At 34.0% G+C, this 72,089-nt stretch overlaps 3 protein-coding genes and 3 long non-coding RNA genes across 14 annotated transcripts; 4 read left to right on the forward strand and 2 right to left on the reverse strand.

Moving 5' to 3' along the window:
- Positions 1-16,096: 16,096 nt before the first annotated feature.
- Positions 16,097-17,421, forward strand: LOC132066678 (uncharacterized). 2 transcript variants are annotated; one of them, XR_009416907.1, is made up of 3 exons: positions 16,097-16,968; positions 17,072-17,157; positions 17,285-17,421. It is a non-coding gene; the product is annotated as an uncharacterized LOC132066678 (long non-coding RNA). The 2 variants fall into 2 exon arrangements; XR_009416906.1 differs by having other exon boundaries at positions 17,072-17,195; positions 17,285-17,384.
- Positions 17,422-22,078: 4,657 nt separating this feature from the next.
- On the forward strand, positions 22,079-24,263 carry LOC132067435 (probable inactive receptor kinase At1g27190). Its single transcript, XM_059460666.1, has one exon. It carries the CDS (start codon positions 22,202-22,204, stop codon positions 24,047-24,049), a length of 1,848 nt encoding a protein of 615 aa, XP_059316649.1. The 5' UTR covers positions 22,079-22,201; the 3' UTR covers positions 24,050-24,263.
- Positions 24,264-27,471: 3,208 nt separating this feature from the next.
- On the reverse strand, positions 27,472-29,096 carry LOC132067437 (uncharacterized). Its single transcript, XR_009417151.1, has 2 exons — positions 28,964-29,096; positions 27,472-28,887 (listed from the first exon to the last, which is right to left on the reverse strand). It is a non-coding gene; the product is annotated as an uncharacterized LOC132067437 (long non-coding RNA).
- Positions 27,636-34,086, forward strand: LOC132067436 (uncharacterized). 8 transcript variants are annotated; one of them, XR_009417150.1, is made up of 9 exons: positions 27,636-28,312; positions 29,977-30,048; positions 30,125-30,925; positions 31,077-31,127; positions 31,603-31,685; positions 31,823-31,922; positions 32,031-32,101; positions 32,274-32,338; positions 32,526-34,086. It is a non-coding gene; the product is annotated as an uncharacterized LOC132067436 (long non-coding RNA). The 8 variants fall into 8 exon arrangements; XR_009417149.1 differs by lacking the exon at positions 27,636-28,312 and adding an exon at positions 28,831-29,350; XR_009417147.1 differs by having other exon boundaries at positions 27,637-28,312; positions 29,977-30,925.
- A 14,013-nt stretch (positions 34,087-48,099) lies between these two features.
- On the forward strand, positions 48,100-54,054 carry LOC132067439 (uncharacterized). The gene is made up of 3 exons (XM_059460669.1): positions 48,100-48,355; positions 51,096-51,404; positions 52,749-54,054. The coding sequence occupies exons 1-3, from the start codon at positions 48,125-48,127 to the stop codon at positions 52,863-52,865; spliced, it is 657 nt and encodes a 218-aa protein (XP_059316652.1). The 5' UTR covers positions 48,100-48,124; the 3' UTR covers positions 52,866-54,054.
- Positions 54,055-54,101: 47 nt separating this feature from the next.
- Positions 54,102-61,546, reverse strand: LOC132067438 (serine/threonine-protein phosphatase PP2A-2 catalytic subunit-like). The gene is made up of 6 exons (XM_059460668.1): positions 61,060-61,546; positions 58,727-58,841; positions 55,638-55,746; positions 55,477-55,554; positions 54,726-54,917; positions 54,102-54,592 (listed from the first exon to the last, which is right to left on the reverse strand). Exons 1-6 carry the CDS (start codon positions 61,310-61,312, stop codon positions 54,419-54,421), a joined length of 921 nt encoding a protein of 306 aa, XP_059316651.1. The 5' UTR covers positions 61,313-61,546; the 3' UTR covers positions 54,102-54,418.
- Positions 61,547-72,089: the final 10,543 nt, after the last annotated feature.

Here is a 72,089-nt window from a genome sequence, read left to right on the forward strand (position 1 = left end):
TTCTACCACATTAGTAGTGGAAAAGAAAGTTCTTGTGCTTATATAGAGAAGCATATCTTCTAGCTCATAAAGAGTTGAGAGGAGGACTTCCCCTCGCGCCGTCGTCGTCGCTCGGCTTCGGTCAAATGATACCAAATTTATTTAATGTTTAATTATTTAATCATTATTAAGTTTCCAAAATCTGACCTTTTAAATATTTAATTTTTGCGGAATTATTTAAATATTTAATTTTTTGCGGAATTAATTAATCCTCCATTTCTGAAAGGTTGCAACTTTTGAGTTGCACCTTTTCACTAAACCTGATCAATGGCTATATAAATCTGGTCAGTCCTCAGTTTTTTCCTTATGAAAATTCTGATCTTCTCTCTTCTTTCTTGCACTAAAATTTCTCGTGTGATACTGCCTTCGAGTGGTTCGCTGTTCACCGGCCTTTTAGTTACCGATACTCATGTGAGTAAAATCATTCTATCCTGTGAGGATATATTCCAAAACCTCGGGTACTTGAGAGGAATAATTTCCTTAAGGACACACTGTGCATTCAGTGGGTTCGATTTCATTCCTATATTGTTTTCTGATTTTTCCAGTTTTCAGTTTAGTTTCTGTTTTCTGTTTTTCCAGTTTTCCGTTTCAGGAAATTTTTCCCAACTTACTGTTTCAAAGTATTTTTGCAATACAGATTTGTAACAGATTCTACCTAACTTTTCTTAAATTCTCATAGTTTGTGTCTAAATATTGAATGTAAATACTGGTAGGCTGTTTATTTCTGTGCAGTTAGGACTGAGGAGGTACGGCATTATACCCCTAATTTCATGTATTATAGTTTGTTTTTATTTATTAATTTACAAGTTTAGATAATTAGATCAACGTCACTTCTTTCTGGACAGATATAACTAAAAAGAATATTTAGCACATTTATTTAACTTTAAAGTAAGATTAGCAGCAGTTCAATTTCAACAAGACAGAAAAAGAGTTATTAATTGTCGAGTGTCAAAAATCTATAAGTAGTAGAATTAAATTTGTAATAAAGGCGTCCAAACAATATTATAATTCGCAACAATGTGCAGCTTCCTAATTTTAGATTCTCAACTCTTATATTTAGAAAATTATATAAGAAAAACATAATTATTCATTTATATTGTTCAAAAATATATTAAAAACTAGTTAATTGATCCTGCGCTGCACACGGTTAGACATTGCATTTTGTAATTTAATTGATGTAAAAGAGATTATAAAGATTATAATACAAAATATAAAAGTAGTTAATCTTAGACAAACATAAATAAGATAATAAATCAACTGCAGGGAAAAATACATATGCAAAAAATAAAATAAATAAAATTTCCTACTGTGAAGGGAAGCTAACTCTTTTTTCATAGAGAGAAAAATTATGTAATTTTAATCTTCTCGACATTCTTTCCTATTTAAACGCTATATTGTTATCAATATTATGGAAAGAAAACTGTGCAACTATATTTACTTAATATCTTTAAAAGATAATGATTTTATTAACGCATGAACTAACAATTAGTAAACGAACATATACATTTTTCATACTAAAAATCCAAATTTAAACTCAAGTTTCAATTTTATTTTCACACGGTAACGGGATACAAAGAGTAGTATTAGAGGTAAAACCAAAGGTTTTCAATGCATTTAGTTAACTTTATGAACATAACTAATTAGTTATAAGAATATTTATTTAACAAACTTTTTGCTTGATGTCCTCCCAGTTCTGGCTCGTTGCTATGTCCATAATGTCAATCGCTTACTCTTTTCCTTCTAAGGTCTAAGAGGGTTTCATGTTCTTCATTAGACACCAATTTCTTGCTCATGTCCTCGCACAATTTGAGCGATTTCTCTTCCACTGTCATTATTCATTGAATTCTTCTCTTTTGAAGCATGGGGTTATGAAGAAGAAAAATTGAGATTGTAAAATCTCTACCCATCTTTGATTCCCTTGCATTGTATTGTTTGATGGGCTAGTAGTTGATTATAGTGATAGCATTTCTTCAAGTATCCAAAAAATAAAATTGTTTTGTAAACAACAAAAATATTAAATATTTTACAAAAGAGGGCATACACATTTGGTAGATTGAAGGGAACAATATCACAAAAAAGCCTCACAACATTTCCTCAACAACATAATGATACCAAAAAGATATCTAAAATAAAAACACATAGATTCCAATTTAATAATTTCAGCAATTTATATCAAATGATATTTTTCTAATACTCTAATCTTAAAATAACAAAATAACAGGTTTTAGTAAAATTAGAATATCTTTCACTGTTTTCCTAGAAAATAATGGAAGCATACAAGTTCATAACATAACATTACCATAAAATGTACTTTACGAAACTTAAATTTTTAATAACTAAAAAAAGGCAAATCAAACCATAACATTAACCGAAATTAAAATTTCTGAAAGTGATCACGATGAGACAATTAAAAATCAGGAGCATAACCGTCAAAAGCATTCGATGTATTTTTTCTCGCAACAATCAAAATTTTTAGCAAATATTAAACGCAGTTTGTTAATATTTCTAAACATCCAAAAGATAACAAATCAACCAAAAATGCACAAAACGTAATACCTAAATCCATGAAGGGGTTTTTAAGAAGTTGTTTGGCGTTTTGGTAAAGGATAGATGACATGACTGACAATATCGTAGTGAATATACTTCAACATGATGAAACAACTTTTTTCCAAAGTCAAAGTAAACTTTGCAATATTACTAACAAATTCTCAAACTTTGATCAAATATTCTCCGTAACAATGTTTCATACTCCAAAACTAAGTCAATCAGCATACATCATATCTTCAAATTCAGTGAGTTAATTAAAATAATCAAAAACAATATTGATATTTTAATTCATAGAAACAATTATTAATCTATAGCAGAAGAATTTTTGAACTTTGATCGAACTTCTTAGTGGTGCCTCTTTTATAATCTGGGTAACAAATAGTGAGATTATGGACTAAGATGGGTAATAAAAAGTGAGATGGAAGTGATAATTTAATATGACAAGGATGTAGAATTTTGCAACTTCCATGTAATATTGTAACTAACTTTTATAAGTCCCCTTTGCTCTTGCTTTGTCATCTTATTAGTACTGATCTCCGGCTTCCCGCCATAACTTTGTTTTGAACGACCCCAATCGCCACCGCTCTTCTTGGCTCCAGAATTGGCGTCGCCGTTGTTGCTGTGAAATTTTGGAAGAAAATTTTGGATGGCAAAGAATTTGAGAGAAGATGCTGAGGGAATAAGAAGATTAGTTGGGGAGAAGTTTTTTGTTACTGAAAATTGATCTTAATAGGAAAAGAGAATTAATGTGGAACTGTAACTACTTTTTTTAATCTAAACAGAATTTAAATGCAGGCCATTACTATTGGTAACCATTCGTATCAGTTGCTGATGAAGAGGTGCAACTGTTTAGGCTTCATTTTTGATAGGGGAAAATGAATATTTATTTAATTGGAAAATGTGAGAAAAGGGCAAAAAAATAGAGAAAAAGATAAATAGAAATTAGAACCTTGTGAGTGCGCCACGTCACCGGGCCTATTGGCTCCTTTTATATATATATATAGAGAGAGAGAGAGAGATTATTTGACAATGGAAAAAAGTTAGCAAAAATATTCACTTAATCAAGTGATGTACAATTCTGATCTACAAAAATTAATTAATTTATTTTCTTACTTTTTCTATTCGTGAACCAACCCTTCTCTGAGCCCTCCATGAACGTTGAATACTTTATTTCCCGAGCTACTTATTTTTATTTGTGAACCAACACTTACATATATAATTTGCAAAAAGAAAGATGAAATTTATGAAACCCAAAACCACAATAGATAAATGAGAGGAGTACATGATGGATAACTAGTCCAAAACTCAAAAGCTAAGTCTATGAATGAACTAAAACAATAAAAGCATGATGAGTACTTATAAATAAATATTTATTACTCCATCCGTCTCAATTTATGTGATGCTCTTTTCTTTTCACTCAGTCATAAAAATTATGCCCCGTTTCTATATTTTGTTATAATGTAACTTTAAATTTCTCATTTCATCCTTAATAATATGATTTGTAGCCACACAAATATGAGGGGGGGGGGGGGGGGGAATAAATATAGTCCTTTATTTTTGGATTAGACTCAAAGTCATCCTTGTTCTCTCACATGGAGCACTAATAGCCCTCCATGTTTGCAATGTTGGTGGACTTTTTGATCTTCCCCAAACTTCCTTCTATATTTTAACAATTGGTGTTCTCACCAGTTTAGTGTATATAATGTTCAGTTATCTTCCTCTTTGTTGAGTAGAAACAAAAACCCAATCTGAGAGAAGGTCAAAAGAAGAATGTTACTTGTTCTGTTAAGTCTAAATACTAATTGCTTAACCAAGAATATGCTTTGAGTTTTGTACTAATCTTTGTATGTCTCAAGCATTGCTTGAAAAGTACTCAGTTGAATCTCTCGCATTTGTGGTGGAGAACAAGATCCAAATGTCAATACATGAAGAGTGTATAAATGTGACATAACAAGACAAGCTTGAGCTGAACACTTTGGACAGAACTGAACGAGCTCCTAATAGCTCATAGTTTTAATGAAACTCATAACCAGTATTGGTGCTGGTTTGGTTTAACAAAGAAAAGCAATAACTCTTTTATTTGTTTTTGTCTCATCAGATTATGAATTCTTTTTAGCGGAAGGTGTCACCTTGGGGATTGGAGGGAAGGAAAAATAAAAATAAAATAGAAATTTGTCACGCTAACCTGAGTTGTTTATAACCTGAATTCTTGCTATTTTTCATATGAAGAAAAGATATTTATAATATGTTTCCTACTTCCCTCATCTTCCTAATAGTATTGGCAAGAATCTCTTTGAGAATAGTTAGATTCTACACAATTCATTGTAGACAAATGAATGCAGTGTGAATTTTGCCTTTGAACTGGGAAATGAGATTTTGTATTGTTGCCCTTATCTAAATGTTAAAGAGAGTCAAAAGATTGAGCGAGGACAAAAAGTGCTCAAATGTTGCAAACATGAAGGATTATATTAGTGAACAACGTGAAAAACTTAGGTCTAAAGTATTTGCAACCATAACAGATATTGCACGTACACAAATTTAAATTTTATGTTGTCAAAATATGAAAACACAAGGAAATCATCAAGTCGTACATCTCATATATTAGAAGGTCTGCATAATGAAGTCGTTGAAAACATTACTTTGTTATACCGAAATTAATGTTTGTTTTGTAGTGTTTTCTTCTACTATAGTCACCAGTATAATTTATATTTGTACACCGCTTGAAAGTGAAAGATATTCTTTCAAGTGAATAATTTGATAGAACTTTTTGTTTGTTTATGCTTTACACGGTGACAATAAATACCAATTGGAAACCATTCAATTTAAGTTTGCATTTTTCCCTTTAAATTTAATGTATCGAACACACATTTTAATATTATTTATTTTAAAATATTTGTACTGATTAGTATGGGATACACGTGCACCACACATGCACAGAAACTAGTATATAGATATAAATACTTTTAAGCATGCTATGAATGAACTAAACAATAAAAGCATGGTGAGTACTTATAAATAAATATTTACAACTCCATCCGTCTCAATTATGTGATGTTCTTTTCTTTTCACTCAGTCATAAAAATAATGACCCATTTCTATATTTAGTTATAATGTAACTTTAAATTTCTCAATTCATCCTTAATGATATGACTTATAGCTACACAAATATGAGGGGAAAAAAAATCAAAATAGTCTTTTATCTTTTTGGAAATAGACTCAAAGCCATCCTTGTTCTTTCACATGGAGCACTAATAGCCCTGCATGTTCGCAATGTTGGTGCACTTTTGATCTTTCTCAAACTTCCGTCTATTTTTTGATAATTGGTGTTAGTTTAGTGTATGTATTGTTCAGTGATCTTCCTCTTCGTTGAGTAGAAACAAAAAGTCAAGCTAAGAGAAGGTCAGAAGAAGAACGTTACTTGTTCTATTAAGTCTAGATACTACTTGTTTAATCAAGAATCTGCTTTGAGTTTTGTACTATTCTTTGTATGTCTCAAACATTGGTTGAAAAGTACCCACGTGAAACTTTAGCATCTGTGGTGGAGAACAAGTCCCGAATCTAAAAACATGAAGAACTCATAAAGGTGACACAACAAGTCAAGATTGAGCCGAACACTTTGGACCGAAGCATATTGAACGAGTTCCTAATTAATAGCCCATAGTTTTAATGAAATTCATAACTAGTATTGTGCTAGTTTGGTTTAACCAATAAAACCAATAACTCTTCTATTCGTTTTTGTCTCATCAAATTAAGAATTCTTTTTAGCAGAAGGTGTCACCTTGGGGATTGGAGGGAAGGAAAAATAAAAATAAAATAAAACTTTAAAATTGTCACGCTAACCCTAGTTGTTTACAACCTGAATTCTTATTATTTTCCATATGAAGAAGAAATATCTATCATATGTTTCCTACTTTCGAATTCCCCTTTCCCTCATCTTCCTAATGGTATTGGAAGGAATCTCTTTGAGAATAATTAGATTTTATACAAATTCGTTGTTTATAAATATACGTCGTGAGGATTTTGCCTTTAAATGAATTTGTTGTTGTTGTTGTTGTTGTTGTATTGTTGCCCTTATCTCAATATTAAAAGAGAGTCAAAAGATTGAGGAAGAACCAAATGCTCAAGTGTTGCAAACATGAAGGATTATTGGTGAACAACAAGAAATACTTAGACATGAAATATTCGCAACCATAACCGAAGTGGAACATACTCAAATTTAAATTGTATGTTTTGTCGAGATATGAAAACTTCAGGAAATCATCAAGTAGTATATTTGATATATGCAAAGACCAATACCCAATTGATGTACAAATAAGTTGTAATTCACTAGTTATTTCAGATGCTCGTCAGATCTGGAAAAAAACTAGAGGTTATTTGTACTCCTCAGAAAACCCTGCCTATGTCACCATTTAATATTTCTTGGCTCATTATTGGCCAAACCACGTGGGCACTATTTCAACTACATTAAATGATCTTTCAAATTGGTCAAGACTCTGTAGTTTATGGATGCTTCTCTATGGTGCCAGCTGTTGCTTCATTAAATTTGCTTCACTAGTTATAATAGGCTCACACTTCGACTTATATTGTTATGGACTAGTACCAAGATCAAGCGGATCTAATTTTAATATGTTGGAACTTACCCGACAAGAAATTTCGCTACCTTAGGACCGTTATAGTTATGATCGATGTTCACCAAGTCTTCCGGCGGCGGCTCCCCTGCCAGTCGTTGAAAACATTACTTTGTTACACTAAAATTAATGTTTCTTTTGTAGTGTTTCCTTCTACTTTAGTCACCAATACAATTTATTATTGTAAACCGCTTGAAACTGAAAGATATTCTTTCAAATGAATAATTTAAAAGAACTTTTTGTTCGTTTATTCTTTACACGGTGACAATAAATACCGATCAGAATAGGCTTAACATTCAATTTAAGTTTGCATTTTTCCATTAAATTAAATATATCGAATAGATTTTTTAATATTATTTATTTTATTTTAAAATATTTGAACTAATTAGTATGGGATACACGTGCAATGTACGTGCACAAAAACTAGTATATAGATATAAATATTTTTAAGCATGCTATGAATGAACTAAAACAATGAAAGCATGATGAGTACTTATAAATAAATATTTACTACTCCATCCGTCTCCATTATGTGATGCTCTTTTCTTTTCACTCAGTCATAAAATAATGACCCGTTTCTATATTTAGTTATAATGTAACTTTAAATTTCTCATTTCATCCTTAATGATATGATTTATAGCTACACAAATATGAGGAAAAAAATATCAAAATAGTCCTTTATTTTTTGGATTAGACTCAAAGTCATCCTTGTTCTTTCACATGGAGCACTAATAGCCCTCCATGTTCACAATGTTGGTGCACTTTTGATCTTTCCCAAACTTTCATCTATTTTTTAACAATTGGTGCTATCAACAGTTTAGTGTATATAATGTTTAGTTATCTTCCTCTTTGTTGAGTAGAAACAAAACCCAATCTAAGAGAAGGTCAGAAAAAGAATGTACTTGTTCTGTTAAGTCTAAATACTACTTGCGTAACCAAGAATCTATTTTGAGTTTTGTACTATTCTCTATATGTCTCAGGCATTGCTTGAAAAGTACTCACCTGAATCTCTCGCATCTGTGTTGGAGAACAAGTTACAAATCTCAATACATGAAGAATGCATAAAGGTGACATAACAAGACAAGCTTGAGCTGAACACTTTGGACAAAAGCATACTGAACGAGCTCCTAATAACTCATAGTTTTAATGAAACTCATAACCAGTGTTGGTGCTAGTTTGGTTTAACAAAGAAAAGGAATAACTCTTCTATTTGTTTTTGTCTCATCAGATTAAGAATTCTTTTTAGCAGAAGGTGTACCTTGGGGATTGGAGGGAAAGAAAAATAAAAAGAAAATAAAAATTTAAAATTGTCATGTTAACCCGAGTTGTTTACAACGTGAGTTCTTATTATTTTCCATGTGAAGAAAAGATATTTATAATATGTTTTCCTACTTTCGAATTCTTCTTTCTCTCATTTTCCTAATGGTATTGGCAAGAATCTCTATGAGAATAATTAGATTCTATACAAATTTATTGTAGTTAAATAAATGTCGTGAGGATTTTGCCTTTGAAATGGAAATAAAATCTTGTATTCTTGCCCTTATCTTAATGTTGAAAAAGAGTCAAGAAATTGAGGGAGGACCAAAAGTGCTCAAATGTTGCAAACATGAAGGATTATTGGTGAACAATGAGAAAAACTTAGACATGATGTATTTGCAACCATAACCGACGTTACACATACTCAAATTTAAATTGTATGTTGTCGAGATATGAAAACTAAAGGAAATCATCAAGTAGTATATTTGATATATTAGAAGTTCTGCATAATGAAGTCATTGAAAACATTACTTTGTTACGCTGAAATTAATATTTCTTTTGTAGTGTTTTCTTCTACTTTAGTCACCAATATAATTTATTATTGTAAACCACTTGAAAGTGAAAGATATTCTTTCACATGAATAATTTGAAAGAACTTTTTGTTCGTTTATGCTTTACACGGTGACAATAAATACAGATCAGAATAGGTTTACCATTCAATTTAAGTTTGCATTTTCCCCTTTAAATTCAATATATCGAATACATATTTTAATATTATTTATTTTATTGTAAAAATATTTGTACTGATTAGTATATGATACATGTGCAATGCACATGCGCAAAAACTAGTATATAGATATAAATACTTTTAAGCATGATATGCATGAACTAAAATAATAAAAGCATGATGAGTACTTATAAAGAAATAGTTACTACTCCATCGGTCTCAGTTAATGTGATGCTCTTTTTTTCAAATCAGTCAGAAAAAGAATGATCCCTTTCTATATTTAGATCTAATGTAACTTTAAATTTCTTATTTCTTGCTTAATGATATGATTTATACCTACACAAATATGAGAAAAACTTAAAATAGTCCTTTATGTTTTGGATTAGACTTAATGTCATCCTTGTTCTTTCACATGGAGCACTAATAGCCCTCCATTTTCGCAATGACGTTGGTGCACTTTTGATTTTTCCCAAACTTCCGTCTATTTTTTAATAATTGGCGTTCTCAACAGTTTAGTGTATGTGATGTTCAGTTATCTTCCTCTTTGTTGAGCCGAAACAAAAACCCAACCTGATAGAAGGTCAGAAGAAGAATGTTACTTGTTTTATTAAGTCTAAATACTAGTTGCTTAATCAAGAATCTGCTTTGAGTTTTGTAATATTCTCTGTATGTCTCAAGCATTGATTGAAAAGTTTTCACGTGAAACTCTCGCATCTGTGGTGGAGAACAAGTTCCAAATCTCAATACATGAAGAATGCATAAAGGTGACATAGAGCCCGTTTGGATGGGCTTATAAGTTGGTCAAACCAACTTATAAGTCCTTTTTAGCTTAAAGTAGTGTTTGGCTAGTGCTAAATTTAAGTCATAAAGTGCTTAAAATCACCCAAAAATGAAAAGTTGGGAATCCTAACTTTTTTTTTGGAAGGGCTTAAAGCCATTTTCGTTGACCATAGAAATTACTTTTATATCCCTTATATTTTATTTTAATTCCCAAAATACCCTCTTAGCCAGCCCTAAAATTCACGATCTGTTTTCATTTCTGCTACATCAACGCAGCCTCTTCATCATCTTCTACAACATAGCAGCCTCACGATCTGTGTTCTTCATCTTCTACAAAACCCACAACTTTCTTCACTCCCACACTCTCTTTCTCTCTCTAGAAATTTCCCCAAATCGTTGGGTTCTTAAAAAATGTAAGGTTGTAAAAATCAATGTTGAAAATAGCTTGAGTTCTTCAAGTTTCTACTGATCTAGGTATTCTTCTTCCTTATTCTTTGATTTTTCTCTACAAATTGTAATTTAGCTTTATTTCATCTTGCGTGTGGATTTTTTCTGCATACTTGTGTTTTTTCTCTGTTGAATCTCTCGGTAGAATCGGTGATGATAAGCTCATTGTTAATCAACGATTTTGTGTTTTGATTTTAGTTTCTAAGTTATTTTTCGAAGAAATTGCTTCTTCTTGAGATATTGTCGATAAAGGTATTTGTGCGATTTTCGAATTCCAATTTTTCGGTGTAATCGGTGAGACCTTTCATTTTTGATTTGCTTCGTCTGTAGCATTGCTTGAACAATTTTGTTTGGAATCGACTTCTTGTTCTTTGCCTGCGCGCTCACTTCTTATTTCTTGCATGTAGCAAGTATTCCTTTGAATTGAATCAACTTTAGAGTTTAAAAATCTTTGAAATCAACTTATTATGGTATTAACGGCTTTAAGGGTATTTCGATCATTTTGACAAAAAATAAGTGCTTACGAAGACTTATTTACCAAACACATCAACAACTTATTTTCAAGATAAGCACTTTTATCCAAACACTAACTCCTTATTTATAAAAATAACTTTCAAAGACTTAAAAGTTCTAAAAGCACTTTACACATAAAAGTCACTTTTTTTAAGCCCATCCAAACGGGCTCATAACAAGACAAGCTTGAGCTGAACACTTTAGACCGAAGCTTATTGAACGAGCTCCTAATAGCCCATAGCTTTAATGAAACTCATAACCAGTATTGGTGCTAGTTTGATTTACCAAAAATATCAATAACTTGTCTATTCGTTTTTATCCCATTAGATTAAGAATTCTTTTTATTGAAACGTGTCACCTTGGGGATTGGACGGAAGGAAAAATTAAAAGAAAGTAGAAATTTAAATTTTTCATGTTAATCAAACTTGTTTACAATCCAAATTCTTGTCATTTTCCATATGAAGAAGATATTTATGATTTGTTTCTTACTTTTAAATTCTATACAAATTCATTGTAGACAAATAACATTACAAGGATTTTGCCTTTGGAATGGAAAACAAAATTTCGTATAGTTTCCCTTATATAAAAGTTAAAAAAGAGATAAATTTGAGCGAGGACCAAAAATGCTCTAATGTTGCAAACATGAAGGACTATTAGTGCACCATGTGAAAGAATAAGGTTGATTTTATGTCTAAGCCCAAAGACAAAGGCTTGTTAATTTGGATTTTTTCTCAACTAATAACTATAACTTATTTTAGATTGCAAATTTCAAAAGTCTTCCTTCATTTTTAAATTTTGTGCCCAATCAAAAAACTTCAAATATATTGAGATAAAGGTAGTTTTTTTTTTTTTTTTGGTTTCTCACCCGGTGTCCGGTACCTGCATTGGAGCCCGACTATATCCGATTTCGCACCGCATAGGTTCTCATTCGGAGGGAAGCGCTCCCTACCAATGATTTTTTCATACTCAGGGGTCGAACTCGAGACCTCTGGTTAAGGGAGGAGCATCCCCATCCGCTGCACCACATCCTTTGGTGGTAGATGAATGTAGTATATTTTAACTATAATTTAGTTAATATATGTATTTATATAAATGTAAAAAGTCAAAATCTACTTTAGATCATCAATCTTCGTATGAAAAATACTTAAATAGAACATGCTATGATGAACTAAAACAACAAAAGCATGATGTATACCTATAAATAATACTTTTTATTTAGTATTAATATATCTTTATATTAATGTCAAAACTCAAAATCTACTTTAGGTAATCATATGAAAAAAATACTGATAGCATGCTAGGAAATGAACCAAGACAACTAAAACATGATGTTTACCTCTAGACAAATATTTATAAACTTTATTTAGTTAAAATATATCTTTACTTTAATGTCAAAACTCAAAATCTACTTTATGTAATCATATGATAACTACTTATATATAACATTCTATGAATGAGCTAAAATACTAAAAGCATGAGTGTACCTATAAATAAATATAGGTAATCTTACTTTAATTAGTTAATATATATCTTTACATTAAATTAATGTCAAAATTCAAAATCTCCTTTAGGTCATCATATGAAAAATACTCATATATAACAAGCTATGAATGACCTAAATCAATCAAACATGATGTGTATCTATAATGAATATTAAATTTAAATTAGTATTAATATATCTCTACATTAATGTCAAAATTCAAAATTCACTTTAGGTAATTAAATGAAAAAAATACATATAACATGCTATGAATGTATAACAATAAATAAATATTTATAAACATTAGTTAGTTAATATATGTCTTTACATTAATGTCAAAACTCAAAATCTACTTTAGGTGATCATATGAAAAAACTGCTTATAGCATATAACATGCTATGAATGAATTAAAACAATAAGAGAACATTTGCTATGTTGTACAAGTATTAATAGTTTTGGGATAAACATTTAGTACTATCTTATTTTTTGTTTGGTTATTAATGCTGGTATAACTTAAATACCAATTCATGGTATAACTTATATTTGCAAAATGGTGGAATGATAGTCTCAGGATTAATAATCCCAGTACAACAACAACAATAACAACATACCTGTATAATCTCACTAGGTGGGGTCTGGAGAGGGTAAAGCGTACGCAGTACTCACCTCTACCTTGTGAAGGTAGGGATCGAGGTTGTTTACGATAGACCTTCGACTCAAGAGGAGATGAAAGTTTTGCGGTAATAATAGGCAGTAACAACAACGAATAATAAAATAAACGAAGTGAAAGAAACAATCAGGTTGTACTAGAGATCTAAGAATAAGCAATCGCAAAAAGCTACTAAAAATCCTAGTCCGGAAAAGGGAATTTGTGTGGAAACCTACTAACCTCTACTTGATACTTGACCTTCACACCCTCTTATTAAGGATCATGTCATCGGTAAGCTGAAGCTGCGTTATATCTTGTCTAATCGCCTTTTCCCAAGATTTCTTTGGCCTACCTCTCCCTCTTCTCATGCCAACCACGACCAACCTATCATACCTCTTCAATGGAGCATTTGCGTATCTCCTTACATGACTGAACAATCTCAACCTTCCTTCTCGCATCTTGTCCACCACGGAGGCCACTCCCACCTTGTCCCGAATCACTTCAATATTCTTAATCTTATCCCTAAGGTCCCTCAAACCCTTTTTCTACCTGCCAGATTGGAGGTATTTTTGTAAACAAACAACTTCTTAGAAATTATGCAATGCATGTTATTTTTAGTACAAAAAACCAAATAGTCAACACAAAATACCACTAAGATAACTAGTCCAAACAGAGTCCGGAGCTAAAATGGCCCAATAAAAGACACATTGAACCAAAATACCCTAGAAAAAAAAGGCACAAAAGTACCTTTAACGCAGTATTTTATTGCGTTAAAGGATATTGCCTTCTCTCCTTTAGCGCAGTAAAATACTGCGCTAAAGACCCCGACATTAAACCCATCGGCTTCCACCACTAGTCCTCTCCACCCTAAAAAAATTCAAAAACCCCCCATTAGAGGTCGTTTTCTAATGGACCCCACTTTCAAAAACGTCGTTTTCTATTAAAATTTCATCGGGAAAGTTTAGAATCTCGGTATATTCAAGTCAAGGAGCAAAATTCTAAGCTCGAATTGTGAAAAAAAATGGTGTACAACTCGATTAAAACAACCCTACAACAAGCTTCGTTCAAGGTATTCTACTATGAACTTTTGTTATTATTTCGTTAAATACATTATATACTAAGCATGTTTAACATTTAATAGTAGTGAATTTCGAAAAAAAAATCAATTTTTTTTGGTTAATCATGCTGGGCTACTGTTTCCATTTTATTTTTTGCTAATTTATTATTTATTATTTATTAATTGATTATGAATTATTAAATTGTAATTGTTTATGAATTGTTAATTTATTAATTGTTTAATATAGTTATCCACTATTATTTGTAAAATATGCCATTATTAATTAATTAGTTGTTAATTGTTGATTATGAATTGATATTTTGTTGATTGTTTATGAATTATTATTTTGTTAATTGATTATGAATTGTTAAATTACAAAAAATATAGTAATCTCCTATTATTTGTTAATTATGGCATTGTTACTTTATTAAATTGTTTATCCCATGTTAATTATTTGTTTATCCCATGTTAATCGTTAAATAAATTCGTTATTTCTTTAATTGTAGTTAGGAGAACAATTGTAATTAGATATAATTATTCACAAAATATAATACAACATAATTCACATATTCCCTATAAATGATTAATTAGTTAATATCATTTCTTTAATTTCAAGAATAATGAATAATTTAGTTTCTATAGACCCGACTCTTTCATGGATCCGAATGTTCATCGGGGCCCGCTGTTCATCGGGGCCCGCTATTCACCAGGCCCGATGATAGATCAACACTTTCTTTGCAAGACACTCATAGGTCAGAGTTATTAGGGACTGGTGCTATAGGGATAGCGACTAGGCTCCGTCCCCATAGGCTGCAGAGAGCGTGGGCTCTTTTACAAGAGCGCCGCCCATACTCCCGCATCTTAGAGATATTGTTTCGGGACGATATCTATCAGTGCGTGTCCGTTGGTTGGGTAGAGCATGATTGAACGCTCATTACGGCCATGGTTGAGCGGTGGAGGCCGAAGATACATATCTTCCATCTTCGCAGTGGTAAGGCCACGATTACACTTCAAGATGTGGAGGTCCTGTTTAGATTGCGAGTAGATGAAGAGCCATTATACGGTCGGTACGAGCCTTCTCTTGGTAGGACATGGGTGACGGAGTTGATTAGGCTCACCCATTTCGTGCCTGGTGCCGCGGCCCATATCTCGGGACAGAGTCGGGTGCAGATTAGTGCACTTTGCACTTATTTGCTCTCAGAGCCTCCTATTGAGGGCGACACTCAGCAGGACGATCGTCATGCCCGTTTGTATCTGCTTATTATATTCGGGGGCATCTTGTTCCCGAACATATCGCGTGCCTATGTCAGCTTACAATATTTGGTCTTCTTGGAACGTCTGGACGGCTTGGGATACTACAGTACCGGGCAGTGCTGTTTTGGCGTACCTCTATCGATGCCTATGTCGAGCATCTATTGTCCGTATCAGCAATGTGTGTGGATTTTTTGCTCTTCTCCAGGTAATATTTTAAGTGTTCGTTCCTTTAATGTAAACAAACCTCTTGAAACGACGACTAAAAAATCATATTTTTTAATATCGCTTTTAGTTATGGGCGTGAGAGAGGATGCTACCTTTCAGCCCGTACCTAGGCATCACCTCGGTATTGACATGTCTTACGCTAGGAGGTGGACGACAGGTTTTGACCAGGATGTGGATATGCACCACAGTATTCTTCCATTCCGGGACCAGCTTGATCAGGTGACGGATGATGCGGTAAAACTATTTAACTTTACATTTTTAATTTAATTAAACGTCTTTTCTACTTGGTAATCACTAATTTGTACCTATATTTTATGCAGCTATTTATATGGATGTTGTACCCTGCTATTTTGGATAGGTTGCCGGCCTTTTGCAGAGCAGGTCAGGCCATGTGGAGGTCGCAGTGTCCATTGATACACCTAGACATCGTTGAGGACCACATGCCCAAGTTCTTCTTATGACAGTTTGGGCATACATAGAATATACCCCCCGACGTTCATCATAAGCTCCGACACTACCAGCGGGATGATCGAGCGGCCGTTGATGATGAATTTCTAGCTTTCATGGGTGTCCAGCTCCAGCATTGGCAGGACAGGTTGGGGACTTTAGCGGTGGTCGATCATGCGACTCCGATCATGGATTATATGCGTTGGTATCATGGGATCACACGCCGATTGATTGGCAACCTAGCTTTGCGTCCTGCAAGGGATGTAGGATACGCAACACTCGCGGGGCAGTACGAGGCGTTGGTAAGTTTATCGCATTTAGATTTATTTAATTGTATTAATTAATACGTTTTAAAAATAACTATTTTTTACTGTCGAACACAAATGCAGCTGGTGGCCGTACAACGATTATGCATATTGGGGTTAGAGAATATGTCTTACCCCGGGGTTGTGGGGCTTGCGGCGGAGATGGTACCGATATTCGAGGACAGCATCCACCAGGTAGGAAAGTTTAGGCGCAAGGATGATGTTGTTCCAGAGGGTGAGTATTAGGCAGCACGAGGAGGAGGACGTGGTGCTTCCAGAGGACGCGGTGCTGCTAGAAGACCTGGTGGTGAAGGACACCATCTGGTAGATAAGGTAGATGAGACCACTCCCATTCTAGAGGCCGTTCCCATTCTAGTCCATCCGCAGTCGTTCCAGGCTAGTGGCAGCTTAGTTGGATAGTCACCTACGTTTATGCCAACGCGCCTACTTGCGGAGATATCTGGGTCTTCATCTCGGCCCGAGCCACAATGCGTACATGGAGGAGCGTGATGATATCTATTGGGCGGCGTTTCGCGCATCATTAGATGATGAGCGGCCAGTGAGAAATTTAGACGAACCTAAGATTCTTGACTTCGATGACTTTTTAATTCCGGTTAGTATTTAAAATACTTATTTGATTATTTAAATTACTTATTTTAAATATATATATATTACTTATTATTTTATAATTTTTTATATTTAGGATTCGATGCCAGTGGGTCCACCAGAGCGACCCACTTAGGCGTCTTTTCATGGGCTTGCCGAGCCAGAGGTGTCTTCTCATGTGACTGTCGAGCCACATGTAAGCTTTTTATTAAAATTAATTTTATTCAATATAAGGTGAATATTTAAAATACATATTTGATTAATTAAAGTACTTATTTTAAATATATATATTACTTATTATTTAGTAATTTTTCATATTTTAGGATTCGGCGCCAATGGGTCCACAAGAGCGACCCACTCAGGCTTTTTCTCATAGGCCTGCCAAGCCAGAGGTGTCTTTCATGAGACTGTCGAGCCATAGGTAAGATTTTTAGTTAAAATTAATTTTATTCAATATAAGGTGAATATTTATTTAAGTGTTTTAACCTTTATTTGTGTCACGACCCAACCCCGTAGGCCGTGACTAGTGCCCGAATTGGGCACCCAAACACAATCTCAAATCCGAGTCGCAAACAGATGGCTTATACGGACATAAATATCAAACGCTCGTCTCGTATTATATCAAACTGTCTCAAACAAATCTCAAACACATCCGAATATATATCAAAAGCCTGGTAAGGCTATCAAATGGCGCATCGGCCCAAAACATATACAAATGCAAGCCGACGAGGTCGCCACGGCGAATGGGATCGCCCGAACATATATCATACAAACACAATCGTACGTAACGGGCATAACCCACGCACATGTCCACGTACCTCTAAACGTACGCACAAAATCATATGACGGGACAGGGCCCCGCCGTACCCCTGAATAAGTACATACAAATGCAACGAACGAATATATACCAAAATAAGGGCTCCAGAGAAAAGGAGCACTCCAACAGCAGATAAAGGTGTCCTAAACTGGTGGGTCGCCTGACTGTGCGTCTGTACCTGCGGGCATGAAACGCAGCCCCCGAAGAAAGGGGGGTCGGCACGAAATATGTACCGAGTATGCAAAGCGAAGGTACAAGAACAAATCGAGTAATAATCGAAATGATAAGTATGAAAAGTAAGTACATATCCAAAAATGTCAAAATGTTTACTTTCAAAATACAAATCATGCATAGGGCACGAAAATATGGTCGCCGCCGTCGATGGCGCCATAACACAAAGATAACACCGAAAGTTTCAAATCTCCGAATCCCCGTCACATATCACAACACAAAGATAACGCCAAACACAAAGATAACGCCCAATATAAGCGGAACCCGGCCCTCGAAGCGAGAGAGCGCGGTGAACCGTAAACACAAGATAACACCGGAGTATATCATAATGCACACGACAATGTAATCCGGCCGGACTCGCGAAAGATATAACGGAATGCACGAGCGGAGTCGTGAGGAATCATATGCATAAAATCATTGTCATAAATCCAAAAGATAAGTAAAATAGTCATATTTGAAATCGGAATAATAATTATAACATTTTCTTTCAAAAGTTGTCGAAATCACATAAAGGAACGTTGCGGGACCCACGGACGAGTGTAGACCCGAGCTGGGCCCGCCTATGGAAGACATACTCATCCTACATCATACAACCCTCTACGAAAATCTCAAAGCAATCCGAGCTTTTCTGTGAAAGTTATGGGCGTTTGTAGTTTTAGAATCGTTAAAGAATAAACTCTTTAAAAACCAAACTTTCATGCAACCTTTGCAAATCAATAATTCCAAGGACATAGGATCAATATTTCATAACATCAACATATGAATATCAAGAAACAAATGCGTATCATAGACATGCTCGGATTGCGAGAATAGAGTTTCCTCGAGGCTCGTGTCATAGCCTATTTTAACTAAGGCATGCCAAAGAAGGAAGGTTGAGCTTTACATACCTCAAACGCTCTCCAATATAATCCAAACTCAAAGGGCCGAATCCAACCTACGTCTCGGGCTGCCCAAGATCTACAAACAAGTCATAATATGCCAAACATTAGCTATAGACATTTTTGGGCATTTAATTCCAATTTAGCCCTTAATTCTATAGAAATTTGAAAGGCGATTTCCCCCGTAAATAGCCACCCCGAGAATTTAACTCGGCCAAATCAATCAACAACAACAACAAAAACCAACCTAGCAACATCAAAAACCAATCCGAAGGCAATACAACAATAATAACTCTCTTTCCATCATTCAACAACATTCATAAATTCAATTCAACGGCTTACCTTCAAGCCAACATCGATGCTTATACATTCAAATACTAACCCGAACCCATACCAACAATATTTAAAGACATTCAAAGCAATTCATATAACATTTCCAACAATCCAACAATTTCTCCAATTCACCCGAAATCATCCCAAAACCCGAGAACCTCACTTTAACACATTCCCCATTTTCAAATCATGATTTGCATCCACAATTCACATTCTAACAATGCTATTCTCATCAATATACAAATTACATTAAATACACAATAATCTTCAAATCAGCCCATACAATTACAACATCAATCTAGAGTCATTAAAAGCTCATTTCCAACATAGAATTCACTACGACAACCACTAAAACGCTAAGCGACATTAATGCGTTCTTTGTCATATTCCATGACCCATTTTCGGCCAACACAACATATATACATATTGATGATTCTCATTCATTCTTCACCCTACAATGATCATAACATGTTAACTAAGCTTTAATTCATAGCTTCAACACAACACAACACAACACACACCCACTTGCACGGCTAGCACACCATGCACACAACTCACTCCCAACATACTATTTTCCATGATATTCATCCATTTTGACATACTACAACATGAATACAACCTTTATAACATATAAAACATGATCAAATCTTACCTTTTTCCTTCCACTTCACAAGAGGCTAGGGTTTGCAATAATGAAAACTAGCGGGTTGATCGCTCCAACGACACTTCCACGCTACTTAGGGACCTCAAAATAGTGGGTTTGCACCAACAAAATATTTTTGGAGTGGCTTGAATTGAACTTCAAATTTTGGCTCCTTGGCCGAGAGTTGTTGTTGTTTGTTCTTCAACTTCTTGAAAATTTTCTAAGTGTTAAATGATGAAATGAGTTGGTAGTCATCTTTTAAGCCTTCACAAGACTTGCACATGTGTTCATGGCCCACTCCATGTGTTGGATCAATTAAAAATGAACACAAAATGGGTGGGCCAATCCCAATAACTACACGGCCAAATGCATGAAAAATGCATGATTTGCAAGTTCCATAAATTTCAATTTTGGTCCCAAATTTTCCTAATTGTTCCATATCATCAAATTCATAAACAACTTATGACTCAAAATAAAATCGAAGGTCAAAAGTCTCGACTTTGCATCCCGGAATGGTTTGGACCCTAACTTATCATAGTTGAACCAAATTGTCCCAATATACAAAAATGCGGGATATAAACAATTTGGACCTTGAACAACATCTCGTCCATGAGACTACTTCATATTCTGCACTAGACCCATTTCAGGAGCCTACTCAGGCACCCGTCGATACACAGGTTTGATTATTCAACAAACGTTAATGTATTTAATATAATTATGAAATGGTACTAATTTTTATATATTTTTCAGGTTCATCCTTCGGCTTCTGCGGTGGCAACTTCCGACGAGGATGAGGTAGCATTTTCAGACCCAGCTCAGCCTGAGATTCTAGGCATACCAGCGGGACTAGATCCCAAGAAGAAGCACGTTATGCAGAAGGGTGCAAGGGCGAGGGATGATCATGGCTTAAAGCGCCCTCTTATTAAGAGGAAAAAGGGGGATGGAGACGATGGCGAGGGCGGTGGGGATGGTATGAGCCTTAGGCCTAAGGATAGTCTCAGGCATACCACATGTGGGACCCACTAGTATATACAATAGTGTTGTACAGTTTAAGTAAATATTATATATTTTTTGCATATCTATTTATATTTATAAATATTATCTTAGTCTTTATTATTGTTTATAGTGTCACATCCTAAATTGATATTAAAAAAAATGGTGACTCATTCGAAATAAAGTTACACATTAATTTAAAAATAACACGAAATCCTAAAACATAAATAACGTAAAGCTAATGACTACATGTCTTCAAACAAAAATGGACTTCGAGTACTTTTCAACCACTAAAACGACAATCCGAAGTTTTGCGTATCCTTTATGTATTGAGCCTATCTTATTAATTGCATAAAAATAAGTAGGGTTCTATATAAAATATTGAAGTTCCGGAGTCTTGGAGCATGATTAATATATGGCTAAAGTACGTAAAAAGTGTGAAAATGTAAAAGAAAGAGAGTTTAACCAAAACAAAGAGGTCCTTTATTGCAGTATTTTACCGCGCTAAAGGAGACAAGGCAATATTCTTTAACGCGGTAAAATACTGCCTTAAAGGTACTTTTGTGCTTATCTTTTTTTTTTTTCTGGGAATTTTGGTTCAATGTGTCTTTTATTGGGCCATTTTGGTTCCGGACTCCGGACGACCCTAAAAGCATGAGTGCATCTCTTAAATAACTACTACTTGTAATTTAACTTTTAATTTAATACTCCTTCCGTCCCATAATAAGTGTCACCTTAGCCAAATTTTTTTGTTCCATAATAAGTGTATCTTAGAATACCAATGTATATATTGACTAGTTTTTTCCATCATTGCCCTTGGACAAAAAAGGTCAAATTTCTTTATTCATGGTCAAAAGTTGAATTTACAATATCAAATTTTGAGTTTCACGTGAGCATGAAAGTTTTGACCTATGAAGATAGGATTAGTAAGAGGCAAAAGAAATAGTAGTACTCCAAATGATGATAATTGGATTCCTAACCACCAAGAGGAGTTTTTTTTTTTTTTTTTTTTTTTACATAAGGGTAATTTGATAAACTTTACACTTCATCATTGATTTTTTAATATGCGTGTTTTTAACTAAGGTGATACTTATTATGAAATGAAGGGAGTACTTTATATAAAATATCTTTTACATCAATAAATTATTAACATTAACATAAATTATAGTCCTATCCCCACTGTCTTTTTCTCACTCCCAAAGGGGTCCCATTTCTCAGTCTTTAGTCATTTCAAACCTCAGTCAAATGACAGTCGCAGCCGCTTTCCCACACCATTTTCATCTTGCTTTTCCTCTTCCCCTTCTTCTTCCTAATCCCTTCTCACTTCACTCTCCACACACCAACAATGACAACAAACTCAACCAACCCCATTTTCTTCTTCACTCTTTTCTTCCTCATTTTCACTCCAACACCATCTTTCTCCATTGAAAATGATGTTAAATGTCTTGAAGGTATCAAATCTGCACTTTCTGATCCACTAAACAAGCTCTCATCTTGGTCATTTTCCAACACTTCTGTTGGTTCAATTTGCAAACTTGTTGGTGTTTCTTGTTGGAATGAAAAAGAAAACAGGCTCATTTCACTTCAACTTCCTTCTATGTCTTTATCTGGTTCATTACCTCCTGATCTTCAGTTTTGTAGTTCACTTCAATCACTTGATCTTTCTAGGAACTCACTTTCAGGTTCACTACCTGTTCAAATTTGTTCTTGGTTACCTTATTTAGTTAATCTTGATCTTTCTGGTAACTCTTTTACTGGTTCTATACCACCTGAGTTTATTAACTGCAAATTCTTGAATACCCTTTTGCTAAATGACAACAAACTTGCTGGATCAATACCATTTGAGATTGGCAGGTTGGACCGGTTGAAACGGTTCAGTGTGTCAAACAATGGTCTTTCAGGTTCAATTCCTGATGATTTAGACAGGTTCTTGAAAGATGATTTTGAAGGGAATAATGGACTTTGTGGGGTCCCACTTGGAAATAAATGTAGTAAGTTGAGTAACAAGAATCTTGTTATTATTATAGCTGCTGGTGTTGTTGGTGCTTTAGGATCTTTGATTCTTGGATTTGGGATTTGGAGATGGTTTTTGGTTCAGCCAAACCAGGAAGATAGAGAGCTTGGTGATGGTAAAGGTACTAGTAATAATAGTAGTGATTGGGTTGAAAAGTTGAGAGCTTTTAAGCTTGTTCAGGTTACATTGTTTCAAAAACCTATTAACAAGATAAAGTTGAATGATTTATTAGCTGCTACTAATTCTTTTGATAGTGGCAACATCGTTATTTCAACTAGGACTGGTGTTTCTTATAGAGCTATGTTGCCTGATGGATCTGCATTAGCTATTAAAAGGTTGAGTAGTTGTAAGATGAGTGAAAAACAGTTTAGGTCCGAGATGAATCGGTTGGGGCAGCTTAGACACCCTAATTTAGTGCCTTTATTAGGTTTTTGTATAGTTGATACTGAAAGGCTTTTGGTGTATAAGCATATGCAGAATGGAAGTTTGTATTCCCTTTTACATGGTAATCTTAGTACTGGTGTTAGGAATGGTGATTTCGAGCTCGTTTGGCCAGCAAGGCTTAGGATTGCTGCTGGTGCAGCTAGAGGACTTGCTTGGCTACACCATGGATGTCAACCGCCGTACTTGCATCAGTACCTTAGCTCGAACGTGATTCTTGTAGACGATGATCTTGATGCTAGGATCACGGATTTCGGGCTTGCAAGGCTTGTTGGTTCTGCTGACTCGAACGATAGTTCGTTTGTTAATGGGGATTTGGGAGAGTTTGGTTATGTGGCTCCTGAATATTCGAGCACATTGGTTGCTTCAATGAAAGGGGATGTGTACAGTTTTGGTGTCGTGCTGCTCGAGTTGGTTACAGGGAGAAAGCCTCTTGGTGCTGGTAATGCAGAGGAGGGATTCAAAGGTAGCTTAGTTGATTGGGTTAATCAGCTTTCAAGGTCAGGTCGAAGTAGGGATGCGGTTGATAAGTCTTTTATCGGAAGAGGTCAAGATGATGAAATTTTGCAAGTTCTTCAAATTGCTTGTTCTTGTGTAGTTTCAAGGCCGAAAGATAGACCTTCCATGTACACTGTGTACCAGTCCTTGAAGAGCCTGGTGAAAGAACATTGTTTTTCTGAACACTTTGATGAATTTCCAATCAACTTGACCAAGCAAAATCATGATCATAAGGATTAGGTTATAGCATGAAATGATTAGAGAAATGTTTCTAATTTTAAATATTCTAGTTATGGCACTTTTAGTTCAGACTCTGGTCATTTATTGATAGTTCTGTATAGTTTGAGAAGTAAATGCATGATCTTTGTACTTTCTGGTACATTTGTTTCCACTCTATGTTTAAATGATTCAGTTGTGAATGAGTACTTAATTTGAAGTGCTGTTGATCACATTACACAGTTATTCTATATTGTATGTTAAGTAGTTTCTTTGCTTATTGAACTCGTTAGTAATCTTAGTGATTAGAATGATCCTTGTTAGTTGTAATTTTGGTGCATGTCTATTTCTTTTTTGTACTTGTGGAAATGACCTGAGTCTCATTCAGTAATCAACTTTTCTGGTAATTGTCAACATTGATATGGTGTATTCTATTTCAAGCTATTCATTGCCATGTAAGATGGTGTTTGTAAGGCCAGCCAGTTCTTGTTTGGGTAATTTGCATTTGGTGTACCTGCTTTGCTTTGCTGATTTTCCAAAAATTTTAAGCTGAGCATTTCATCTATTTTACTGAGTTCTTACTATTATCGGCAACATAGGCACATCAATTAAAGATTTTGCTTATCGGATAACTTTTCTGGTGAAGGGGAGAAAGTTTGACTAGGTTAAGAAAGTCTCGCAGAAAGTAGGAGCTGTGATGATTAATTTGACTAGTTTTAATGGCTTGTTGATATCAAGTAACTGTGTGACTATTTTCAATAGCTTGTTTCAAAGGCCTGTTGATATCAAGTTATGACAACTGTCTTCACTAATTTCAAAGGCTTGTTGATATCAAGTAATTGTGATCACTATTTTCACTAGCTTATTTCAAAGGCTTGTTGATATCATGTTATCACAACTGTCTTCACTAATTTCAAAGGCTTGTTGATATCAAGAAATTGTGATGACTATTTTCACAAGCCTATTTCAAAGGCTTGTTGATAACAAGTTAATGACAACTATCTTCACTAATTTCAAAGGCTTGTTGATATCAAGTAATTGTGATGACTATTTTCACTAATTTAAAAGATTTTTTGATATCAAATAACTTTAGACATCAAGATTTAGGTGGAAAGAAACCATATGATATTCTCGTTCTCATTTTGTCCAAAAGTTTTGAATATTGGGCAACTGTAGTTGCATCACATGACAACACGTCCAAGCAGACATACAAAGCTGGCAGAATTGTAGGAGCAATCCAAGGGTCAAAATTGAGTGAAAAGGCAGGACTATAATAAAGAAAAATACTACTTCCGACCTAAAAACATGGGTCTCTCGTGATATTATTTATGGTTTGTCCCGGAGTTGAAGAGATTAGATTGGTCAACATTTTCTTGGACCACAAAAAAATATAAAAAAATAAAAATGGGGTCCCTCTGTATCTAATCTACCATGTGAAAGTCAGTCTCTTTCCCTTTCTTTCTCCTTTGTTTTCTTGTTTTTATCTGTTTTCTATTTTCTTCTGTTTTTATGCTTTTCGTTGTGGCCTCTAGTTGTGGCGTTTTGTAAAAATAAAATAAAAAAAGAATGAATCAAAAATATTATCTTTTGAGAGTTTGATTTTCAAAAAATACTAAGGACTGAGGTAATGAATCATATTTGATTGGAAGTCTAAGCATTTAATACGGGAAAATACAGGCTACTCTAAGGGGTCGTTTGGTTGCTAGTCGAAATAGTCCCGGGATTATAATCCCGGGACTAATTTATCCCATATAGTGGGATTATTTTATACCATCTAAAAGATGGTATAAAATAATCCCAAATAAAGTGGGTTAAGAAGGTATAAGGTGGGCTATTTCAGCCAATTTTTATACCACGTTTAGTACAGTATAAATTTATTCCGGGATTATTTTATACCTTATACCAAACGCGTATAAAAATTGGCCACTGGGGATAACCCACCTGCACTGAACCAAACGACCACTTAATGTTGTTATGTTGAGTACAAAATTAAGTGGACGATGTAGTTTTTTTCTTCCTTTTTCTAATCTAGTTGCAAGCTTTAATGATCAAGAAAAGAACGTTAAATCATTTTAGACGAGAGGTGGACTCATTGAATAAGATAGAGATGAAGAATAAAAAACAAAAAAAAAAAGAACCTTGCTGAGAATTTGAATCTTGCATGGTACGGGATAAAGTTACAATCACTGTTGTTAACAGAGGCGAATCTAGAATTTCTGGAGCATGAGTTCACTATTAAAAAAAAAAAAAAAAAAAGATATTAAGCGGAAATTGATCCCTAGTCCCCTAGGTAAATAACTCAACTTTCAACTAAGTGCACCATTTAGTCTTTTGTAGTATGTGTTCCAGTAGGTAGTATTATACTAATTTTAAAAAATATATACATAAAATACCTAGTTTTACGGCGAAACTATGTGTTCAAGTGCTCTAAAAATAGGGCATAAAATCGCCCTTATTGTTAACATTGAATTATGGCACATGATGTAATAGTATGTGTTGATTATGACATTTGTTACAGTGATTTCCATCTGATTTTCACTAAATAAATTTAAAATATTAAAAAATAGGCTAAATACATAGATAGCCTCTTAAACTTGACTGAATTTTTCATTTTGACACCTCAACTATAACTAGTTCCTATTGAACACTTCAACACTATAAATAATGTGTCTATTGAACACCTCATTTGATGTGGCAAAAGAAGTGGCTCTCACCTGGAGTTGGACGCGTGAGAAGCATCTTTTTTTCCTCTCTTATTTTGTTTCTTTTTCACATAACTCCCATTATTATCAATATCTTCTTCCATTTTGGTGATTTATCTCCAGAGATTTTCTTTTTTATCTTCTTTTGTGGAAGCACAAATATTTCACCTTTCCCATGCCATAACAAGTTTCGACATTTTGGTGGAACCACGACCAACACCACCTGCGGCATTACCGTTGCTACCGCCACTATTTTACGGTAGTTCGTTCATCAGATCGAAACTCTTTAAATTCAAACCCAAAAGAATCCTATAAAAGGGCATTGAAAAACGAAAAAGGTATTACCTGAAAACTTTTAACCTGCCGTAAGAATGAGTACTTACCGAAAAAATCTCCGGCGAAGACAGCAACATACTAGATTAATTTTTCAATTCCTTACTTTATACTTATCTAGATAGTTCTTAACTATCAAGAATTCTTGGTCCTTGATTTTAGATTATGTGAATTATTTCTGAATTAATTATGGGTATTTTTTGTTAAAGATACAATCTTTTTGTTCAATCCGTCCAAAAGACATATCTTTGTAATGATGTTTGTTCTCACCCCATTATAGCATTATTAACCTAAAGGCTGAATGCACAGGGAGACCCTTAAACTTGCCATAATTTTCCTTTCAGACACCTAAACTAACTCTTGTTCCTATTGTACACCTAAACTACTAAAAAAGTGTACCAATTTAACACATTTTTGCAGCAAGTTAAAATGCTAGATGCGTGAAATTCACTTTCCACTTACATAATAATGTGACTAATGATAAAATGACACATTAGCAGCAAAAGAAAAAGGAAAATAATATTTCTCCCCCTCCCTTCGTCTTCTTCCCCACCCCCACCCTGTCTTTGTTGTGTTTTTCTGATGGAAAACTCTGCCTTCAACATGACCCATTTCCCGGGCAGATTGTGAAATTTGATTTAAAATTGTATAGAAAAGGAGGAAAATGGACAAGAACGTTGCAAATCCACTTGGAGAATCACAAACCCAGTATATTTTCAGCATACCCATGAACAAAAACACAGAAATATAGAAAGAGAATTCCACTTCGAGTAAACCCATGAAGAAAGACTTCCAGATAAATCGACCCAGTACATTTTCCAACACACCCATGAACAGAAAATCGAAGATATGGAGACCCATTTTGATTTCAGCAAATCCACAAAGAAATGAAGAAGAAGAAGGTGAGCTAAAGAGCTTGGATGAAGTGTACTATTAGTCAAGGGAACGCCACGTGAGCAGGACCTGATCAGATACGAACTTGTCGGCCGGTGAAGTTCCGGCGAAGTTGTCGACGAAGATGAAGAAATCGGCTCGTATGAAATCGCCATTTGTGCATTTTGAGGAAGCAGCCATTGTGGAAGCTCGTCGGCCGGCGACTACAAAGGAGAGGACTGCTAAGACAAGCGATGGAGACAATGAAGTTGACGTGAAAGCCGATAATTTCATCAACAAGTTCAAACAACAGTTGAAGTTACAGAGGATGGATTCCATTCTCAGGTACAAGGAGATGATTGGCATAGGGAGCTAAAAGGTATAAATGATCTGGTCTTTTGAGGGTTAATTTTCAACGATATGATGGTGGCGGGCATGGCGGCAGTTGATAGCTGAAGAAGATAGAAGTTGAAACTAAAAAGTAAACTAAAAAATAAAAAATCAGACTTTCCAGTTTTACTCTCTTACGGGAGAGCGTATTACACACACTATGATATATAGCAAAATGTGTTAAATTGGTACACTTTTTTAATAGTTTAGGGGCTCAATAGGAACAAGAGTTAGTTCAAGTGTCTGGGAGGAAAATTATTGCAAGTTTAAGGGCCTCCTATGTATTCAGCCTAACCTAAAAGAGATGATCTAAGATACAAATCTTTATATATATATATAATTATAGGACATGGATTCGGTGACGTGATGCTCTATATGACCATAAATTATATTTATCTATTATCTCCTTTTCTTTTTGGATTTATAGTTACTTCAAAAAACTTAAAACCCTGCATTAAATTAAATTAAAAAGAAAAACGCTTCGCTCTACAATCCAACCGTGGCATAAGCCCCAAATCGAAAAGAACTGTCCCTCTATTTTCTTCATTCTACGGTGTGACGTACCTCTATTCTCCCCAAAATAGAAGAACAGCAAAATCAACAAGGAGAATTCGGAACCACTGGCTCGGATTACTGACACAAATGGCGCTTTGATTCCACCATTGGAAATTGTTGCCATGCTTTCTTAGACTCTGTTATTCTCATTTAGTTGTCTACTTCTGTATTTCAAGTTCTGCGTAAAGAATATTTTAATTGCATACTCTCTGCATTAATGTTGCTTATTTTTCTCTACTCTTATAACTGCTAATTATTGTGTGTAAAAGAAAGAGTGTCAAACAAATTGGGATTAGAGAAGTACTAATAAATCATCTCAAATGATGTTTATTGATCCAAGTTCAAGTGGAGTCTGAGGAACTGGGATTGTTCAATGCTGAAGTTGCTAAGAAAGAAAAATGACAAGGAAAGAGATATCTGGTAGTTGTCCTTGGCCATGAAATCACCAAGTAGTCATCTTCACAACTAATTGGTAAAATAATTTATTTAATAATGATAATACATTCACTTTTCAAGTGGGACTAATTCGAATTAGTGGCTAAGTTTGTTTTTCACTTAGTTGTTCAATCTACATTTAATGATTAAGTGTCCTCACTGGCCGAGAAAAGAAAAGAGAAACTAATATGAAAAGTCAGATGCCTTCTCCGCTCACCACTCTCAGTTTTCTGCAACTCAGCGTCTGTTAGATTAATACATAAGATAATGTCAACTATGGGATAATGTCGTTCTATATGCTTTTTTGTTTCTTTTATTAAGCTTTTTAATTGCCTTATACGAAAAGATGAAGATATGAATGGCTTATAGCTGTGTACTCCTGTTCCATTTTCTCTCTGTTTTAGTTCTATGGAGTGAGTTCCATCACCTTGCTTCTGTTCTACTTCTTTCTGGTTCAGATTCGTAGTATTTATTGGAACTGGAATAATGAATGTGTTTAATCCTCGTGCCTCTTCAGGTTCATTAGTGTGTTTTTATACATATATACGATATAGAGAGCTTAATTAGCTACTTGAGCATGCTGTAACTTGCTTCTAGGTGGCTTATAAGAATAATTTATTTATTTTTTGTTCTGGATCTGATTGTAACGATTGGAATGTGTAGGATGTGGAATTATCTTAATGCACGAAAAATAGCGACGTGATTAGTTTATAGATGATTTCTATCTACGAGAAGGTAGTTTATACATGTTATACTTTTTAAATGATTTTATATGTTTTGGAATATACTCACAACTTTCTTTTCTTTCCAGGAGAATTTGGTGCATGCTATGATAAGTGGATTGTTTCAATCTTTGGGTGGATGCTTTCAATCTTTTACAGATTTTAACCTTTTCTTTTGACCTACTTAATTATACGTGAAGTTTAAAGATCTTGAGATACTGTTATTAGCTTCTGTTGTGCCAACAAATCTATCAAGGCCTCAGATCTGCATTGCATGCTTTAGAATTCAATGATATATCCTTAAACCATAGAAATTCATATGTTGATAAGAAAAACAAAGGAATTACGAAATATGTATTTGGATATTGAAGGGAGATTCTTCAGACCCTAAACAGATCCTACTTGAGGAAATTGGCACAAAGTTTCAATATGATTCTAAGTACCAGAAGAGAAATCAGTTCCAGAGAGGAAAGCTAAGGAAACTACTGCCGAGGATACTAATGTTATTAATCCTATTTTTCGTTAAGTACTTGGATTTTCAATTCCTACTATTAATTACCATAATCTAGAAATGAAATGAAATAGATGTTATTTAATTCATTGCATGTTTCAATAGCAATTAATGAAACAAATGCCAAAAGCAACAAGTGCCATGAAAAAATGAAAGTGATAAAGATGCCGCAGGAGCAAAAGAGCAAGACAATAATAGATTGATGCATTGCAGGGAATGGAAAGAAGATAAAAAATAAAGATGATCAGAAGCTTCCGGAGCCACCCAAGGATTATATTCATGTTGGAGCAAGACGGGTCAGGCCACTGATGCCCATAGTCTTCCTGAAAGAGTATGAACATTTTTTGTGCCACAATTACTTGCAGTAGTTCTACGTGAGGTAAGTTTATTAAAATGTGTAGTTTTAAAACTTTAGCATGATCTGATGGAATGAAGTTGTAATTACTCTTTCTTTGTAATTAGTAGAGAATAGGTAACTTTGAAAAGTTGTTATGACTTCAGTATGTACAGTTTTTCTTTACTTTGTGCAGTAAGCTACTTTTCTAGCAAACCAACGCATCCCCTTTGGTACATCAGCATAGGTAACTCCTCTTTCTTTAGATTGGTTTGGGTTTTATCATTTGCTACAGTTGTTTATAGTTTACTTTTCTTCCATCGGATTATTTTTCCTGAAAGTTGTGATTTGTAGATACTCTAATTGTGTTAATATGATACTGTCTTCGGTCTGGATTCCATCCAATTATCATATCCCTATTATATTACTGAAACTGACGTTTAGGAATGGGTTGCAATGCAGAAGTTGGATTTGCCTAAAGTTAAAAGGGGAACAAGAGGCTTAAAACCTATTTTAACTCATACATTGAGCTAGGCGTTAAACTTAGTTCTTTTAGTAGTTTCACTTTTGGTTTTAGGATGCTTGGATCTGTTTATGTTTATATGTTGTGTGGCGGTTTAGCGTAGGTTTGTTCATGGATGCATTTCTTCCTATTCCTTTATTAAAGATGTTTTGACGGCCAAATCAACCACGTAACCTTGTCTTATCTTGTCTTAATGCAGGATATTTGGACCGAAACTATGCAGAATCCACCAGATGGTGATTCATTATGCTTCAGATCGGCGGCCGAGGACAACTCTTTCTGGTAATTACTTTTACATCTAATTCACTCGTGGCTTAGATATGCGATTTGATGGGCAGGTATGTCATCCTCTGAGAATTTCCATGAGCACATGTTATGAAGTCGATGTTTGATCTCATATTACTGTGGTTAATTTGCAGACACATAAGATCAAGAAGTTTGTCTTGCACATTAACTATCCTGAGCATGCCGATTCAAGTTCATACATGAATTGCAATTTTGTTATCCACTGTTCTGATTGTGAGTTGATTCTTCCAAGATCGAAAGCCCTCTTTCGTTATATCGATGTCAAAGAATTGGATAGTATTTGTTTTAATACTTTTTGCATCATTTTGTCTGCAATTGTAGGGTCGTATCATCAGGATGTAAACTCCTCTAAAGCCACTATTACAGCCGTCACAAAATGGGAACAAGCTAAGGTGAATTCTTCTTCATCTGATTGATTTGTAGATATTTATTTGTTGGTATCTTATCAAGTTGGGAGTTCTTACTAATTGTGCTCCGGATAATTATCTCACTCATCAAAATGGACCCAAGGATGTATATGTAAGGTTATGCAATTCGTTCAAGTTATGTGATCTATTAATGCAGGCAAACCTCGACTCTTGGACATCAGGATCTACATGCCTTTGGAGTAGGAAGTGAAAATTTAGCAGGTATTTTATTTTGTGACAATTGAAGTATTTTGTGCCGTTTGTGGTTTGAGCTTTTACTTTTTCCATGGCGGCATCTTGCATAGAAAATCCCTATTTGTTTGAAGGCACTGCTATTTATATTTATTTTTCATGTGCTTGCTGATTTAACGGGCTTTCTTTTATTAATAATATATGCAATAATTTTCAGATTTGGTACATCAATGGCAGTGCAAAGACAATAGTGTCAAAAGAAGACATTACAAACATTATGGAAAATTTGACACTTATATACTGCAGAAGCTTTCCACTCTCACGAGAGGAAAGAAGACTATGCTAATCCACTGAATTTATTATTATAGAGCATCAAAACAAAGGAGTTAACATTAAAAACCCAAAAGGGTATTGTGCCATTCAGTGAGTTGTTAGTCAAATCTAGTTTATCTAGCTTTGAAAGCATGCTCGCATTGCTAGGCAGTGAACCAGATAAGGAATTACTCGACAAGTCTAAGAGCTCAAGACGTGTCAGGTTTAAGATGGAAGAGGGAATGGACCAATGAAGTTGTTAATATAACAATCCAATTCAACTAGCTCTTGGAGGTTAGAGAAAACATCGGGATTTTTGCCTCTAAGGGAGTTAGATGAAAGATATAAATGTGTGAGCTGCTTCAAATTAGAGATTGTTGAAGGAATATGGCCAGTGAAATTATTAAGACTAAAATATAAGTCCCTAAGCTGGGTTAGGTTGCCAATACAATCAGGAATCGAACCAGAGAAGCCACAGCCGTTGAGGTTCAAGTGACTCAAGGAACTCAAGGTGCCAATTGAATCAGGCAGCTCACCAGAGATGCCTATGTATGAAATGTCCAACTCCAATAGAGTAGTGCTCGTGTGGAGCTTTGGTAAAACTCCTTTGAGAAGATCATTCCAACCCAATTTGAGCCTTTCCAAGTTAGGAAGAATAAAAAAGCTCTCTGTGAGATTACCTTGCAAGATGGCATCTTCCAGATCCACGTACCTTTAAAGAAGAAGACACATTCATAGGTATCGGAGATGAGATGTTGACACTAAAGAAAGAAACTACCTCCAGATATGTGAAGTTTTGAGGCAGTGTTTCAAATGTTCCCTGATCATGTTGTGATTCATGAAAACCATTAAAAAAAAAAAAAAAAAAAAAAAAAGATCAAGTGAAACCAAATTGGAAAGGTATGAGATTTCTGTTGGTATTTTACCAACAAAGTTAGAGTAAGAAAGGTTGAGATGCCTCAAATTCCTCAAGCAGCCAATGCCAGTTGGAATTGAAGAAAAATTGAAGTCATTGTCAGCAAGAGTTAGTCTCTGGAGATGATGGAGTTGGAAGAGGTTGTTGTTGGGATGAATACTTCCACCAAGATGACTGCAACTAAGGTCCAGACCGGTAACATAACCGGTTAACAAGTCACAAGTGACTCCATCCCAAGTGCAACAATCCCTACTCACATCCAAAATGTTGTTTTCGGGAAAGAAGAAGTACCACACGAATAAGAGTTGGAGATTTCAAAGGGTTTCTTAAATTGAAGCAAAGCAGAAGCTTCGCTCGGAGAGCAAAGATGATGAAGAAAAGCTTTGGCTTAGAAAGACAAAATAGAGACGTGAATAAAAGAAAAAGAGACTTGCCATTTTCTTTTTGTTTGTTTTCAGCAAATAACAGAATGTTTCTTACAAAATCAATTATTACAATCCATACATATTTATAGCTATATCAACACCTCATTTCACTTGACTTGGGGCAATATTTTTAAAGACTTGTGTAACCCATACTTCAAAAGTTTTCTATAGATCTTCTAATAAATTTGGTAGTTGGGGCTTTTAATGTTGAAAACAAAAAATAGAAAGCCAAAATTGAATGAATACCTTGAGAGATAATAGTCAAAATACCCCCCAACGTTTGACCAAAATGCCAACTACACACCTAACCTTTGCGTTGGACCTATTACCCCCCTGAAATTTTTTTTTCAGTATTAAAATGCCCCTTTTTGTGATGTGGACAAGAGCGTGAATACACCGCTCGGTGGCGCGTTATAGCCTTTAAAAAAGAGCATGTGACGTGTTTTGGAGCGCCAACTGGACTGCCACGTAGATGCCATGTAGATTAATTTGAACTCCCTCCATTTTTACACCCAAACTACTACTTCATCTTCTTCTTCACCCATTTAATACCCATCTCCATTTTTTGTCAAAAAAAACAAACGACTCCATAACTTCAACCACTCCAATCGTTATACCTCTAAAAATCAACACCTTAATCGCTCCAATCGTTGGAAAGAGGTTCGTTAGCTAGGTTTATTTCTCATTTATTTCTCTTTAAATTTTCGTTCATGTGAAATTTATTGTTTTAAATTTCTTGAGTGATTCTTGCTCATATTTAGTCATTTTTCATTTCTTAGGGTTTGTTATGGAAAAAATTGACCTTGGTCGATTGTGTATGGATGAGAGTGATCTCATGCTTAGAACCGTGGTCCAATGTCAACACGGGAATTTGTTGCAAATGCAAACTTCTTGGTCTAAAAACAACCCCCCGGAAGAAGATACTGGTCTTGTCCTATTATGGTGTATGGTCTTGCTCCCATTTTTTGATTTATTGAAAAATTAAATTTGTAAAATTATGCTCGTTTTGCTATTTTTCGTGCTCAAAATGCAAGTTTTTTCGGGAGGGACAGAGATGAAGTTGATCCAAGATCAAAATTTATCCTCCCAAAATTGGTTAACAAAATTAGAGATTTAGAGAAGGAATTGGTGCAATATCGGAGTTTGAAGATGGAATTGGATGAGATCACTACTAACGATAATAATTCGGTTAGTGTTGACATGGGTTTGGTCGAGGTTGATGGACCAAAAAAAGAAGACACAAGGAAGACTAAAGGGGGTAGGTTCCATAGGAATTTCATTTTTTGTTTTGTTGTTTGTGTTGTTGTTGTGTTCATAAGTTTTGTATTCCGTAGTGGCAATTCAAACAATGGAAAAATCAAATTGCCATAGATAGTGGTAGTGGTGGTAGTGTCTCGGCTATGTTATGTTTTGTTTGCCTTTTGTTATGGCAAATTTTCTAACATATACATCTATTTTATCATGTATGAATGAAGAAGTTTGATGTTAAGGTGTTTTGAAGTATTTATCCGAAATTAAAATTAAAATCAAAATCACATCCACATAACATTAATCATTGTCTTAATCAAAATAGTAGCATACATGGACATGTTAAACATAGACAATTGAATAATAGAGAATCTACTAATCAATATTTATGATCTCTATCTCTTTTTAAATACATGAAATCCTATGCCATCTCCACACTCACATTTACACACCCAAATCTCTAGTGTGTCTCCCTCTTTCAAACCTTTTGAATCTATAAATGCCTTCTTCTCGCAGCATAAACGAGCATTTTTCCCAATTCGAACGTCATCTTGTGAACGGTGTCATCTTGATACTTTAACACGGCATGCGTTGTTGTCGTTGGAAAAATGTCATGATGTTCATGTGGAAGTATCTTCAATGAACAAAAAGAAAGTTTACATCGTCGGTTTTCACGTAAATCAAATAATAATAACAAATATAAAAAAACTTACAAAATCATCGGCTTGCACGTAAGAACGAAGAACTTTTCACAAAAGCTAGCATCTTCTTTTGGTATGATGTAGATGTTATATGTTGTTGTGTTTGTTGTGCTGCAAACTGTGCACTAGTTGTTGTGTTTGTTGTGTTATATATATGGTTTCAACATTTTTTTGCACGGATTGCCTTCGTTTGGGGTGGTCTTTAAATTTGCCACTCAAATTTGTGGTCTTTAAATTTTGCCCTTCATGTTGTGGTCTTTAAATTTTTGCCCTTCATATTTGTGGTCTTTAAATTTTGCAAGGCGAGGACTAAGGGTATGCCGGATCCGGCATACAATCTTTAAGAAAAAGTTAAAGTTATGCCGGATCCAGAAAGGTACGCCTCAAGGCAAAATCTTGCCCCTCCCAGGACTTTTAGTTAAACATAACTAAAGTCTACTTGGAAGCTGGCACAGCCTAAAACACAACTTTGCCTTATAAGGCAAACTTTTTTTTTGGTTGAAATCTGTCGACGGTTGCTAATCTACATTGTATTGCCGGCCCAAGTGTGAATTTGTATGCGGGATGGACATTTGGTTCCATGTAACTTCGCTGTACCCCCGTCGGCATACGGTTGTGAAGGAATTAGCAAGTTATGCGGACCGGCATACTTATGCCTTATGGGCGGACTTGACGAAGTATGCCGATTCCGTATAACTTTGATAATTTCTTCATAAGTTTACGGATCCGGCATAAAAATTTTGCCCATTAACAGTATGCCCCCATCGGCATAAACTTGTTGCGATTTACCAAACTTACGCCGACGCGGGGCATACTTATGCCTTATGGGCAAACTTTGCCTCGAAGCATATATATGTATTTTTTCAAGCATATATACCAAAGTTACATGGAAAAGTATTATGCTACAACCAAATGTCCATCCCGGATACAAATTCACACTTTTGTCGGGCAATACAAGGTAGATTAGCAACTCGTTGATGACTTCAACGAAAAAAAGTTTGCCTCATAAGGCAAAGTTTAAATTTATATGCCGCCTCACGTACTTTTAGTTATGTTTAACTAAAAACGCGGAGAAGCGTATACTTTGCCTTGAGAAATGAGACTTTTAGTTATCTTGATCCGGATAATCTTTAACTTTTTAAAAGATTGTATCTGGATGCGCATACACCCCTAGTCCCCTTGCAAAAATTTAAAGACCACAAATATGAAGGGCAAAATTTAAAGACCACAAATATGAAGGGCAAAATTTAAAGACCACAAATTTGAGTGGCAAAATTTAAAGACCACCCCAAACGAAGGGCAATCCGTGCAAAAATGCATTTAATGGTCCTTGACCATGTTGGATTTAGTGCCATTTAATGGTCCTTGACCGTATCGTATTTAGTGCCTTTAATCGTCTTTGTTGACCATATTAAATTCATGCCGTTCTTTGAATTTGTACACGTTTAACATATGTCAATTTGAAATGGAATTGGAACACGTTAAGCACTTATGTCTTTGTAGTGTTGTTTTGATTAAACGAACAAGACAAAATACTAAAATGTTGTTTTGATTAAACGAACAAGACAAAGTACTAATATGTTGTTTTGATTAAACGAACAAGACAAAATACTAAAATGTCAATCCATAAATGTGTACATTGAAGAGCTGAGGGACATTTTCATCATAATTATATTTTCCATGGTCGCTCGGGATTGTGAGCAGTGCTTTCTTGGCTTGGGTTTTTGATTTACCTCTACCTTTTGTCATTTTCTCCTCGTATCTCTTGTAGTTTCCTGGTTGTGATTGCTTCATTGCCTCTCCATTTCGGGGCTTACTATTTGCACTTGGCTTGTAGCCAATGTCACATGTGTGCTTCTTTGATCTGATTCGTCACCTTTAACTTACTAGTTGACACAATCCTTTCGTCGTTGACATGCCAGTCGTTCAATTCACGCAAATTATACCAAGGAGTTAGTAATGGAAACAACACATAAAATAACACTTAGTAATGGAAACAACACATAAAAGAACACTTGTGTATTAAGGCACTCACATTAAGCGTTTTGAACCCGTTTTACGCCGGAAAACACCCGTTCCCATTACTACAGGCCTTTTATATGGTGCACTAGTGCCACTTCCTCTTCCTCTTTTAGCGATTAGGTGGTGCACTAGTTGCTTTCAATGAGAACATGAAGCATGAACTTCGAGCCGCTGCCCGAGATTATTTCCTCTTGCTTGGGCGGTTTTCTAGTCTTCCTCTTGGCCTCTTTTCAACGGTACTAGTTTTGTTGGTGGTTTCTTTGGTCTCCCCATGACCTTGCTTGAAGATGGTGGTTGTGATGTGTTGGCCTTCCATTGCTAGAGCTTTCGGTTCTCGTCCATGCCGCTTCTTGAGTCTTTTTGGACACCTTCTCTTGTGGCCTCTGTGTGCGATTCTTACAAGTCGGCCATTCAGCTCTTGGCATCTTCCCGAGACTTTGGAATTTCACCGCCTCCTTCCTTACGGTCTTTTGAGGCTTACTGTGCATGCTTTTTATGTACGGGTGGAGCCACGCTGGCGGTAGAGACAGCCACATTTCCGTATTTGTAGTAGGTTGAAGAACATGCTCATATGTTCTTATGTAAGTCTCTTTGCTATAGCAATGGTCAATGTAGCCAAGTGGATCATACCTTTTATTGAATTGCAGCTAAAGCATGTGCACATGGGATGCCTTTTTAGGCGCCACACCCCTTTACCGTGACCGCCTTTTAGAAATATCCACGGTGTGTTGATATAGTCCTTCCCCATTTCAAAAACCGGCAACTCCATTAAACTCAATGTTACATTGCATTGAAAGTGTAGCATTTTCCCTCTAACACCTTCGTACACGTTGGAGAGTAGTTACATTTCCAAGTGTTTACAAACTCCCTTAATGTTCCAATCCTTGCCATCATTTTCACCCTAATCTCCTCAAGCATTGTTATTATAGTTTTGTGCCTACTTCGCTAGCCAATAAACAAACAAATATATTGTTATCTACAAAACGGTTGTCAAAACGGGGGAGCAACAAGAAGGTAAATATGCATTACTCATACATGGCATAATGGCGATCCAAGCATTAAAACACTCGGCCATATTGTTATCTACGAAATCTACTTTTACATTAGTGTTGAAGTAGACCTTACACCAATAATTTATGTTGTAATACATCGTTTGTCCATCATTTTCGTTGGACCAAGCAACTTCATCCGCTCAATATTTCTCCTTAGTTGAGACTCGAAGGTCTTTTGGCAATTCTCCAAAACTCCGTCTTCTTTGTAGCCCTCTCCGCCTTTGCTAAAGTTAGCTAAGATGTGCCTAGCACACTTTCGTGTTCAACAAAGGAGGTAAAAGATCTTGAATAGCAACAAATAGTCCCCTGAAATAGTAGTGATTAGTATAGATGAAAACACATGACTTTTCATGAAAAAAAAATTGCAACAAATCTCTAGTGTACATACCTTCGCATATCTGTTATCAATGTTAAATGTGTCCCATCTCCAAGTGCCAAATCTTCCTTCAAAATTCTGATAAACCAAGTCCAAGTGCTCTTGTTTTCATACTCCACTGCGCGCATGCCGAGGCAACATTTGGTTATTACCATCTCTACACACCTACTAACAATCGGCCCTTCTACAAACCCCTTTCGTAAAAACAACCATCTAAACCAATACATTTTCTACGGTCTTTAAATGCTTTCTTCAAAGCATCAAAACAGATATAAAAGCTCGAAAAACGATTTTACTATCGCATTTGGTTCAGCAAGTTTAACTACACAAGTGGAACCGAGATTAGTCCTTAACAATTCATCCCTGTAGTCAAGGATTTTTCCAAACTCCCGAATATGATCTCCCATGATTTCTTTCGATTTCTTTCTTGCTCTTCTAGCGTGGTCTTACCAACATGAAGATTAAACTTTGTCCTAATTAGCTCTTGCAATCGAACAACTTTAATGTTTGGTCGCTCGGTTATTCTCTTTCTATAAGTCTCGACAATAAACTTGGCATTACACAAGTAGTTTCTAGTTTGGAGGCAAGTATGCTTTGGAATGTAAGTTTTAATTTGGAAATCATCCGTGGTTTTATCAAGCCTAGCATACAATAACCATGGACAACCATCCTTGCACCTCACCCTAACCCGTAGGCTCATTCACCCACTTTTCTACTTTAACCCTTTCTATGATATTTTATTCTTCTCTCCTAAACTCATCAACATCTTTAAAGACCATACCCAATTGCCATACAACTTTCTTGGCGGTGGGGTCATGAATGATTTTGTTCTTATCATTCTTCCTTCTAAACCTTTGTCTTCTTGCATTTACCCCACCGTATTCAATGTCCTCTTCATCATCCCAACCTCATCCTCATCTATTTCAAAGCTATCATCAACGGAACTATCAATGTAAGGTTCATCACCTCCTAACCTACCCTCAAGACTAACCTTACCTATTCTAGTTTCATCAAATCCTAGATCCACACAATTGCCTGACTCCGCTAACCTCTTCACTGTCGAGTGTTTGCCCTCTCACTTCTTTTTCCTCTCGAAATTCAATCCTCCTTTCGGCCCTCAACTCTCTTACCTCATCACCATCACTTGCATATTCATCCTCACCTTCCCCTTCTATGTCATCTACATTGTTCCGCTATCATCGCTGAGAAATCAAGAACCTCCATCTAAGGAATCGATCCAAATCGGACCTACATCTTTAAGATCTTCATGAACAAACAGGTGTAGAAGAGGAAGGTCCTGCTGTATTTCGGCGAGAGAGTATCGGACAAGGAAAAGAGGAATGGGGTGTTGTTTCTTCGGGAGCAACGACGGTGTAGGATAGGTAGGAGGTGTTTTTTCCGGAATGTAGAAAAATTTGAAGTAAAAGAAAAGAGAATGGGGTGGTGTGTTTTCATTTGAGTAGAAAAGGACAAGGTGCATTAGGACAATTTAAGGGCTCCTCAACAACCCTTTCATTACTACATCTTTCATCGCCCCCTATGTCATGACCTTTATTAAAAAGGAACAAGATTCCTCCCTATCCTCGTGACTAACATATTCTAATAAAGGTGGGTCAACAAGCGCTTCATCAACCACGTGCTTGACAAAACCTCCACGGTGTCACCATCATTCAAACCGACCTCATATTTAAAATAACCTCATCACTATCAACATCTACCAAAATGCCACAACGAGGTGGCTTAATACCGAATGTGCAAGTAGTTGTGTATCCTAATTCTTTAATAAAGTCTCTCAACTCAAAAAAAGACAACATATCAACATCGACATTGAATATATCGAACTTCCCCACCTTCATATATTGGCTCCCCATTATTTAAGTGTAACACACCTCCATGGTACCATCTTAAGGTTACATACACAAAATCGGCCATGTACTACCTAAATACAAAATAAAAAAACAAAGAATACCAAGTAATTCAACTTAATGTCAAACGGAATCAAAAAAATGATAATAATATGCACGAATCGAAAACCCTAGACTACATCGTTTTTTGAAAAAAAAAATCAAACAATATGCACAATATGATAATAAATGTGCTGATTACAGTTAGGGAACTATGAAAATTTGTTTTTTATAGTCCGTATTTCAAACAATATGCACAAAATCCTAGTATCATTTTTGAAAGAAAAAAAAAAAAATGTAAGGAAACTAACCTTTGGGATGGTGCTACGTTTTTGTGAAGAAGAGAATATGTACGTGAGAAAATGAAAACAAAGATTGGGGTTGAAAATGGTGTTTATCGTGAAATTTGGGATGGCTGCTACGTTTTTGTGAAGAAGAGAATTGGGATGGTGTTTAATTTAGGGCTACGGGTCGGGTTGCGGGTCAAAAAAGGGGCTGAAATTAAATATGTGACACGTGGGCCGTGCGCGTGTAGACAAGCGTTTAATAATTGGGGGTTGGCATATTGGATCGCCACATCGACAAAAAAAGGGGCATTTTAATACTGAAAAAATAATTTCAGGGGGGTAATAGGTCCAACGCAAAGGTTAGGTGTGTAGTTGGCATTTTGGTCAAACGTTGGGGGGTATTTTGACTATTATCCCAATACCTTGAAGCGTAAATAAATTCAGTATCCTTAAAAGAAATATTGTGCACATATTTAGGGGGTAAATTTCACATATCGTCACACAACTTTGATTTTTTTTTTCCACCAAAGTCACTTAACTATGTTTTCTAACACAATAGTCACAAAACTTTGCCTTTACTGACACAAAAGTCACAATTGCTGAAAAAAGGAATTAAATATTTCTACCTCTAATTAAATCATGAAACGGAAGGAAAGTAAATTTTAACATTCCCCCTCAAACTCAAGTTGGTGTATCCAATTTGAGTTTGAAGACCTGATTCTTCTCCTTCTTGAAAGCCGTGTAAAATTATCTTTTAACTTCATCTTCACTGGACAATTGTGATGGTTTTCACTTTTCATCAATGAAGATTTATGGAGCGCATTCAAAAATATATTGATGCTTGACATGGTTCAAAATAGGTATGGACAAAATTTGTATGAATTAAAAAAAGTATTGGTTAAAAATTGGTATTGATTAAAAATTGGAGCCTTGTGCGTTGAGAGTGGACACGGATTAAAATTATTGGAGCCCGGTGCGTTGAAAGTGAGCACGGATAAAAAATGAGTCTGCGTTAAAAATAAAAGTAAGGGTTAAAATTTGTTTAAAATAGCCCCGCGTTAAAAATAAATGCAATGGTTAAAATTGGGTTGAAAATTGGTTAAAAGTGGTTGAAAGTCGTTCTTCAATAAAATCACAAATCCATTGAGATGAATGAATTTGGCTCTGATACCACTAATATAGAATAAATAAAAACTATAGAGAAAATTGAAGAGAGAATAAGCATTAAAAATAAAAGCCTACTTCTATTGATTCTAGAGAAATAAAGAATAAAATGTTATTATTTACATGAAAAAATAAAAGCATACATCTCTATTTATAGAAAATAAAGAGAATAAAATAAAAGTTTCTTTTAAAATATATTACAAATTACTAAAAGGAACTAAATATTCTATAATTAATGTGGTAACTAGATTTAGAAATGGAAAAGACTAAATATTCTAGAATATTCCTAGCAAAAAAAACAAGGGTAATTTAAATATATTTTCATACCACTAAAATCATGATGCAAAGATTTGGGATTTGAAGGAAACAAATCGGAAATCATGGTTAATCTCATGGGAGAATATCAAATAAAAAATAAAAAAAGATCTAGTGTAATTATAATTTTAAGCATAGTTTCTTTTTTCCTCCAAGCAAAATACCGGAAGAAGTTCTTTATGGGGTTTCTTTAACAACCCATAAACAAACTAATACTCCCTCTACTAAACACCGAACACGGGTTCTACAGAAAATTTCTTTGCATTGTGCGTTAGCAAGACGGTGTGACTTGGTCTCATTGCGTATAACACACACTGCTGAGATATTTTCTACAGAACTTTTAACACATTTTCTTTAGAGATAGTTTGGCATATTATTTAGTTTTCCACAGACTTCTCAAAGGATAGAAACAAATAAATTACATCAAATTTTCAAACACTAATCATCCAACTATTCTAAAACTGCAACATACAAAAGTCACATATGCTGGAAAATCCAACTTCCGATGGGTGATAAGATTTCACTATTTTATTTATTTTTAACTTTTACTATTTTATTTATTTTTAGTCTAATATATACAAATTTAATTAAAAAATCCAACCCGATTCATTCCAAAACTCATATCTCACCGATAATAATCTTTTATTCTTTTTTCCTTTAAAAAAAATAGGTCTAATAAATACAAATTCAATTAAAAAGAATCGATCTAACCCAAGCCAAACAAAATTCATATGCAAAATTAAAATATTCTTATTCATATTTAGAGTTTTTCTTTATACGTAGCATACCATATGTTATATATGAAGAGAGAATAACTAAATTGTATTGATTCTTGAATTGTTTCTTCAATGAAAAATAAAAGCCTTTATCTCTATATATAGAAACAAAGAGAATAAAATAAAAGGAAATATATTATTTTCCTTATAGATACTAAATTAAAAGGAAACTAAATATTCTATAATTAATGTAGATTATGTAGTATCTAGACTTAGAAGGAAACTAAATATTCTAGAATATACCTACCAAAAAAGGAAGTAAATATTTCTACCACTAATTAAATCATGAAGCGGAAGGAAAGTAAATTTTAACATTCCCCTCAAACTCAAGTTGGTGTATCCAATTTGAGTTTGAAGACCTGATTCTTCTCCTTCTTCTTAAAAGCCGTGTAAAATTATCTTTTAACTTCACCTTTACTGGACAATTGTGATGGTTTTCACCTTTCATCAATGAAAATTTGTGGAGTGCATTCAAAGATATATTGATGCTTGACATGGTTCAAAATAGGTATGGATTAAAACAAGTATTGGTTAAAAATTGGTATTAATTAAAAATTGAAGCCCGGTGCATTGAGAGTGGACACGGGTTAAAATTATTGGAGCCCGGTACGTTAAAAGTGAGCACAGGTTAAAAATAAGCCCTGCGTTAAAAATAAAAACAAGGGTTGAAATTGATTTAAAGCAGTCCCGCGTTAAAAATGAATGCAATGGTTAAAATTGGGTTGAAAATTGGTTAAAAGTGGTTGAAGGTCGTTCTTCTTCAATGAAATCACAGAACCATCGAGATGAATGAATCTGGCTCTGATACCACTGATATGGAATAAATAAAAACTAGAGAGAAAATTGAAGAGAGAATAAACTAAAACTCTTTGTATTGATTCTTGAATTGTTTCTTGCATGAAAAATAAAAGCCTACATCTCTATTTATAGAGAAATAAAGAGAATAAAATAAAAGGAAATATATTATTTTCCTTATAGATACTAAACTAAAAGGAAACTAAATATTCTATAATTAATGTAGTAACTAGACTTAAAAGGAAACTAAATATTCTAGAATATTCCTAGCAAAAAAGGAAGTAAATATTTCTACTACTAATTAAATCATGAAGCGGAAGGAAAGTAAATTTTAATAATATACCCCCACTAGCACTAACTAATTTGTAATATCTTGTGTTATGTCAATTTCCAAAATTATACAATATTTGTCTTATCCAACTTTGACATAAATGGAGAGAAAATGAGCCACATCATAACCACAAAACTTGTGGTCCATGGATCATGAGGAGTCACTTGTTAGTAATATGTTTTACAAGACTTTTCGACTAAACAAACCAATACTCCCTCTACTAAACACCCAACACGGGTTCTGTAGAAAATTCTCTTCATTGTGCGTTAGTAAGACGATGTGACTTGGTCTCATTACGTATAACCCTTACTTCTCCTTCTTGAAAGCCGTGTAAAATTATCTTTTAACTTCATCTTCACTGGACAATTGTGATGGTTTTCACTTTTCATCAATGAAGATTTGTGGAGCGCATTCAAAGATATATTGATGCTTGACATGGTTCAAAATAGGTATGGATAAAATTTGTATGGATTAAAACAAGTATTGATTAAAAATTGATATTGATTAAAACTTGGAGCCTAGTGCTTTGAGAGTGGACACGGATTAAAATTATTGGAGCTCGGTGCGTTAAAAGTGAGCACGGGTCAAAAACAAGCCCTGCGTTAAAAAGAAAAGTAAGGGTTAAAATTGGTTTAAAATAGCCCCGTGTTAAAAATAAATGCAATGGTTAAAATTGGGTTGAAAATTGGTTAAAAGTGATTGAAATCGTTCCATTCTGAATGAATTTGGCTCTGATACCACTAATATAAAATAAATAAAACTGTAGAGAAAATTGAAGAGAGAATAAATTAAAACTCTTTGTATTGATTCTTGAATTATTTCTTGCATGAAAAATAAACGCCTACATCTCTACTTATAGATAAATAAAGAGAATAAAATAAAAGGAAATATATTATTTTCCTTATAGATACTAAACTAAAAGGAAACTAAATATTCTATAATTAATGTAGTTATTAGAAGGAAACTAAATATTCTTATTCCTAGCAAAAAGGAAGTAAAATTTCAACCACTAAAAATCAGCCTAAACAGGAGTCATTGTCATATGTTCTAACACTTTGAAGGGAAGACTAAATAAACTAATGCTCTCTCTACTAAACACCTAAATATTTTCTCCAAAGCAAGAACTTGGTCTCATACGTATTAGATATTTTCTACACAACTTTTAACACATTTTCTTTAGAGATAGTTTGGCATATTATTTAGTTTTCCACAGACATCTGAAAGGATAGAAACAAAGAAATTACATCAAATTTCTAGACACTAATCATTCAACTATTCCAAAACTGCAACATACAAGATTATGCTAATTGTGTGGGGTTCTATTACTAAAACAAATACATAATTATTGTTTCTTTTAAGGTGCCTATCTATTAGATTTTGACAATTAGTAGGCAGTGGTGACAATTATACTTTCATGGATCAGTTCTTTACAGCTAACAACTGTGCTATTCTTGGCCCATCAATATACTTTTCCACACAACTTTTCAAAGAAAGAAAGCATCTCTTGACTAAGTCAAGTGAGAAACACAAATGATCAATAAAGACATATGATGTAACTCCATTTCCTTCTCTGTCTACTAAGAGTATGTAAGAGAACTAACTCTTCCTTATTTCTAAAAAAACAAGGGTAATTTATGACTATATATTTTCATCTAGAGAGTTCAAAATCATGATGCAAAGATTTGGGATTTGAGTCACATTTGCGGAACAAATCAGAAATCATGGTTAATCTCATAGGACCGTGGGAGTATCAAATTAAAAATAAAAAGATCTAGTGTAATTATAATTTTAAGCATAGTTTCTTTTTTCCTCCAAGCAAAATACCGGAAGAAGTTCTTTATGGGGTTTCTTTAACAACTCATGTTAACTTCTCTTCTTTGTTTTTTTCTCTTAATTTCTTCTTCAGTAAAAAGGGTGATAATTTCAATGACATTTTTAGAAAGGTTACTCTTACCTAAAAGTGACTACTTATTAGAAGGTGGAAGAAAAGAAAACAAGAAAAAGAATGGAGAAGACAAACGAAGGGGACGGGAAAGGGGTTATAGAAAGTTTTTTTCTTTTTTCTTCTGTCTTAAAAGTCTTTTTCCTTTTTCTATTTCATTTTGTTTGATTGTTAATTTACAGGTGTCACACATTAATTGACCCATCTTTTATATTGACGTGCTTCATAATCACGCGCTGCATTTTGGGCAAAGATGGTAACTGAGGTGTTCAATAGACACATTATTTATGGTGTTGAAGTGTTCAATAGGAACTAGTTATAGTTGAGGTGCAAAAATAAAAAATTCAATTAAGTTTAAGGGGTATCTATGTATTTGGCCAAAAAAAAAAAAAATACACGGAGAAGTTGTGAAAAATTACATTTAATATATATATATATATATATATATATATATATATATATATATATATATATATATATATATATATATATAATTGTGTGTGCGAGACGTAATGCACAGAGATGAATACAAAATTATAATGGGAATTTGGAGAAAATATATACGATCTTAAGAACGAACTTTAAATGTTAATAATGAAAATTTGGACAAAAAATATTCATATTAGGAAGTGCTCTCGTAGCCTTTACATCTTTAATTTGCCTCTGAGCAAATGTATGGAATTAAGGAACCATCCCTAATTATTTTTACGCCTCAATAGGATTAGTAAGGTAAGGCCTAACCTCCTTGCTTGTACTTTCCTTTGCGTTTATCTTTTATTATATAAATAAAAAAGCTAGCCCTAGACACCTCGCCTAGTGGATTTGTTTTAAAAAAAATCCCTAATTATTTTTGTGCACTTTGTAACTATTCATTTGGAACAATGTCTATTAAAAGTAATCAACATTTTGTTACATCTCTTTTAATTTGTTTATTTGAACATATATCAATTTCATAATTCTCATTATCAAATACCCATGCCAATAAAACCTTCACAAGATCAATTCCATCAATCATTTGCTATCCACTTTATGCCTTCACAAGATTAATATCTCTTTTAAATTTTGAACTTTAATCTTAAATTGTACTAACAGATGTTTTTTTTTTTTTTTTTGGGTTTAAAAGTGCAATAGATTCAATCACCGTACAGGACTTATAATAGGCCACAAAAAGTGGAAGAGGAATTCTTGAGATCTAAATAGATATAATACAAACTACAGGGAAGAAAAAAGAGATCGCACGATCAACCTCCATGGATTCTCCATTTTCGCGGGCAATACTTGTATGCATCATCATCTCCTCCATATTCCTTTCAGTTTCTTCATCTCCAAACACGTCCTTAGGGATCGATGCGGAAGAAAGAGATGAAAGCATAGTAGGGCGTAGACATTTGATGAGCTTCAAAGAAATGCCTATTGGTACAAATATCACTTACGATTGTTCTCCTTCTGGTCCTTGTGTTCCTTGTACTTACTCCGAAAAGGTCAAACTCTTATTCCTTGAGAATTCATGATTATTTCAGTTTTCAGTATCAATTAGCTAGGAAGAAGTCAAATTTTGCTTGATAGAAAAATAACCTAAATATAGCAATTTAAAAAAATAAAAAAAATAATAGAGCAATGAAAACACTGGATTATATAAATAGAACAATGAAAACACTGGTTTTCTCTTGATGTATAGATAAGTACTAAGAATTCTAAAATATTATGTTGATGTGAATAATACATAAATTAAACAGCATTGAATTGTACATTTTTATCGCCACAGTAGCAATCAACTACAACTCGGTTCCAAAACTAGCTAGGTTAGAAATTGAAATTTTGCTTGTTAGAAAAACATTACTTAAATAGAACAAATGCAAACAGTGGTTTTATATAAATTGACACTGGTATATGATCAACTAGCTAGGAAGAACGTAAGTTTTGCTTGTTAGAAAAAAAAAATTGCCTAAATAGAGCAAATGAAAACAGTGGATTTATAAAATTGACACTGACAAGTTCGGAACCGAGTAGTAAGTTGATTGATATCCTGTGATAACAAAATGCATAATGCAGTGCGGTTTAATTGTAGTATTATTTGCGATCAACAGAGTATTATAGAACTCTTAGTACTTACCTGGATTTATAAAATTGACACTGACAAGTTCGAAACCGAGTAGTAGTTGATTGATATCCTGTGATAACAAAATGCATAATGCAGTGCGGTTTAATTGTAGTATTATGTGCGATCAACAGAGTATTATAGAACTCCTAGTACTTAACTAGACATTATTGCTACTGTTGTGAGTTACTCATAACAAATTTCTTGTGTTAAATTTTCTGTGTAGAAAGTTGTACGTATTGATATTCTAAGATAAAATACAGATAAGATGTCAATTTCCTATCTCCTGACTACAACATATATGTTATTTAGTTTGATAACAGAATATTAAGTGAGATATCTTAATAAGATGAAAGCATATTAGACTCCTATTGGTACAAATATCACTTATGATTGTTCTCCTTCCGGTCCTTGTGTTCCTTGTACTTACTCCAAAAAGGTTTTCTCTTTTTCCTTTTCGAATTGATAATTGATGACTTTTTTAATTTTGATTTGATGCAGCTGTATATTGAGTTAGCTGAGGCGTGTTTGTTTGTAGAGTACTTATATGATCAATTAGCTAGGAAGAACTATTTTGCTTGATGGAGAAAATATGCCTAAATAGAGCAAATGAAAACAGTGTATTTGTATAGATTGATTCTGACAAGTTTGGAACCGAGTTGTAGTTGATTGATATCCTGTTGTGATAAATGAGTAATGCAGTGCTGTTTAATTGTAATATTATTTGCGCTCAACAGAAGTATTTTAGAATTCTTAGTACTCATAACAAGTTTCTTGTGTTAATTTTCTGTGTAGAAAGTTTTCTGTATTGATAATTGATGACTTTTTTAGTATTGATTTTAATGCATCCATCTCTGAGTTAGTTGAGGCATGTTTGTTTGTAGAGTACTTATATGATCAATTAGCTAGGAAGAATACAAACTTTGCCTAATAGAAAATACGTACCTAAATAGAGTAAATGAAAACAGTGGTTTTTTATATATTGATACTGACAAGTTTGGAACCGAGTTGTAGTTGATTGATATCCAGTGGTGATAAAATGAATAATGCAGTGCTGTTTAATTTATGTATTATTCGCGATCAACAGAATATTTTAGAATTCTTATTGCTCATAACAAGTTTCTTGTGTAATTTTCTGTGTAGAAAGTTGTATGCAATTATAATTGATGACTTCTTTAGTTTTGATTTTGATGCATCTATCTCTGAGTTAGCTGAAGCGTGTTTGTTTGTAGAGTACTTATATGATCAATTAGCTAGGAAGCATACAAATTTTGCTTGATAGAAAATATGTGCCTAAATAGAGTAAATGAAAACAAGTGGATTTTTATAAATTGACACTGACAAGTTTGGAAGTGAATTGTAGTTGATCGATACCGTGCTGATAAAATGCACAATACAGTGCTGTTTAATTTATGTATTATTCGCGATCAACAGAATATTTTAGAATTCTTAGTGCTTATAACAAGTTTCTTGTGTTAATTTTCTCTGTAGAAAGATGTCTATATTGATAATTGATCACTATTTTAGTTTTGACTTTAATGCATCTATATTTTGAGTTAGCTCAGGCATGTTTGTTTGTTTGTAGAGTTATAGGATCTACTAAGCTAGGAAGAATTCAAATTTTGCTTGTTAGAAAAGATATACCTAAATAGAGCAAGTGAAAACAGTGGATTTATAAATTGACATTGACTAGTTTGGAACCGAGGTGTAGTTGATTGATACTGTGGCAATAAAATGCACAATTTAGTGTTTTTTAACTGTAGTATTGTTTGCGATCAACAGAGTAGTGAGTTACTCATAACAAATATCTTGTGTTAAATTTTCCGTGTAAAAGTTGTATGTATTGATATTCTAAGATAAAATGCAGATTAAATCTTAATCTCCTATCTCATGACTACGACATAAATGTTACCATTTAGTTTGGCAACAGAAGTGAGATAGTTAGCTATCAAATTATTTGGAAGTAAACTGGAAAACTTATTGAACTGTATACGGTGAAGGAGACTGGCAATTGGTTATTGTCTCGAGTAATCAAAAATGAATCAGAGTGATGTTAAGATACTGCTTTTTAATTGTATTTTTTAGGTTAGATTTGTGATCTTTCCCTTTGTTCTTTCATGTAGAAGGATGAAAAGTATAGGTGCAGTGAAACTGGGTATCGTATCCCTTTCAAATGTATAGAGATTAAAGCTAGTTCAAAGGAAGTGAAGAGCAGTAAAGGAAATAAGAACCGCTCTGCTCTAGAGGAGACTTATGCTGCAGTAAGACCACATGTCATGAAGCATAATGAACAAGATCTTACCGCCTCGGTAAGACAAAGAAATTTGCGGGATGATTCATCGACATCAAAGAGTGGAACGCATACGTATATAACGTATAGGAGCTGTGTACTTTCAGTAAATGAAGAGAAGCTGTCAGTACTCGGCTTTGAGGTAACTATATGCTTTTTCTGCTTTACAAAAATGTCTTGTGGTAATTCATTGAACTTACGTTCTGCAACCAGTGACTTTGGAGGTCTGGAAGGTTCTAACATTTTAGGCATGGAGATTTGTTCTCCGTTTCTTCCAATATAGTTTCTGGTTTTAGTGTTCAGAGTTCATTTTACTGCTAGCCAAAAGGACGCATGAAATAGGATTTATTGAATGATGTGAGAACCATATACCAGAATCTCATTTTGATAAAGTGTGTCAGGAAAAGAAGTAAGCACTGAAGTTTCAAGAAGGAAGAAGTAAGCACTGTGTCGTTTTGAAGTGCTACAATGTAAAGAAATATCTGAAAATCAAACTAGTGTTTGATAGTGAAAGTTGTTGAGGTACTTTGAAAAAAAAAAAAAAGGGTGCAAGTTATTGAGGTATAGAGAAGTAATAGACACTTTATTTTGTTATTGATAACCACTCAAGTTACTTGAAGGACTTTGAAAGGAAGAAAAGGAGACTTTAAGCATTTCCTCTCTAAACGTGCAAAAAAAAAAAAAAAAAAAAAAAAAAAAAAACCTAGGAAAAACCCTGGGTGAGCTAATGGGGAGAAATGGTTAAATATCTATATTTGAAAAATGGAGAGAATATTATGCGGACTTACTTCCCTAATTCTTGTTGAGTTCCTCTTGGATTGTCATGTGTGGTCAAGAGATAAATCTAGGTTGAATTTCTGTATTCTAAGAGATCCTATTATTTTCCGCTTCCAATTGAGAGTTACTCGATACTCATGCTGGTGGGAGATAGCACATACCAGGTGGAATAGTTGAGATGCGCAAGCTAGCCCAGATATCAACGTATCAATGAAAAAATGATATGGACCATTTTACTGACTTGCCTTAGAAGTATTGGCTGCTCTGATAGTGCATAGGGATAAACAAGTTGGGCGGTGTTATTCCTTTTGAATATGGAAATTCTTTAGGCATAGTCAACCTAATTGGAAGATATTATCATTCTTTCATGGACCTTAACGTAGTTTTTTTTTTGACAAGTATTAACATAGCATTTGACGTGGCGGGAATTCCGTTCTTATATCCTTCTTCACGAGCGAACAAACTGAAATTGGAAGACTTGCAAAGTTGGATAATTCACAAAAAATTCAGTATAAGCATCAGAAGAACAAATCTGGGACCCACACTTGTGTTTAAAATAGATCCGTTATACTTGTGGAATAGCTCTGTAAAAAAGCCTCAAGGCTTGACTGAAGAATGAGCTTTCTCTGATTCTGTAAATATGTTGGAATGAATTGAGAATATATCTAGTTCTTATTCGGAGTGGTTTAATCGGATCTGCATCATGTAGGTGATTATGCTGGGCTTGCTGATCGTCAGTGGTTCAACAATATTCTTCAAAAAAAGGCGAGCTGCTTCTGTACCTGGTGGTGGACTAGTCAGACTTCCGACTAAATCTCGATTCTGACTAAAAATCTGTACGTTTGCAGCTTAGGATTCTTTCTTTATCATTTTATTTGTTTGCTCGGAGGTTGCGATCCCAATTGATTTGTTGTTAAACTTGTTGAATGCGTGTAAAGTGTTGTAATTCATTCTATCATCTTAAATTTAGAAGAAAATAGAGATTTTGTAGTTCATTCCAGCTATCTTCATCTCTACTATGTCACGATGAAGAGCAACTCTGGACTGAGTAGAAGGTGATCATATCCTGTTGTACTGTATATTTGCTTGAACCTTTCAAATAGTCCACAGGATTCTTAGTCTACAACTCTTCTTTCTATTTTTCTGTATGGTTGGTTCAAAATTAGAATTTTCAGAATCATCGTGTTTTGCCTGTATATTTATACTCTTGTTTTGAACGAGAAATGTATACAAGTTTAAGACAAGGATTTTTACATTTACGGAGAGTAGAACCGTCTTAGCACCTAAATTCACTTTAGCACAATCCATATGCTTGAAGTTTAAACATAGTAGTACGCTACTGAAGGTATCAATAGATGAAATGATTATGCACCAACATCACGCATCTGATTTGCTAATTTTCTTCACAGATTGGCCATTCTCGGTCTTTCTTGGAGCTTTAGGATTGGAAAACACATGTTTACACTATCTGAAATGTATCATTAACTAGAAGCATGATGGTCTGACATTATTTGAAGCTCTTGATTAGGTGTAAAGTTTACACCATTGGTTGGAGCTTTATAAAATTCTCAAATACATTTCAGTAGCATATTCTGAATTGAAGGGGAAAAAAGGAAAAAAAGAAAAAAGAAAAAAAAAAAAGGCACGTGTTTACTCTATCTGAAATTTATTTTCAACTGAATAAGCGCGTTTAAAATCTTTTCAAGTAATCAACATCATTTGAAACTTTTGATTAAGGTTTACCCCATGCTTTGGAGATTCTCCAAAATTCCAAATACATTTCTGTAACATCTCAAGGATTCAAAAGAACGCATTTTCACTATCTGAAATTTATCTTTAATTAACTTGAGAAACGTGTACACAAACTTTTTGAGTCTTCACATTATTTGAAACTTTTGGTTGGATCTAAAGTTTACACCATGGTTTTCTCCATAACAGAGGCAGAAACCAATTGGGAGGTCCATGTATCTAAAATGACTAGACAAAGTATACAAACGCACGTCTCAAACTAGTTCTTCATTTCCTTGGAAAAAAAAATACCAACTTTATGACCAAACAAAAATGGAAACAAATGCTTTCTAAAGATAGCACAATCTACCTGAACGAAACCTGCTTTCTACAATGAACTTCAAATTACAGATCACAATGTACCATGTTATTGCTGCTTCTTTTTGAAAAGATATACACGACGAGACACTAAGACCTTTTGTCAAAACTCTGGCGACTCTACAGGCATAATGTTAAAAGCCAGCAGCAGAGCAAACTCCAAACAAAAGAATGATGATGATAATAATCCTCAAATAACAGAACTCTTTTTTTAAGACACATCTACAGGGATCCGATATTGATGGGCTACAAACAATCAGCTCAAATATTCGATCACAAGAAGTAGTCAGGAGTCTTCCTTGTAGTATCAGGCTCGATCTGCCGTGGAGCTGGGTCAAACTGAAGGAAATTCTGCTCCATATTTTCACTTATTTCTAGAATTGCAGCCATATTACCACATCTGTAACAATAGTTTGGAGCACTAAATACAGTTACAACATTCTTATCCTGCCAAAAAGCAACCAATGCCATGTTAAGTACAAACTAATACCTGAAAGACAAGAAGTTCCGCTTAAATGAACAAAAGTGGAAAATTTTCCATTAGAGGGGAGTAGTAAGTGTTCGGTTTATATCTACAGACCTGACACCAATTGAAACCTTCCATGACAAGCTGATGGGCTCTAGAAATCAGTGAGAGACCATTAGTGTGATTGAACTGAGATGCTATATCCTGTCCAAATGTGTAACCAGCCCCTCGAGGTGATATTCCCCAACCACAACGATCGTCTGGATCAGACCACAGGAGATCACACATTGGCCCTTCATGTGGCACCTAACAACCACAAAAAAGATGCAAAGTGACAGGATCAGTAGCATAAAGATATAAAAATCATGAAACATCTGTAACAATGGAAACCACTAGTGCAAATAGGTGCGGAGCAAGTAAAAGACAGTAAAGTGTTATAGTAAATTGCCTTCTCTAGATCCGAGAAGAACTGGAAAAGTGGATCACATTAACTGGTTAAGAGGCTACTACAAGCCTCTATGTAAACATATACAAAACACTGCCAAACCTATCCTACAACAAATTAAAAAAGAAAATGGGACTCTTTCGAACTCATCATAACAGAAACTCATAATTTTCTTCCTATTAAAGTCTTGATTGGTTTGGTTCTGTATCTGTAGTCCTTTTGCACAAAAAGGATGTAACTCACATAAGACAACAAGCTGTCGTGCGATAATGATTAATTTTGTTAGATAAATAGGAGATTAACTTGATACATGGTGTCAGATAGAGCAAGAGGGAGAGCAGGCAGTGACAAAATACAAAGCGGACTAGTTTAACATATCATGAACATGTAAAAGCTAGAGTCACACAAATACTTCCATACCTCTTGTATACGGTCCAGTGCTCGGATGTTATCAAGTGTATCAAGGGATGGTGAGAGTCCTCCATGCAAACAGAATATCTACAATTTTAAGTAAATTAGGCTTGTTAAAAACTCGTAACAAATACTTTCAAGTAAATTGCCTGTACAGTAAGAGCCCAAACCTGACTCTCTATGAGTGCCGTCAATGGTAGATAATCAAAGAGATCAGTGAAATACTTCCAAACATTAGCATTTCCATACTTCCTCAAGCATTCATCATAAAACCCATACCTAGCAGGTAAAGAGATCTGTCAATTAATGCAAACATGTATTGAACCTGCTGTCATATTGTATTCAGCGTAAAACAAGTAGGGAGGCTGATCATGAATAGCATAGATGATCCATCCCCAAAAGACTGCCCACAGATATACTTATCAAATAAAGATTAAAAGGATTTCCTGCAGATACCTTCATTGATAAGTAACCATAAGTCAAACATCTATCTAGTGGTTAGAGAGCAAAGTTGCTTAAGTGAACCTTGTGCTCTGAGGACTTATTTCAATGCACAAGTGGAGAGTGTGTAATACCCAAGTGTGACTCAAGTTATCGACGCCAATCCTTTGGTTAAAAAACAACTAAAGACACATGCATATGAAAGGACACTTTCTATATGGATTCCAAAGGTGCCAAGGAAGGTGTGCTTCTTCACTTGGCTTGCCACTAGAGGGGTGATTTTGACAATGGAAAATCTTAGAAAGCGGAAGGTTGTCTGCGTCAGTTGGTGTGACATGAATAAGGAGGCGGGCGAGGACACGGATCATCTTCTTCTACATTGCGGGCTGACTACGAGGTTATGGCGGGATACACTTAGGTGGTTTGGCACTTCATGGACAATGTCAAACACAGTGAGAGAGTTGATGTTCAGTTGGAAGAGTGTGAGAAGAGGAAGACGAAGGGCATGGAATATGGTTCCACTTGCGCTAAAGTGGTTTGTTTGCAAAGAGAGAAATAGAAAATCTTTTGAAGGTGTAGAGTCGAGTTTCTCTTAGTTGAGGAGTAACCTCCATTCCCTTATTTTCTTTTGGAGCACAAAGAAAGTTCCTTGTTGAATAGTCGATTGGGTGGAGTATGTAGAGAATCATATTGTTTTATAAATTCTCTAATTTTTGGTATATCTCTTGTATATGGCTGTTGTGGCCATTTTTATTAATGAAAATACATTTACTTGATAAAAAAATGAAGAGACTTTCTAAAAGATTTAGCAACTTAACATTCAAGCTTCTAATATGACATCATTGTTCAACTACTCAGTTACGATATCCTCCTGGCTCCTGTTGAATTTGATTGCTAAGTTTGTCCATGCAAAGAGGGTCATGACTTTTAGAGACCAAGGGTGGGGGAAGGACAATATTAGGAGCTTCATTTCAGGTATATACATGATCTTCGCGTAGATTGTAAACGATTTTGCTTCTATAAGTAAAATAACTCACCAGGAAGAATTATAATAGTTCTCAGATCCAGTGAGAGCACATTTTTCAATTTTCATGGGACTACTACACATGCGGTACTTAGAAACAAAAATATGGTTCCATTAGATAGGGTAAAGGAGCATAAAAATCACATTTAGCCTCATTAAAACTTCAAGATGAGAAGAAAACAGCTGCTGGAACATCCTCATCTTTGTTATCCCCAGCTTTCTTATCCTTGCGTAACTTTCTCAGCAAAAATAAAATACTTTGAAAAAACACAACGAGACCGAGAAGAGCTGGATAACATGCTCACTCTCTTCAATGCACAATATGTCAGTTTCTAAGCAGCAAATCTAAGTAACAACAATAGATTAAGGCAGAAACCATGTAATCAATACATCTTAGAAAAACTGGAAGAAGAACAAACAAAAGAAAGGGAACATAGATTGATAATTAATCATAACAGAGAAGGACAAAGTATCCTGAAGGTGGAATGTCTAAATGAAAGCAGAAATTAGTTTCTTTGCAAGGTGGTATGTTATATCACTTATCTGGTTGATTGAAAGATTTTCCCAGCACTTCCACTAGGCCTATTCTCCATCAAAGCTTAACCAGCCTGATTAACCTAATCCAGGGGAATCTTAGTAGTAAAGTTGGATGAGTACCTGAATTTTCACCTTAGTGGTGAGGCTTCAAATTCTCCACCTTCTAATCCACCACCCATTTTCCCCTTGCCTTTCTCCTTCCCTTTCCCCACTTGTATAATAAAAAAAATCTTTAAAAAAAACCAAAAAAAGAAGAAAGAAAAAAAACTAATCATGATCAGTGATCAAGGTCCACAACAAGAACTGAAAAACCTGCAATGAACAAACTTATCTTATCAAATAGCATGACGATGAGGCCATCATTGATTCTCCAAAACTATTGCTCCCTTCTTATTGACATGACTTAAATACATGTTTTTGCTACATAGAAATATAGAATTCAAGCAACACGTTTATCTTCCTGCTCTCTTCAACTTCTTAGAACAAATCAGGAGTTGATATCCTTAGTTCTAATGCCTGACCTCCATGCTCCTTTTTTATTTTTTTTAAATCAGGAAAGAGGGTGAGAAATGGAAAGAAGATTATTTTGAGTACATTGAAGAGAAGCATCACAGTCCATTATACGTGCTGCTTGAGTGCAACAAGATCAGACACAAATCAAAAAAGGACATTTGAGCCATAGAAGCGTAGATTTCACATTGCTACTCTCACTCAAACCGAAGGAGCGAGAAGCAAAGAGGATATTAAACAAACCACATGCAGAAAGTCAAAATAAGATAATTCCACCAAACGGGACAACTTTTGAAAGAAAGTGGCATTTAGGAACATCCTAGACCAGTAAAACTCTTAAGTGAAACCGTGACAGAAACAAATGTACAAGTATCATGCACCAAACAGCATAAAGTATACTATTACCTATTACCAATTACCAAATATAAATAGTGCACCATATGGAAAAACTTTTTACATACTTAGGCAGCATTGCATATTAAGTTCTTCTAAATTCTCGTAATTGGAGAAATTGCAGTTTAGCAGATTGAACAGAAAATATAAGAGCAATGCAGATACATCTTTTTGTTTGGACTTTGGATAAAGTAGCATTGCATAAACGTAAATATCTCAATGTTCTACGTAAACCAGATCATTTAAGCAATGGCAAAGAATAATATTTGAATATCAGCTGTTAAGAAAGACCAATTATCTTTTCAGACAACCTAACTTAGGCACTTCAATATGAACAAAAAGTAAGTGACTCACACTTGAGTGATCTGTCGGCTTTCGTGGTTTCCCCTAAGAATTGTGATTCTATCTCTATAACGGACCTTCAGAGCAACCAATAGTGTGACAGTCTCGACAGAATAGTATCCACGGTCTGCATTCATTAGGCAATTATTAATGATAAACAATAATGTACTCGACCAACAAGGAAAGTGAGGTACTAGTCAACATACAAAGAAGTAAACATGAAGAGGTGAGATAAGGAAACCATCAACAGAACAGGAAAAAGTGAATAAAATGTACACTGTCATCCAGTTTATGGAGTACGATCTTTTTTTTTTTTTTTTTTTGATGACATGGGAACCCGCAGCCGCTATCCTTTGGGTGCGCACAAGGTAAACCCAGCTCCTGTGCAATAGCTCGCAAACCACACAGGAGAGATAACCCGCACTAGGCAAGCCCCGTGCGACGAGCTCGACTCAGAAGGCAAATCCCCTGCTGTTGCAGGTAGGGGGTTTCGAACCTGAGACCTCCATTATGAAAGCCCCATGCTCAACCATCTGAGCCACCCTTGCGGGTAGTTTATGGAGTAAGATCTATATGATGAAATCTACCTTATATGCAAAAAATAATAGAAAGAAAAAAACAAACCCTAAAAAGGAAGCCTCTACCTACCATTAAATCAGTCATTCAACACCAAAAAATGTTAATAGTTTTATGGAACCCATGCTTATGAGATGTAAGCTATGTTACTCGGACTCTTCAAAAATATCGATAGGTGCGTGTTGGATCCTCCAAAAGTAGTGTACTCTTGGAGGATCCGACACGGGTGCGGCAACATTTTTGGAGAGTCCGAGCAACTTAGGATGAAAGAGAACACTGCCTTTTTGGTAAAACTATATACAGAAAATAGACGAAAAATGAGTAGGAAAACTATACTGCTGGACTGCCCACTTGACATCTGTGCACTAATTTTTTTCACATGAGTAGGAGAAGCAGTCTTTACGGAAAGAACTTCCCCTAACAAGAGAATATATTTAGAAAGCAAGACTCAAAAGAGCAATTCATGACATGCAATAACTTGTTGAATCTTTGTCCATTAAAGTATGACACAGTCGAAAAATCCAGCATCGAGCATTGGCTTTCCGGATGCTGCCCACTCACACTAATAATAAGTTTGTGAAAGGACAAGAATAACACTAATAATAAGTTTCTGAAAGGACAAGAATAAGTATAGCTGACTCACTCACTGCCCACCCCCAAACACAAAGCCCCCAGGGCTTTCGTCTAGTGATAAGAGCACAACACATGATGTGTGCGTTAGGCGCACATCACGGGTACCTTGTTGCAAACAAAAGCCTGATGCTTAAGTGGAGAAAGTTAGAGGGGCAGGCCTATTACCCACGGAAATTTGAACTGTGCACCACACTAAGGGATTTCTCGGTTATCAAAAGAAATCGGTCACTCATCTCATTGGATGGCCAAATTATTTTGCTCCACAATCAGCATCCTGCAACTCTCAAGAGGATGTCTGCACGTGTACGTTCTTATAAACTTGTCATCTTTGGCACCAAAGAAATTTACCAAATGAGGAGAAACGTCTCTTACATTTGCCTCCATGCCAAATGAGGAGAAACTTCTCTTACATTTGCCTCCATGCCATCAAGTAACTTTGTCATATTCCAACCACCACGCACGTGAGAGATCCACATCACAACCACGCTTCATCGTTCTCAAGTATGAAACGACAAATAGATCAAAATAAAGCTTGCCATTTGTCGACACATTATAATAACGCTACCAATAAATGAACAGCCAATCACGTACCATCCTTATCATGAATAATTGAGAAATAAAACCTCGAATCACGACAAACCACAAAACAGCCACCATATAGCTTCACAATCTACTTAGTACACAAAAGCACAACCAATACTGTAGCAGTCTTATTTCTACATCCTATTTAGGTCAATTCACATTCCGCCTATGTCGCCACAACAAATCATTAAACGCAGAGGAAGTTTTTAGAAATCCAACAAATCATGTGCAAATTTCTAATTTAACAGAAATTGTCTACCAAATCCTACCAGGCTTTTACAATTTTAAACAAAATAAACCTTAAAATCCACCAAAAATGTAACCTAATTTCCAACATTTCATGTGCAAATTCCTAGTTCAACAAAAGTACTCTACCAAATCCTACCTAGCTCTCACAATTCTAAACACAAAATCCATAGAAACCACAAAAATGTAACCTAATCACCAACAAATCATTAAATTCAGAGGAAATTTCTAATTTCTACTTAGCTTTCACATTTCCAAACAAATATCCTTAAAATCGACAAAAACATAACCTAATAACCAAAACTCACCAACATAATCTCCCATAAAGAGGTAATTAGTATCAGGAGCATTGCCACCAATCTTAAACAGCTCAATCAAATCATAAAACTGTCCGTGAATATCACCGCAAACCGTTACGGGACATTTAACAGGTTGCACATTCCATTCCTCAACAAGTATCGCTCTCGCTTGATCACATAACGTCTTCACTTCCAACTCTGTTAATGGCTTGCATTCCATTAATTGTGAGATCTGCCGATCTACATCCCCGTGCGGCGGCATCTTTTTTTAACAACAAAATCGCCTATCTCTCAGATCGAATCGAGGTCAAATTTAATTCCTATATTATTGAAATCAAGCAGAAAAAATTATTGAAAAAATATTGATAAAGTAATTAGGGTTTTAATTTCTCTGAATCATTTTCTGTTCGTCTGCATTCATGCGAAGCTACTGGGTGCCTCTCTCTCTCTATCTTTCTCTCTCTACTATGTGAAAATTTGCAGCAAAAAGTAAAAATGAAAAAGAAAAAAGTTTTCATTAACAATAAACGAGAAAATGATCAAAATAGTCCTTATTGTATTTGTTTGTTGGATTATTTTAGTCCTTCATATATACCACTTGATTCTTAAAATAATCACTTTTTCATATATTTAGGATTAATAGCCTGGTTGGCTAAGCTTCTGAAATAAGTTTATTTTGAAAAATACTTTTTAAAAAAGTTTTTTTTGTAAGAAGCAGTTTGTGTTTGGCCAATTAATTTAAAAAAATACTTTTGAACAAAGAATTAGTGTTTGATCAAGCTTTTAAACAGTACTTTTAAGAGTATTTTTCTTAAAAGTGCTTTTGAGAAAAAATTACTTTTTTTTAGCTTCAAAACTGCTTCTGCTACTCCCCAAAAATACTTATTTTCTCCCAAAAGCTTGATTAAACGCCTCATTTTTCAAAAATAAGCACTTTTTAGAAAAGGAAAAATACTTTTGAAGAAAAATAAACTTGGCCAAACAGGCTATAATTCGGTTATGATATATACGAAAGACTAAAATAACCACTTTTTATACATGAAGGACCATTTCCATTACTTAATATATATAAAACTATTAAAAAATCTGGAAAATAATTTTTAAAAATCAATTTTTTAGATTTTTTTAAATTAATCCAGATTTTCAAAAAAAACAATTATGACACTTTTTTTAAAAGAAAATACTTTACAGTTTTCCAAATTTAAAATAAATCATTTTTCAGATTTCTTAACTGAAATATCCAATTTTCGAGAATATATTTTAAGAAAACAGGTTTTATTAAAACAAAAAAGTTTCAGATTTTTAATAAAAGCCATTTTTTTCAGATTTGTTTTAAAAAAATTAATTTTCTAGATTTTTTTTTAAAAAATTGTCACGTATGCACCACATAGAATAAGTTAAATGTTATGTGGCGTCCATATCATCCAATTCCAATGACTACACTTGCTTATGTGGGAATATGTTAGAAATGAGAGGTATATTTGGGTTCAACTTATAAATCTTGAGGATATTTTGACCATTTATTTTGGATGAGAGGGTAAAGTAATGTAAATAAACTAAAGAGTAAAAGATATTTATTCCATGCAAATGCCTGGAATGGCACTTGGAACATGGATTTCTAATGCAAAGGTCCATGCTTTTAACCATTTGGAAATAGAACTAAAAGCTCCCGTATAAGGCCTTTGATCAAATTGTTGAACTTCAAACATTCCTTTGGAAATGAACTCCACAGAGGTGATTATATTCTCAATACTAACTTCACCTTATATTACAATGCATATATTGGATGAAGAAATTGAAAAATAGGCTGATCCGCCACTGTTTTAGACAAGGAAACTAGGTAAACGCATGTTTCGGCGAACAAGGAGCACAAGTGGAGAAGAAATAGCCAAAGCAAGTGTATGTGTATATATATACACTAGTAAATTTGACCGCGCGAATATAAATCAAGTTATAAAAATATTACATGCTAATAATTAATTTAGAAATTTTCTCTTTTTTTTCATGAGAAAAACAAAATATTTTTAAAAGTAATATTTGGGTTAATAATAAAATTTATTTATTAGAGAAAATATGTATTTGCAATATATGAAGTTTATCTAAGTTTTATTTAATAAAGAAAGATTTAAAGAGTATTAAAACATACAAAACTCACATTTAAAACTTTTGATTTGTCGTCCCTAACTTTAAGACGATATGATCTCTTTGATTGCTGTTTTTTTTTTTTTTTTTTTTTTGGTGGGAAGGGTGGGGTGGGGGGGGGTACAATCAGACCATCCATCTCAAAGATGATATGCGACTTTTCAAGAGTTTCTTCTTTTCTCTGTGTTCACTTTCCAATATCCTCTCTTTAATGTTAAGAGTTCCTTCAAATGATCAAAATTGTAGAATGAGCAGAAAATGATATTCGTGTCCTCCTTAAATAAGTTTACCAAGGTTCTGCATTCCTAAAGAAATTCTCAAAAAGTGAAGACCTGAAAATGTGATAAAATAAATGAGTACTTAGGAAACAGTTATAGAAGAACATGATAATTAAAAGAATTGAAGAATTACCTAAACTCCACCTAATTAGATGGTCATAAATAGGCGAAATAATCAACAAACACAATGAAGACAAGGTTAAATACTTTTGCCAAATGACAATTATTAGAATGGTAGTGGATACATGTAATAAGTAAATAACTAAGAGAAAAAGTAGTGGATATTGAAACCGTAGAAAACCGCATAAATGACAGAACTAAGAGAGTGGCTTTTGGTTTTTCTAAAACAAAATAAATATCACATTAATTTAAAATGAGGAAAAAAAATACAAAAGATGAACAATATTCTTCTAGATCAGAGAGGCATATCACCTCTTCAAAATAGATTAAAATTTGGGAAAATAACTCTATGTCTATTTGGAGAAAATTACCCAAAATGACCCATATTTTTTATATTACCCGAAATGGCCTTTTTATACATTATTATACATTTTTATACGAGGTTTATACATTACAGTAAGTGTATAATGCTGTATATCGTGTGTATAAACACAATTGCAAAAAAACAAAAAAAAGTTGGCTATGTGAATGTAATATTTTGTGCTAGATTGTATATTATTGAAATAATCCCTTAAAATTTCAAGTTTTTCATCTTATTACTGATATACCTAGTTTTATAACTCTGGAATTGTTCCAAAAAAAATAAAATAAGTTTTTTATTAATAGTTTTTACACTTCTAAAGATGCTTGGTTTTTGTATAGTATTCGTGTGTGCATTTAAATTTAATATGTGAGTATTGATATGAACATTTAAACTTCTCCTTTTGTATATAAACAACAATAATAATAACATAATAACAAAGAACGAAAAGGAAAAAAAGTAGGTAAAATCAAATTCATCAGTCCCAAATTCATAAAATCAAACTGTATAAATCTCTAACTTTCCCCTTTCTTTTCATGCGTCATCTCATCCTTACCTTGTTCCCCTCCCTTTCTTACTCCCTACCTGTTCATTTTTCAAAAAAGAAAAAGAAAAACAAACTTTTCTTTTCTTTCTTCTTCTTCAGTAACTACCCAATAACCTAAAAGACTCATGGCAATAATAAAGGTATGTAACGGAAGAGACTCAAAGAATTATTGGGCAGAATTTTTAAAACAATTTATACTGAAAATAAGAGAAAAAAGAGGGAAAGTAAGAAATAGGACGTTACCTCACCTCACAATAGATAATCATAAGGGGCGAATATTAATTCAAAATGGCCAACTCCAAGTGCAGGTTTTTGTAAGAAATTTGGTGAGAGCTTGTGTACTTTACCATAAAAAAAACTCTTGTATTTTGGTGAAAGGTCAAGAGGGTTGCATGCATGTATATAGCTTGAGTATTTCTTCATTACAATTGCTTGTGATAGTTCAGAGGTTGTTATAGAATTCTACTCAAGTTTCTTGTTGGCTGATGACCCATTCCCCAATCTTGAAATCCTACAACCATCACAGAGTTTTAACTAAAAAAGTAAGATTATTAAGGAAAAATAAGAAAAACAGATCATTGATACACTGCCTGTCTCAGTGAAAAAATGCTTTAAAACCAGTCTACGCGAAAACTTTTGAAGCCTTTATGCACGTGAGCAAGAATGCAGGATGACCCTTGCTATGCCTCCTCATCATCTTCCATTTACTACAACTCTTAATTGCCTACATAACTTTTAATTTTCCTTCTCTGTTACAAGCATAACGAAAAGAAGAGGAAGAGAGAAAGAGATTTAAGTGGTGCAATTAATATAATTAATTGAGTAATGTTTTGATTTTTAATACAGCACATTAATTTTTAAATGAGGGAAAAATTCAAACAAAGAAGAAAAAAAGATAAATGCCAATGGAGGTCATAAAGAGGTGTCACATAGGATTGTCTATGCCTAGCTTTATATTATATATAGTATAGATATAGATTAAAGTTAGTCAAAAGAAGAGTGATGTGACACCTCTTAGAGACTAGAAAATATGCTTATCTAATTTCTCAGTTTTTTGGAGTGTTTTCTAGCATTTTCATAGAATAATTTATCACTATTAAATTAAAGGAATAGATTTAAATTATTATTAAATATGAAAGAATTAAAGTCTAATAATTATTACTGACCTTAACGCTTCGTAAGAAGAAAGCACTTAATTTATTACTCCTCGTTACTTATAACCAATGCACTGATTCATAACTGAATCTGTTCGTCTTCTCCATTAATGCCTAAACACTCTTATTTAGAAGATTCCTTCATGTGAATTTTTTACCTTTGTAGCATAGGTAAGGGAGAAAATGAAGTAAAGCTTATCATGATTTTTTTTTCACACTCATCCAACCATGGTTGGAGAAGCTGCAAAGAACCCCTGCTAGGGATATTTTTTCCAAAGATGTGTTTGATCTAAATCTAATGCAGCACAATATATCGCTAAAGTATAATCAGCAGACAGATACAATATTATTTTTGTCTTGCTCTGTTGATTTAGGTATCTGCATTTCAAATCGAATCATTATGTATAATAATCCTATTATGTTAGGGCATATTAGCTTGTAGTATGTGGTATTCTCTGTTTAATTTATATGTCTTAGTTACTATTTGAAGAGTCAAATGCTATTTTCTTTGATCATATTTTTCCAAATATTTTGAATTGTTAATTATTGTAATCTATAGTAGTAATTTTTATATAGTTTCTAATTAATATGTAAATGAGCGAGAGAGAGAGAGAGCGAGAGAGCAGTTTAAACTGAATCCAAGTTTCTTTAATCTCTATTTATTTATGTTTAAAAAGTTGGCAGGGTTAATTATGTCAAGAAATCAGTTCCAAGGAACGCTCATTCCAAGACAATAAAGTTTCCAACTTCTACAAAGTATCAAGACCAACAAAACCAGAATGACAATTCAGGTAGATGTAAATGAGATATTGCACGTAAACAGAGAATAAATTCGTAAAAAGCCAAATTTAATAACTAACAATTCAAGCGACCAGCAGTGTCGCAGTGACTATCAGAAAGGATGAAGAAGGAAGCAGAGGAAGACATAAAAGTACAGATGAAATGCCTATTAATAGAAAATTGCATATTTTAGTTCTCATAGAGCGTGTTTTCTCTCAGGATGCTGGAAATTCATAAATACTACTATAATTTTCAATAACTAATAGAATTATTTATGAACAACATTTAAATAGGAAGGGACGTTACATAATTTCTTTCCATCCAACTAAAAGGAGTGTTCATTAATGTTTTATTTTTTCCTTAGGTATTTTTATCCTTGGATATTTGATTTATAATTTTAGTCTGTATTTTCTCTCAATTTGCTGGGACTGAAACATAGGTATTGGTATATCACTTATATTTTATATATTTGTCTTTATTAATATTATAAAATATAAAATTTTATAACTAAATTTATAAAAGGAAATGTCTCACCGCGTGAAGTGCGGATTTGTTAACTAGTTTTTGTATAATCCTCATCTTTTGTTATGTACAAGTACTTGAAGATATGGAAAAGCAGTATATTACCAGGAAAGACTTTTTCCATGCTTGTATTAATTTTGTCAAGTTAGGTAACCTAAGTGTGACCAATGTTGATGTAATGTCTAACTAAGTGTTTATGAATAAATAAAATCATCTACCAGTTAACAAAAAGGTCATTTATTTTAATTGTGTACTTTTTTCGTCAAAACTTGGAAGAAAAATTGTTGGAGCTACATTATTTTTAGCCGAATAAAAATGTTTAGCCAAATTGTTGAATTTTTAATTGTGTATCTTGTTTTATTTTTATTTTTTAAAATTCTTTTTATTATATAGGGGGTCAAGGAAGGGGAAATGGGAGAAGGAATTATAACCGGGGATTCGAATCCTCACCAACAAGGTGAAAGTTCAAGTAGTCAACCAACTAATCTACTAAGATCCCTACATCTTGTTTTATTTCATCTTTAGATATAATAGCGATTTGTTTCAGTTGTGTATTTTTTCTTTTTGGCACCAAATATGTAAAAAATAATTAGTCGAAACACCATTATGTTCATCTAAATAAGAAAAATAGCCTAAATAAAGGATTTATAAATATACTTTTTACATAAATTTGATCCCAAAGAATAATTTTAAAAAGTTAATGAATTTTTAAAAAACAGACAAACAAATTGAAACGGAGTGAATAGTTAAATATAAAAGGTAATTAGAAGAAAAAATAGTTTTGGTATATAATTTTCAAAGAAATCAAATTTAGAGGGGTCTCGAAAATTAAGCCTAAATAATATAATGCATGTATATATAATTGAGAAAACAATTGTGATACGTTTGATTATTTATGTTAAATTAATGATTGTCTCTATATATGTGGTCTTTTCTAATAATAACAATGGCGAATTTATAATTTTATTTTCTCTTAAACAATATTGAAGATTTTTTTTTAAAAAAAAAAGATAGAAAACTTATATAAAAAACAAAAAAACTACATACTCTCTACAAGGAAAATATTTTAGAACTTTGAATTAAACTACTCAAATCTTCGTATTCATAAGTAAAGTTTTTACAACAATATCCAAGATAATGTATTGAAAACACATGGCTGACATTTTATTAATTTTAATTAATTCTTATTATTATAAATAATAATATTACTATGTGAAGTAAAAGTTATTTATTTTTATGAATACTACACTCAAAACAAGAAGTATGAAAAAACAAACAAAACAATGCTAAATATTTTGTGTATGTGTATATACTTAAGGCATCAGATTTTTGAGACACTCTTGATAATCCATCCATTAAGGGGTTTCGTAGATTGGGGGTTTGTAGCATTTGGGTCGGAAGTACGTATTCTAATCTAGCTGGTTTGGGGTATGACAGCTCTATTTATGATTATAAGGCAGTTCAAATTGTCGGACGACCTAGGCCTAGGTTAAGCAACTATGAGACAATAGTTTAGAGCTGCCACGTTCAGAGTTGCCACGTTCTCGTTCCAGCCAAATCTCAAGATTAAAAACCTTCATCAAACAATATATTCCTTTCACGACTGAAAACCGAGCTTCGGAGTATCAGACTCATGAGCCTAAGGCACTCCAAAGGAGTGTCGATGAATTGGTTGTTGTAGAAAACGAATTGACTGCTCTACATGCTCAAATTTCAAAATTCCATAAGAATGCATCAGAGATTTATAATGCATTCACTGGGCAAGTTATGTCCGCCTTAGTGTTATCCAGGGGAGGAATATATCTGATGAGCCCCCACCTAAGTTGTGACGCTGTACTTAAATTTATTTGAGCAACAATTATCAGATTTGATTACGCCTTTCTCGCTTCTGGTTTAACAATACATAATGGCATCGACGTTATGCTTCCTAACATAACAGATTTGGAGAGGCAGAAGAATGAAATAACAAGCTAAGGAAAGTCAATTGAATTTTACAAGTGGAGGCAAGTCGACAACGAGCATGTACTTCGGAACTTATTGATGAAAGTAATCATATTTTAAACTATGACATAACTGCAAAATCTATGATGGCTATGTTCAAAACAATTGTGAATTCCAGAAGCGGGTTAAACTTGAAAAGGAACTACATCCCATTCTGAGAGGGCATGTCATTTAATCAGATATCGAGGTGGTTTTAGTTTTGGATGCAAAACGCTTTTGCTTATATTTAATGGAGTAGACTTATAATCTCTGTTTTGGATTTATATTCCTATTTTGTAGTTATATCCCTGTTTTGAAGCATTCCATTGCTTAAATGTAATGTAGTAGACTTTAAAAAAAAAAAAAAAAAAAACTCCGCTCGAAAGAAGTCGCTAGACATTCTTGATATATCTGTTTTCCCATCTTTTTTATTTTTTATTTATATTATTTATATTTCGTAATAAATATCATCTTGTAACTTGTAAATGTCATCGAAATCAGAATAGTAAAAATGAAAAAGCTTGTACCACAAATAATCAAACGGGGCCCATTCATTGGGCACCTAAGAGTATGCTTCTTTTAGTAAGAGCCTAACGCGGGAGGGTGATTAGAAATCAAAGTGTCTATTTAAATTATTCCTTACTAGTAAAATAATTGATTTAGATTGGCATAGAATCTAAGGTCACCTTTAGTGAGAAGTTCATTTATTCTTGCTTTTAAGCCCTTAAAATCTAGTAGAATTTTTGTGGGGGGGACAATGTTTAAAGTTGTTTTGTACGAATCAATAAAAGAGGATAAGATTTTTTAATATGTATTACAAAATGGATTCAAACCCGACAACTATTGATCTTTTGATCCAGTGAATGCAAACTTGAAGAAATAGTGAACTTGCTAGTTCTTGTTTTGACTTGTTTATTAATTACTCTATTATATTGTGATTTGACTTGTTTAACATATTTGATCATATTGCTTTAACAAACTTCTAATTAACATATTAATTTCAATGTAGTGTATTACCAACTTGAACACTGCATTGACAACCTTAGCTTATAGAAAATGGTTTTAATCGAACTCATCATCTATGCGGGGAACAATTCACGCCATTACGAAGAACAATGTCTAAGCTGCAACATGCTTTTGCTTCATTGGTAAAATAGGAAATGAATGTTTATGAGGTAACGAGTTCAGTTTTCAAGTAATTATTTATAACCTATTTATAATGTTTAATACTACCCTGTCACGCGATTCACAACTATACATAAACTTATCCTGCAAAATCAAATGAACCACATCATACTCTGAACCAATTTGTTTTTTTACTTAACGTAAGTGAAAACCAATTTTTATAGACAAGTAAAAGTAAAATTTATTAAGAACAAATATATTACCTTCCTAGGTTCACCATTTGTAACTTTCACATTCAAGCCAAAAACAGGATCCAAAAGGTAACCAAAATTAGAGATGGAATAGGGTCAAATATACCTCTGTACTATTGAAAAAGGGTCAAATATACCCCTGTACTATTGAAAAAGGGTCAAATATACCCCTGTACTATTGAAAAAGGGTCAAATATACCCTCCGTTATACTTTGGGTCTAAATATACCCCTACCGTTATGCTATTGGCTCATATATACCTCTCCACCGTTAAAATTATCCAAGTTGGAACCCAATCCCACATGGCACTAATATTTTGATGAGGTGGGCACTATGTGGCATGCCACGTTATTAACCAAACCCAATTTTACCCCACTTCCCTCTCCTTTCATATCATCTTTCACCCTTAACATCTCCCTCTCCACCATTGCTACACCCTTTCACTAATATTTTTTTAAGGGCGATCAATTTAAGATATTATGGATTTTGTTCAGATCTCACGCATCAAAGGATTATCGAATATGTATATAACTTTTTTGATGATATCTTCTCACAGTGATCAATATATTCAGGTGTGGTAGATTGTAATTCAACAGTGGAAGTTTGCTTCAAGTGGTTAAAGATTTTATTGCGTTTGAACCATTAGATTCTATATATAGTTGATTCCAACTTTGTTCAGGATTGAGTTTGCTGCTAGCTTTTTTTTTTTTTTTTTTTCCAACAAAGTTTGCTGCTAGTTGCATTACAATTCTTTGGATAATAGCAGTGCTAACTGTTTTGTTATTGCTTCTCCAAATATGGATGCACAGAAGTATTTGTACAATTGGGCAATGGTAGAGGGAGATGTTAAGGGTGAAAGATGATATGGAAGGAGAGGGAGGAGGTAAAGTTAGGTTTGGTTAATGACGTAGAATGCCACATAGTACCCACCTCATTAAAATATTAGTGTCATGTGGGATTGGGTTCCAACTTGGACAACTTTAACGGTGGAGGGGTATATTTGAGCCAATAGTATAACGGTAGGGATATATTTAGACCCAAAGTATAACGAAGGGTATATTTGGCCCTTTTTCAATAGTACAGGCGTATATTTGACCCTTTTCCGAATTAGATAAGAGATAAAAATTGTCTCAGAAAGATATAAATTGTTTAAAAAATAAATAAATCCTAATGAATTTAAGCAAGATCCATCTTGTATTTCTTAATATCCATTCTCATACTCTCTAAAATAATCATATTCTCTATTCCATTAGCACTCCTTGCATTTTATTATCACTTCTGTATATTGACCTCGTCTGGATCTATTTTACTGAAAGTTTACAACCTAACAACAATGAAAACTTTAATTTATCAACTTACCTGTTATCATATCTCTTACTGCTTTGCACATCAGTTATAACTTTTTTTAATCCAAATAAAGCATTCACCAAACTTACCAACTTTAAACTCTGCGAGTAATTCAAACCATTTCCGACAAATCATTTTCTTGCTCCAAACATACGTTGTGAATTCAGCATTCAACCTCCATTAGCTTTTACTTTGAATTAGTGATGTCCTTGAGAAAAGTTTGATTATTTACTGAGGATTAGATTTCTTAATTTGTATTACGAAATAGAACGAGAAAACTTTACAAAATTAGTGATGTCCTTGAGAAAAGTTTGATTTACCGAGGATAAGATTTTCTTAATTGTTTTGTACGAATCAATAAAAGAAGATAAGATTTTCTTAATATGTATTACAAAATGGATTCAAACCCGACAACTATTGATCATTTGATCCA

This window comes from Lycium ferocissimum, chromosome 8 (genome assembly GCF_029784015.1).
Source record: "Lycium ferocissimum isolate CSIRO_LF1 chromosome 8, AGI_CSIRO_Lferr_CH_V1, whole genome shotgun sequence".
Lineage (NCBI taxonomy): Eukaryota > Viridiplantae > Streptophyta > Magnoliopsida > Solanales > Solanaceae > Lycium > Lycium ferocissimum.

Bases quoted from the DNA above. Each gene is read 5' to 3' on its own strand.
- LOC132067435 (XM_059460666.1), top strand. From the start codon at position 22,202: ATGACAACAAACTCAACCAACCCCATTTTCTTCTTCACTCTTTTCTTC.
- LOC132067439 (XM_059460669.1), top strand. From the start codon at position 48,125: ATGGATTCTCCATTTTCGCGGGCAATACTTGTATGCATCATCATCTCC. The intron at 48,356-51,095 runs GTCAAACTCTTA...TCTTTCATGTAG, and splicing joins CTTGTACTTACTCCGAAAAG to AAGGATGAAAAGTATAGGTG. The intron at 51,405-52,748 runs GTAACTATATGC...TGCATCATGTAG, and splicing joins TGTCAGTACTCGGCTTTGAG to GTGATTATGCTGGGCTTGCT.
- LOC132067438 (XM_059460668.1), bottom strand. From the start codon at position 61,312: ATGCCGCCGCACGGGGATGTAGATCGGCAGATCTCACAATTAATGGAA. The intron at 54,918-55,476 runs GTATGGAAGTAT...TGTGGTTGTTAG, and splicing joins CACTGGACCGTATACAAGAG to GTGCCACATGAAGGGCCAAT. The intron at 54,593-54,725 runs GTCTGTAGATAT...GCTTTTTGGCAG, and splicing joins AAGGTTTCAATTGGTGTCAG to GATAAGAATGTTGTAACTGT.